The 71,133-nt window shown below is 42.8% G+C and overlaps 2 protein-coding genes and 1 long non-coding RNA gene across 10 annotated transcripts; 2 read left to right on the top strand and 1 right to left on the bottom strand.

Moving 5' to 3' along the window:
• Positions 1–18,277: 18,277 nt before the first annotated feature.
• On the top strand, positions 18,278–46,284 carry FOXJ2 (forkhead box J2). Of its 7 annotated transcripts, none has more exons than XM_085234323.1 (13): positions 18,279–18,508; positions 19,261–19,344; positions 19,574–19,686; positions 35,875–36,227; positions 36,735–36,809; positions 37,474–37,542; positions 37,862–38,002; positions 38,456–38,654; positions 40,514–40,834; positions 41,213–41,314; positions 41,788–41,988; positions 43,129–43,227; positions 43,792–46,284. In XM_085234323.1, exons 4-13 carry the CDS (start codon positions 35,895–35,897, stop codon positions 43,878–43,880), a joined length of 1,629 nt encoding a protein of 542 aa, XP_085090449.1. In that variant the 5' UTR covers positions 18,279–18,508; positions 19,261–19,344; positions 19,574–19,686; positions 35,875–35,894; the 3' UTR covers positions 43,881–46,284. The 7 variants fall into 7 exon arrangements, with proteins under 7 accessions (XP_019473290.1, XP_085090449.1, XP_010715613.1 ...); XM_010717311.4 differs by having other exon boundaries at positions 19,571–19,686; XM_085234329.1 differs by lacking the exon at positions 19,261–19,344.
• LOC146545424 (uncharacterized) lies at positions 45,625–55,448 on the bottom strand. The gene is made up of 2 exons (XR_014886028.1): positions 55,314–55,448; positions 45,625–51,025 (listed from the first exon to the last, which is right to left on the bottom strand). It is a non-coding gene; the product is annotated as an uncharacterized LOC146545424 (long non-coding RNA).
• A 152-nt stretch (positions 55,449–55,600) lies between these two features.
• Positions 55,601–63,293, top strand: NECAP1 (NECAP endocytosis associated 1). 2 transcript variants are annotated; one of them, XM_003202607.5, is made up of 8 exons: positions 55,601–55,836; positions 58,042–58,142; positions 58,294–58,398; positions 58,781–58,862; positions 59,558–59,666; positions 59,750–59,936; positions 60,968–61,061; positions 61,179–63,293. In XM_003202607.5, the coding sequence occupies exons 1-8, from the start codon at positions 55,739–55,741 to the stop codon at positions 61,225–61,227; spliced, it is 825 nt and encodes a 274-aa protein (XP_003202655.1). In that variant the 5' UTR covers positions 55,601–55,738; the 3' UTR covers positions 61,228–63,293. The 2 variants fall into 2 exon arrangements, with proteins under 2 accessions (XP_003202655.1, XP_085090684.1); XM_085234558.1 differs by lacking the exon at positions 58,294–58,398.
• The last annotated feature ends 7,840 nt before the right edge of the window (positions 63,294–71,133 follow it).

The following is a 71,133-nucleotide window of genomic DNA, read 5'->3' as shown; positions in this document are numbered from 1 at the left end:
ATGATGGAAATATGCAATTGGAACCACCAGCATCCCCTTCTCCCCTCATGATCACGCATTGCCCCACACCCTGTAACAGGTCACATCTTCAAGGGTGTGCAACAGTCTCTACCCAGCACTGCGTAGCTCCTGCAGTTGTCCCTTTGTGAATTACACATCTTCCTCAGATTTGCAGGTTTCCTTCCACATCATTTTTTCTTCATCCTCATTTTCCTTTCCAGCATCATTTTTGTTCAACAACTCCCTCCTCCTCTGTTTCCCTGGTTTAATGTATACTGAGATTAAGGTGTGATATTAGCTACACAGGATAACCCAATTGTTTTACCAGCCAAAAATGGGCACACTAGGCTAGTTTTAAATCATGTTAAGTGGATCAAGTTCAAATCTAAGAGACACTCTAGATTCTAATGTAGGCAAGAAAGTTTCTTTGCATTTCTCTTAGTTTTTATCAATTTCTGACTCATTTTTTCCAAGAGTCTCTCCTCAGTTTTGTCCTTGTCTTTGTCATTTGGAATCCATCTTTTTCTCCCCTTTCTGCCCCAAAGAGGCTCTTTTGCAAAACTTTTCCATCGCCCTAAAGAGCACACAAGTCCTATTTTTTTCCTCTTCAGAATCTGCTACCACAACATGATTTTTAGCCACTCTCGGGCAAATCACATGGCTTTTTTTATTTTGATATTTTCCTTTTGTATTTGTATTTAAGTTACTATTTGATCACTTCTCATTCCAAGTTTATCACTCCTTCCCAAAAGACTTAAAAAGAAAAAAGAAAAAAAAAAAAAGGAAAAAAAAAAGAATCAACAAAAGACTTGCTTTGCAACTTAGATATGGGATAAGGTGAGGCCAGGTTCTGGGAAGAGTGCTGCTAATCATGCAGGAAACAAAAGAGAGAGATTAGAAAATAATATTGGAGTTAAAACATGAAGGTAAAAGTTCACAGATAGGGTTGAGGCCTGATTCCACCTCCTCAGTGTCTTCAAGACAAGTGCAGGTGGCAGCATGAAGCAGCAGGCACTAAGCAGAGCAGCCCACTCCAGCACTCCACTCTACTGGCTGCCCATAGGGACCTGGTGGGGGCAAAGCAGGGGTTGCAGATCATGCTCATCCCACTCCCTCTGCACTGAGACGGCAAGTCTCCAATGGCCACTGAAGTTTTGCTGTCTACTGAAACACAGCATGCTCGCATAAGGCTAGGGATGGCTGAATTACAAGGGGAATTCTAACTCACATAGCCTTTTGGTTTGTGTTACTAGTCACATTTTGATGTCAACTCACCAAATCTACTAAACATGTAGCTCTTTTATGTCTTAAAATACATATTAATATAACACAACATGCTCATCTCCTTATGGCACTTTGCACTTTCCTGCAGTGGCCTGGATTTTCTCTTGTACTGATGTTTAAAAGGGGGAGAAGCTAAAACAAAAAGTGGAAGCCCTAAAGGACTATATCATTTACAGAACACTACATAGGCATATGTTCATAATGTGTTGTGACTAATGTTTAATAGTGTGAGTAGCATTATTTGTTTTGCTTCATCCCTTTGTGCTTAAAGAAGTACTGATGCACGATCTAGGTTTAACACACGTGAATTGCTGCTTGGCCTGCTCCCCTGCTGCGCATATCTCTGTGAAATTTCTTACAACTTTCTGTTGACGGTGCAATACAAAAGGCACTATTATATGGCTACAGCAAAGCTTCTGCTGCTTTTTTGTTTGTTTGTTTGTTTTCCCAGGGAATTTACAATGTATAACATAACTATATTGCAGATGTATCAGAGTTTCCTTCCTGTGATTTTGTGAGAATTAGAGCCAAGTGCCACTTTTCCTAGGGTTTATATGTCTAGATCTTTTTCTCAATTTCAAATTTAGTTTACCCTGAGTGTTTTTGACAGCTCTTCAGGCATAATCTCATTAAGCATTTCAGTCACGTGCATTCCTCAGACCTCCAGCCTGTGGCAGAAGCAGTCAGAACTGTCCCGCTGCATTTCCTTTGGAATCGAAGGCTCTCCTGCAGCCCTGGGAACTCCCAACCGCTGCCCTCCTCGAACAGCCTCAGCTCTGCCGCTGCCTGTTGAGAGTCCGACTGACTGCAGCCGCCTGCAGCACCAGCTGGAAGAAAAAGGCAGTCCCGCGTATGGAGAGTTCTGCCTCGGGACAAAGGTCTCCACAGCACGGGGACGGGGAAGGGAAGGATAGGAGAAAAGCCCGAGGAAGAGGAAGGGGCCTGAAAGCGCAGTGGGCGCGCTCCAAGCACACCACTTGCCTTTCTCAGCCTTCTCACGAACCGCCGCACCCTAGCATTCCCGGAAGCACTGTCAGGATTTGGGGCGGGTCGTCCTCGGCTCTGGATCAGCTTCAGCTGCTAGGTCGGGAGCCCCTCTTCCACGAGTTCACTTCTGTCAAACAGGAGAGGACCATTCTGGAGGAATTGGTTCCCAGAGGTTCTTATGCTGCTTGCACTCTCTGCTTCTGAACAGAGCCCCAGAACAGATTGTGAAAATGATGTACCCTGATAGTGATTTATGACATAAAAATCCAAGGACTTTTTACCTTGCGAAATCAGCAGCTCTTCTGCTCATCTCGGTGAGATTGCTAAGCAATGCCTTCAGACTGGGACAAGGAGTTTGCACTTCTGAGAGGAAATGACCTGCTGCTGGACAGAAAGGGCATGGCAGGCAGGACCACTGCTGCTCAGCACCAGAGGCTGCAGATGTCATGGATGGCTTGCCAGGGACAAGTGAATGGCATGGAAGGAAGAGCAAATGGGTTCCCATGGCAACAGTCATCTGAGGTTAAAATGCTGACTGAGGCTGCCTGAGAAGAGGAAATTTGATGAGAGGCTAAACCCCCAGCAGTGTTGGAGTGACTCAGCCCATTGGCTCTGAGCTCTGAGAAGCTCTGCGAAGGCCCTAGCTATACAGAATTACCCAAGGGCTCTCCCAAAGCCTGATAATCTGTCTGTCCTGAACGCCTGTCCTGAATCCACTCCAGCTATTTCTGTTTCTGGGTCACCAAGAGTACATCTGCATAGCCAGCAGAGGTTGAGTGCAGTGTGGGTGCTGTATTCACACTAGTCTTAACCACCAGCAAGGGCAGCACCACATAGGCTGCAGAGCACACTGTACTCCAAATTTTCAGAGAAGGTTCTGCTTAACAGTTACCACTTCTTCACTGTCCTCACTCACAAAAGCCAACTGAGAAAAAAGCTATGTCTACCATGCCTAGCAACAACAAAATAATGTTTCCTACCCCACTTTTTTTTTTTTTTTTTTTTTTTTTTTTTTTTTTTTTTTTTGTGTAGGAGTGCAGGCTTTGTAGTCCTGTATATCTATCCAGGAAAACAGTTGGATTTCAATGTGTCCCTGCAGAATCCTGCCATGTTAAAATAGATTTCTGTTGCCATCTGGTGGATAACTGAAGAGAACCTGGAAAACTAGAATAAATACCTAGATTCAATCCCTCCCCAGCCCTGCTATTCTTTGAGAGGGGCTTATTCACCTGTATTTATTCCACAGTCCCTAATTATTGCCATCATCACAATTTTGTCACAGCTGAGAGGAATATGTTAGTGTTGTTGGTGTGGAATACGTGTTGTTGTTGGTTGAACCTCAACAGGACTAAGTACAGAAGGATGATCACTTCCCTGCTCCTACTGGGAAAACACTATTTCTGATAGAAGCCAGGATGCTACTGGCCATCGTGGCCATCTGGGCACACTGCTATCCGAGTGTCAATCAATACCCCAGGTCTGTTTCCTCTACACAGTCTTCCAGCCACTCTGCCCCAAGCCTGTAGCATTGCCTGGGGCTGTTGTGGCCAAAGTGGACCTAGAACTTGGTCTTGTTGAACTTCATCCCACTGGCCTCAGCCCAGCAATCCAGTCTGTCTGGCAGACAGGCATTTTAATGGCATTTGACTGTAGTCTTCCTTCAGTATTTAGCTCCCAGCTACATTTAGCTCCTTGCTCAAGCCCTGCCACTGTGCTTCTCTTCCATGCCAGCCTTCCTCCAGCCTTGCTCCAGTCTAGACAGTTCTACCTGTTTCAACACCCAGCCTTAAAACCATCTTGCCTGAACTGTAACAAGCTGACTTATCACTCAGGCACAGGTGACCTAGTGCATCTCTCGTTCGAGTATTCCTGGCAGCAGGGATGACACATGACATCTTGTCACTCCTAATAATTCAGCTCAGGAAATCTCAGGAGAAGCAAGCCACATTCCAGCTCCATTTGGATGCTGGTGCTCCAGCATCAGTTTCTGCCCCATGTGAAATGGTTTGTGGAAATGCAGTGATCATCTCACAGCTGAACCCTTCCTTGCCACACAAATACAATCAAGACAACTTATTCAGAGAGGAACCTTATGAGATTCAACAAATGCAAGTGTAAAATCCTGAGCCCGGGAAAAAATAGCCACATGCATCACTAAAGATTATGGGTCGATCTGCTGGAAAGAAGTTCTGCAGAGAAGGGCATAGATGTCCTAATAAACAACAGGTTAGCCATGAGCCAGCAGGGTGACTTTGTGGCCAAGAAGCCCAGTTGTATCCTGGGATGCATTAAAATGAGCATGACCAGTAGGTCCAGGGAGGTGATCCTCCCCCTCTACTCGGCCCTGGTAAAACCACATCTGGAATACTGCACCCAGTTCTGGGCTCCCCAGTTCAAGAAGGCAGGGATCTCCTGGAAAGAGTTCAGCAGAGAGCGCTGCAAAGATGATAAATGGCCTTGAGCATCTCCCATATGAGGAAAGGCAGGGAGACCAGGGACTGTTTAGCCTGGACAAGACTGAGGGGAGATCTTATCCATGCTTATAAATATCTCATTTTCGAGAGTCAAGTGGATTGGGCCAGGCTATTTTCAATGGTGCCCAGTGACGGAATAATGGGTAATGGGCATTAACTGGAACACAGGAAGTTCCGTATGAACATGAGGAAGAACTTCTTGCCTTTGAGGGTTACAGAGCCCTGGAACAAGCTGCCAAGAGGTTGCAGATTTTCCTTCACAGGCAACATTCAAAACCCACATGGATGCTTTCTCAGCAGCCTATTCTAGGGAACCTGTGTTTCCAGTTGGTTTGAACTAAATAGTCTCCAGATGTCCCTCTAATGCCTCCAATTCTGTGATGCCCTTTTGGTACTATTCACCTATGTTATTTACTGGTTTTAACCCCTTTCCTGTTTGTGCTGCTGATGGTGTTATGAATGCACTCCTGAATAGTGTAAACAATCTCTCCACTGCAAGTGAGGCATTTAACAGTTCATGTATACCTCAAAGAACTGCAGTCAGGAGAAACAGCACTCACAGCAAAGGTAATAGGACTGTCTGGGGATGTTTGACCATACTACAACACTCAGTGGGGCCCCTGGAAGAAACCATGCAATGCAGCATTCCCATTTCCAGCACGGACCAATTTGAAAAGTCCTGGTGCAGTTGAAAACATCCTTCGCTTTAGGTAATTTATTTTTTATTCTCTACATCAGTACTGACCTCCACTGGGAAAACAGAAGGCTGAGAGTTTGTGGGGCTCAAAAGCAGCAGTCATTTTCTCATCCAGCTCTCTATAGCTGCATGTTCAAGCTTCATATTCAGTCCAGTACATGCACAATTATTATCTTAGACCAGGCATGTGCAACCCATAGACTGCAGGCTGCATGTGGCCCAGCACAGCTCGCAAAGCAGGCCATTCCCTGTTCCGCACCATCATGGCAGCAACTATGTCACACTGAGGAGCCTGGCCGAGCCCCAGGCATGCACCCAAACTGTCAGTGTGCTATTAACAGTGCCTGAGCTGAAACCAGGACACCAGGAAGGTGCAGTGCAGTGATAACTCAAGTTATGGCAAGCAATTAACTGCATTTTGATAGACTGACTAAACACAGATCCGTGAACAATAAAAAATATGCAGCCATGCTTTCTGTTCTGATAAAAGAATTTGAGAATAGGTTTCAGTATTGCCAAAATAATCAACTTTTATATGTATATATATATACACACACACTTGCAACTCTATTTTCGTTCAACTTAAATACATTTTTCAAATGGAATATATAGAGTTGCAATCAGATATTCAACTCAAAGATCTGAGCATGTCTCTTTACAATACTTTCATAAGAGAAAAATAACCCTGCTTCTCATTCATGCTTTACTCATGTCATTACTTTTGGCAGTATGCACATTTGTGATCAGTGGTATAGGGTCTAGTTGGAGGCCTGTAACTAGCAGGTCCAGTCTTTTTCAACATCTTCATCAATGATCTGAATGATGGGATAGAGTTCATCTTCAGCAAGTCTGCTGATGATATGAAGTTGGGAGGCATGGCTGAAATGCCAGATAGGCTGTACTGCCATTCAGAGGGACGTGGATAGACTGGAGGTTGGGTGGAAAAGAACTTTATTAGGTTCAACAAATGCAAGAATAGATTCCTGCACCTGGGAAAAATAACCACATGCATCAGTAAAGATTATAGACTAACTTGCTGGAGAGGAGCACTGCAAAGAAAGACTTAGTGGTCCTGGTGCACAACAGGTAGGCTATGAGCCAGCAGTGTGCCTTTGTGGCCAAGAAGCCCAGTTGTATCCTGGGATGTGTTAAAAATAACCTAGCCAGGAGGTCGAGGGAGGTGATCCTCCCCCTCTACTCTGCCTTGGTAAAACCACATCTGGAATACTGTGCTCAGTTCTGGGCACCCCAGTTGAAAAAAAAAACAAAAACAGGGATCTTCTAGAAAGAGTCCAGCAGAGGGCGCTACAAAGATGATAAATGGCCTAGAGCATCTCTCATATGAGGAAAGGTAGAGATACCCGAGTCTGTTCAGCCTAGAGACTAAGAGGGGATCTGATCAATATTTTTTTATAAATATATAAAGTGCAGGAGGTAATTGAATGAGGCCAGACTCTCTTCAGTGGTTTGCAGGAATAGGACAAGAAATGTGGCCAAGAACTTCAACATAGGAAGTTCCATGCAAATACGTGGAAGAACAGTGAGAGTGACAGAGTATTGGAATACCCAGTGAGGTTGTAGAGTCTCCTTTGAAAATGAAAAGACACATCTGATGCCTGCCTATGCAACCTACCATAGAGAACCCTCTTTAACAGGGGCATTGGACTTGGTGATCTCTATAGCTCCTTTCCAACTCCTGCAATTCTGTGATTATTAAAGATAAAGTACAGGAAGAGTAAAATTTCATCAAAAATCTTTTTTGATGAGCACCTTGAAAACTCACTGAGAATGACTCAGCCATCAAATCAGACTGATGCGTTAATTTCACAAAAACAAGGTCAATCATCCCACTAGTTGTATGTTTCTGTTGCTCATTTTTCAATGTTTTAATAAAAAAGTTTTGTCCCTTTCCTAAATGTCATTCAAGACTATTATTATGACTGATATTATATGTATATGGAGCACTTCTAAGGGTTTTAATCTTTTACTATTAACTCTGATGCCTGGTTTTCAGGATGCAACAGCATGAACTGCTCATTGGTCTGAGCTATTGCGATCAGCTTTATATCTTGTCTGCATTTTCATCCCATCTGCTTTTGAAGTGGTAGACAGATTGTTAATCAGACAGTGTACTTCAATCTCTCCGTAGTGCAAAGGCTCTCTGAAAAGGGACTTACAGTAGTTCTACATTCAGTGTTTCACAGCTGGTTCTGTCCACACTTACAGGTAAAGAGAGCTTTCATGGCTACCAGTCCCGTAATGTGAAAACATAACTTTCCTTCCTTGGCACCATGACCTAATGTAGAGACTTTAATACGCAAAACAGGATTTTCCTTTAAGCTACTAATTGATCTTTTAAGTTATTCAATGAAACTAACTGAAACTTAAGAACATAATTCTATCAATTCAAAACAGGAAGTAGCAATATCTCTCAACTATTTTGACTCCGTAGAGCTAACAAGCAAGAAAAACAGTAAAAATTAATTCAGTCAAGTTGAAAGACAGTCAGAACACACATAGGCAACTTAACTGCCGAGTAAGAAGGTTATCTTTTTATATACAACTTTTCAAAGGAGAATCACTGTAATTCTTGCTCATGCTAAAGCATTCTCACATACAAAAACGATTCAGAAGTAAGCATTCCCATAAATACAATGAGGCTATAGTAACATAACATATGTAACAGCAGCTCAGCAGGCTTTAGGGCCCAAGCGCCTCCTATTTATTATCAGTTTGTCTAACTATTGAAATGTTTCACTTGTGAGTACTTCATAATTCTTAATTAAGTAGCACTAAGTAAACCTTTGGATTCAAGAAATTATAATTATCATGGAAACATTTTCTTACGGAAAACCTCTTAGATTTTCACACTGAACGAAAAAGAGTATTAATTGAAAATGTATTTGAAACATATTCAGTTCATTCACTGATGTCCCTGTAATTTTGCTCTTCCTGAGAAAGTTCCTCCATCCCCAGCAGCCTGCTGTTCTTGTAGTCTTAAGAGCAACTAAGTTGCAGAGGAATCTGTATTTAAGTGTTACTTTTTTACAAGAAAGTACTTGCTGACTACAAGCTCTGACTTCACCCTCCAAGCTTTTCAGCTTGAGCTGAAGCTCCAGAACAAGATTCTTTAGTGTAATTTTCCCCCGCTAATCTGTCCAGAAGGCCCATTCAGAACACATTTAAGCCACAGAAAACCTGACAGAAGCCTATAGGGGAGACAAAGCATAGAATCATAGAATGAGTTGGGTTGGAGGGGACCTCAAGGACCATCAAGCTCCACCCCCCCACCACAGCCAGGGCCATCAACCTCCACATTTAATACTAGATCAGGCTGCCCAGGGCCCCATCCAACTTGGCCTTGAACACCTCCAGGGACAGAACATCCACAACCTCCCTGAGCAGCTGTTCCAGCGCCTCACCACTCTCACAAAATTTCCCCTCATATCCAACCTAAATCTTCCTTCCTTCAACTTAAAACCATTTCCCCTTGTCCTTCTGTTATCTACCCTTTCAAAGAGTTGGCTCCCCTCCTGTATATAGGCCCCCTTTAGGTACTGGAAGGCTGCAATGAGGTCACCTCATAGCCTTCTTTTCTCCAGGATGAACAAGTCCAGCGCCCTCAGCATGTCCCAGTTAAAACAATCTCCCCTGTCTGTGGGAGATCAGAATTCTGACTTCTCTTTGTTTTGTTTTCTGTCAGGTACCACATCCTGAATATGCAATTGTTTCCCATTATTTGCCACTTTGTATCTTGCTGGTATCTCCCACATACTGAATGAATGTCCTAAAGACCAAAGTTTATAACACATTTATTTTTATACCCATGAATATTTAACCATAAAGGGAGTCTCAACAATAACCAACTTAAAAAAAGCAACTATCTCCAAACACCCAAGTGTGGAAAATAACAGCATTTACCTAAGAGAGATATGCAACCACATCTTTATTTAAAAAAAGGCAGAAAAGAATATCCTGCCTATGATCCTTAGGAATGAGCCTTCTCTTGTTCTAGTACCTACCTTCAGCACTATACCTGTTTGAAAGATTGAGGAAAAAGCATGCAAGCCAGATCTAAACCTTTGCTATATAGATACAAGAAGAATGAAACATCCTCTAAAAGTAGAGAAATCTACTATAGAGTTCATGACAATACGAGACCAAGTACAGGACACTTAGTATCCTTGCAGAGAGAAAGGTCACAGTACAACCTTAGCTTAAAAAGCATAAAAGAACAAGAATGAAAAGAGATCTTACAAATGGACTAATTAGGGAGAAAGCTTCAGCTCGAATGTGTATCTTATCAGATGTCAAAGAATCAAGACCAAAACTGATAAGAAAACAGCTTTTGTTAGTTCAGTAGTGCACTGAACAACCTGCTTCAGTTGTAGCCTGAAATGACTGTTGTCATGATGTGTGATAGCACAGAGCCTTTACAGCTGGACTCAAAGAAAAGAAAGGGCAAACCATCAGAGAAATCAAGGCTGGGGCTTTCGTCCTTTTCAAAAGGACTTTCTGTACCAAAAGCACAGCCACTAGCTGAGACTTCTGACAGCTTCAGGGAAGGGTTCACATAGTTATAGATACCCTTTGAAAGCAACAGGCCCATGCTTTTGTGGGTGGCGAGAGACAGATGGGCTTCTCTCCACCTGGAAAGCTCAATTACCTTTTCCCAGTACTAAAACCGAACTTTAGAGTAAAACCAATTCCTTTTCTTAATATAAACCTGCTAGATTATACTGGCACACTATGTACATTAAAGTATATAAAGCAGGTCCCCATTCTGAGAGCCCAAGCGGAGCTTCCCTGTGAAAATATTACATTTCACTCACTAAACTAATTTATGTCTAAGCAAGTTAAGTTACATATAATGGCTTTAGTTCCACCCATATGGTGTCTATACAACCAAAATAGGAAGACAGATACCATTTTCCCTTGTGTCATCACGACTCCTGTGCTGCATACTATGCTTTAAAATAATTATAGAGCATGAGTTTGAGGGCCTGGCAACTCAGAAAGTGCTATTCCACTCCAGCACAGGCACTGCTACTACAAACATGGAGCTCCTCCTCTGCCATTTCGCCACCACTGTTTTCTACGAAGAGGAAGAGGAGGAGGAGAAGGGAGAGAAGGCGACTTTCTCCCGCACAGCCTCTACCCTGAGCGCACCCTCAGACGGCGCATGACTCCACCACAGCCCCGCTGTTGTTGGGCCCGACTACTACGGTACGATAGCAGGACCGCAGCTCCCAGCAGAGCTTTGCGCGCGGAGACAGCGCAGCACTCCACTACCTCCCCAGTCCACTCTCGACCGCCCGCTCAACTCCACCCGACGACAGACCTCCCCTTCCCTCCGCTCCGCCCCGCCCCGTCAGCCACAGTCCTTGCCGTGATATGCGCAGTGAGGCGGAGGGAGAGCGGCCACCCTCTCCACGCATGCACCAGTCATTTTCCGAAGGACGACCGAACCCGCCTCAGGTCGCAGAGCTAACCGGAAGCCATGAGCCCCAGACAGGAAGTGACCCCTCTGCGCAATAACAAGTAGCCCCGCTGCCGGTGGTGCACCGTCTGGGTCTCTCTTTGGACGGCAGCACAGGCCTTTCTGTGTCATCTGACTGATTAGCTGAAGGCGACCAATAAGACCTCCTTTGCCTTCCTGTCAGGCCTTCTCTCGGGCTATGACCAATTGACAAAGCAAATTTTTCGCCCCTTGATGGATGGATGCAGGGGCCAATCAGAGAGAGGGCTGCGGGCTAACTTTACCCCGCCTCCCTCCGGTGAGCTATGGAATGAAGGCGCTAGTGGGGGTGGGGGGTAAGGGCGTTGCGCCAGGTGCCCTCAGAAGCTGCCTGCCCTCCGCCGCTACGTTCCGGGCTCAGGGATCTCCCGCGGGCGGTGCATTCTCACCCGTGACTGTTGCCCATGGGATGCGACATGGGGCGGGGCCGCACGGCTGCGGTGCGGCGCGCGGTGGCGCCTCTCGCTCTTAAGGTGGCTCCGGTGTGCGGTATTCTCGCCATCCCTCCGCGGGAGGCGTCAGGAAAAGGTTGCCGATGGGCGGGAGTTCGCCATGGGTAAACGGGCATTCCGGGATGGTCATGGCTTCGTCCAGCCCAGGTCTAGAGCATTCTGATTGTAGAGCGCTGGGAACGAGGCCTCTGGTGTAGGGTGCAAAGTTACATAGCCTGTTGCACATGCTACCATGAAGAGAGAATAGATCTGCTTTGTGGGGAGTGATAACGGAGCTGGGTGCAGAAGGAGGTATCTCCTAGTTTTAACCACTAGCAGATAAGAGTGTGTTACACGAGGCTTCTTCCTGCTGAGGCATGGAGTTATTGCATGCAGCAAATGGCAGCTGGGGGCAAAGCAGTTGCATTTGAAAGATGAAGCGAGTAGATACATCCCAAGGTGCTTGTCCAACTTCACATGGCCTGATCTCCCAGCAAGTCCTGTTGGCATTGGTCAGAAATGCTGGGTTCAGAGCCATTTTAGTAATCAAGATCCCAAAGATGTATTTGAAGTGTTTGATTCTAAGCCACTGACTCTAGGCTCTTAATTATTAAAGACCTATCATTATGTATGGGTACATGTAAAGGTGTACATGTCATTTCTGCAAAATGCCATGAAAACGGTTCAGAGAAGATCGCACTAGCTATAAAAGTACATCTCTATTTCTATTTACGTACAAAAATATTAGATCTTTTATTAAGTAAGGTGTGGTTTTGGAAAAGGAAACAACTCTCAGGGGTGTTAGAATGCTATTATGCTAGATTGCATATTATGCATTTGTTAGATTGCTGAAGTGTGCGCTTATTACTGGTTGCAAATGGAAGGAATGGAAATTTAGCCAGGATGTGAAAGATAATTTCTTTCCAAGTATTGTAAGTTTCATTGTCCTAACTGTCAAAAACCAAAGCCACCTCCTGCACTTTCATAGATATCAGAAGTCCCAGCCATCCCTGATCCATCTGTCAAAATGTACAGCAATATCATAGAATCACAGAATGGCCTGGGTAGAAAAGGATCATAATGATCATCTAGTTTCCACCTCCCTGCCTCAGCCAAGGATGCCAACCAGTAGCCCAGGCTGCCCAGAGGCACATCCAGCCTGGCCTTGAATGTCTCCAGGGTCGGGGCATCCACAACCCCCTTGGGCAACCTGCTCCAGTGCGTCACCATCCTCTGTGTGAAAAACTTCCTCCTAATATCTAACTTAAACCTCCCCTATCTTAGTTTAAAACCATTCCCCTCTGTCCTATCACTATCCACCCTCAGATACAGTCTTTCTCTCTCCTGTTTATACCCCTCTTCAAATATTGGAAGATCACAATGAGATCTCCCTGGAGCCTTCTCTAAGCTAAACAAGACCAGTTCCCTCAACCTTTATTTACAGGAGAGGTGCTCCAGCCCTCTGATCATCTTAATGGCCCTCCTCTAGACCCATTCGAAGAGCTCTGCGTCTTTCTTGAACTGGGGGCCCCAGGCCTGGACACAGTACTCCAGATGGGGCCTCACAAGAACTGAGTAGAGGGGGACAATCATCTCCCTCTCCCTGCTGGCCACCCCTTTTTTAGTGCAGCCCAGAACACAGTTGGCCTTCCAGGCTGCAAGCACACACTGCTGGCTGATGTCCAGCTTCTTGTTTACCAGGACCCCTAAGTCCTTCTCCGCAGGGCTGCTCTCAAGGAGATCTTCCCCCAGTTTGTATAAAAACCTGGAACTGCCCTGTCTCAAGTGCAGCACCCTTCACTAGGCCTTGTTGAACCTCACTAGATTTTCATGGGCCCACTTCTCCAGCCTGTCCAGGTTCTTCTGGACAGCTTCCATTTCCTCCTGCATATTGACTGTACCGCTCAGCGTGGGACATCTGCAAACTTGCTGAGAGTTCACGTGATGCCATTGTCTGTGTCATTGATGAAGATGTTGAAGAGCACTGGTCCCAAGACTGACTGCTGAGGGACACCACTTGTGACTGACACAGAACCATTAATTAAGCCCTTTGGCTGCAGCTAGTCAGCCAGTTCTTAATCCACCAAACAGTCCATCCTTCAAATCCATACCTCACCAATTTAGAGAGAGAGATGTGGTGAGGGACCATGTCAGAGCATTTATGGAAGTCCACATAGATGACATTCATTACCCTTCCCCTGTCAACCAGTGCTGTCACTCCATCATAGAAGGCCACCAGATTGGTAAGGCAAGATTTGCCCTTGGTGAAGTCATGCTGGCTGTCTCGTATCACCTCTTTGTCTTGTATATGCCTGCCTTAACATAGTTTCTAGGAGGATCTGCTCCATGATCATCCCAGGTACAGAGGTGAGGCTCACTGTCCTATAGTTCTCTGGGTCTTCCTTTTTCCCTTTCTTAAAAATGGGAGTAATGGTTCCTTTTTTCCAGTCATGGGGGACTTCACTGGACAGCCATGATTTTCAAATTATGATGGAGAGCAACTCAATATATAGCAAACATTAACAATTCAGTCAGGTGACTTTTTTTTTTTTTTTTTAATCTGTCCTCCCATATTTTTAGCATGGAGAAGCTTTGGGATGGCTCTTTTGGCTTTCCAAATACTAAATATGATAATGGGGTCATGATCCATTAGTTTCTACCAAATCTTCAGGAAAGCCTTTGACACTGTCTCCTGCAGCATTCTCCTGGAGAAGCTGGCAGCCCATGGCTTGGACAGACAACACTCTTTGCTGGGTAAGGAACTGGCTGCAGGGCCGGACCCAGGGGGTGGTGATGAATGGAGTTAAATCCAGCTGGCAACTGGTGATGAGTGGTGTTCCCCAGCAGTCAGTACTGGGGGAGACAGCCTGTCCTGCTCAATATGTTTATTGATGATCCGGATGAAGGCTTTGAGTGCACACTCAGTAAGTCTGCAGATGACATCAGGAAGTGTTGATCTGCCTGAGTGTAGGAAGGCCTTACAGAAGGACCTGGACAGGCAACATCACTGGACTGAAGCCAATGGGATGAAGTTCAACAAGACCACGTGTCAGATCCTGCACTTTGGCCACAACAACCTTAGGCAACGCTGCAGGCTTGGGGCAGAGTGGCTGGAAGACTGTGTAGAAGTAGAACTGGGGCTGTTGGTCAATCCTCAGCTAAACATGAGTCAGCAGTGTGCCTAGGTAGCTAAGAAGGCCAGTGGCATCCTGGCTGACATTAGAAATAGTGTTGCCAGCAGGAGCAGGGAAGTGATCATCCCCCTGTGCTCAGCTCTGGTGAAGTTGCACCTCGAGTGCTGTGTTCAGTTTTGGACCCTTCACTACATCGTGGATGTTGGAACTAGATGAGCTTGGAGGTCTTTTCCTATCTTAGTGGTTTTATGATTCTATGTGTTTCTGCAATGCATAGCTGCCTCTCAAAGGCCTTTTTTGTATTTAATGTCATTTTTGTATTTATGTTCTTTCAAGTAATGGAGTAAGATCATTCTGTGCCTATAAAAAGCAGGGAACATTTTAGATGTGAATTCGGTGAAGAAGACAATAAAAACTTAAATGAAAAATAAATAGGAAACACAAATGGGATGCCTGGAGTGTATTGAGACCAGCTGCATTTTTCCAACGCCTCTGCAGTTGGCTATAGATGGAACAATATGCAGATACCTCTCATCAGTGCCTCCCAGCAAAATGGTGCTTCTGTCTCATCTTTTGAGTCATAAGGAATCTATGCACAATATGGACACAAATCCTAGCTAGAGAAGGACTGTAGGGCTTTGTATGGAAATAGCAGGGTGTAATGAATACCATCTAGCTCTAAGAGGTGTCCTAAGGAATGGATGCCCAACCTTTTGGCTTGTCTGGGCCACCCTGAGTGAAGAATTGTCTTGGACCGCATATATGTAGGTTGTTATCCTATTTATTGCCATGGAAACTGGATAAAGATAAAATGAGCACGGTAACTCTGCTTGATAGAGCAAATTCACAGCTACAAAACAATATTTTTCAACATACCACCATTAGCTATGCATTTGCACCAATGATGAACAAGAGCCTGGATACCATGCTTGTCAAAACTTGCACCAGTAGAGGTGACCCACCGTTGCCACTGCTGAAATGCGCCACCTACCGCCTTACTGTGCTCGCATCCACTGTTTGGTCTCCATTAACTTTCAGCATCGATGAATGTCAATGAGTGCTTTAAATTCTGCATAGAGGAATTCAGTGACACACTTTTGCTTCATATACACTTCAGTGTCAGATGCCATTCTGTCAGACTTCCCCTCTGCTGCCATCTGTTGCACGGCAACAAAATCTAATGGAATATTGTTGGGATGGTTCAGTTACCACTGCCATACTGCCAACATCTGCCTCTGACATCATGGGCCAACATAATAAAATAGGAGGCATTACTTATGGAGCAGCTCTCATAAAATATAAACTATAGTTAATATATATAAGTAGCAAAACACTTTAATGTTTAATATTTTTAAGATGATTTTTTAAAAAAGAAAGAATGCAACAAAAACATAAAGCTAGTGGGATATTTGACCTTGTTTTTTGTGAACCTAAGGCATCAGTCCGGTTCAATGGCAGTGGCTGCAATTCTTCATGAGGTCTCAAAGTGCTCATCAGAAAATTTTTACAAAGTTTTACTCTTCCTGTTCTTCATTCTTGACAGCAGTTGCTCACAAATGTGCATACTGCCAAAAGCGGTGACATGGATAAAGTATGACTGTGAAGCTCTTATAAGATTCTGGTAAAAAGACACAATCAGATTTCTGAGTTGAATATCTGATGGCAACTCTATACATTCCATTTGAAAAATGTATTTATGTTGAATGAAAGTAGTGTTGCAAGTATACAAAAAAAAACCCGATTTTTTTTTTTTTTCAATCTTGAAATCTATTTCCAAATTCCTGTATCAAAACAGAAAGCATGGCTGCATATTTTTCTCTGTTCACAGGTCTGTGTTTAGCCAGTGTATCAAAATGCAGAATATTATTTGCCATAATTTGAGATGGCACTGTACTATGCTCTCTTGGTGCCCTGGTTTCAGCTCAGACAGCATCAATACCACACTGATGATTGGTTTGTTGCTGAACAATAGGTGCATGCCTGGGGCGGGGTAGGGCTGCTGCCGTGATTGTGAGGAGCTGGGGGTGGCTCCAGGACGGGCTGTGCCTGGCTGCAGGTTGGACATGCCTGTCCTAAGGGCAGGCAGAAAGCAAAAGGTGTAGGAGCTCAGGTGCCAGAGCTGACGTGGGACTGGGGAAAACAAAACAAAACAAAACAAAATAAAACAAAACAAAAGAATGGGACAGGGCTCTGCTGTGGCCTGTGGAGGTGAGAGGGAAGACAAGGGTATTGGCCATGGTAATGAATGGGAAGACTATAAAGTGATCTGTAATGAGAGGGTAATATGGGTAAAGGGACAAGAAATCCTCCTTGATGGAGATAGATAATACCATTGGGAAATGAGCTACTGCCTGCTCATGCACTGCTGGCATAAAAGTAAAACAAAGAGAATGAGAGGTTGTGTGTTAATTCCCGTGAGTGTTAATTCATTCTGAAATAAAGGCATGGGAGTTTGGCATAGATTTTGGCCTGTTGATAGAATGCAAGGAGTTTCTAGCAGATACAAGAATAAACTAAGCCCTGCAAAAGCATTAAATCTCAAAACAGTCCCTCTATCATTGTAGACATCATTCTCATATTACATTCATGAAAGATAAAATTTACTCAGAAAATGCAGTTTTTCCCCTACTCTTGTTTAATGTCTCCATGCCTTATAGCAGTGTCAGTGTTCAGAAAAATGCAAGTAAAAAACTAGCTATGGAAAGAAGAGATTATAAAATACGGTGAATCTTACATGTACAGTAGGGAACCTGAGGCTGCTACATGTTTCTACATTTCAGATGTCTGTGTGGTAGTGGTCTACCTACATCACTGGCCTTAGATTAAGGGGGATCCCACACAATGGCTGTTCTTTCTCCCACATGCATTTTGAAATATTTGCTCTACTATATAATTTACTTCACTGGAAAGTCTCCTTTAATTTTCTAAAATAATGGATAGTTGTCTTAGTCTGTGTCTCCAAAATGAGCTTTGCAACGTACCAACACAAAACTCACAATTTTAGCCAGGTAGGTGAAAATGAGACAACATTGTATGTAATTCACAGGGTTTTATGTATGTTTTTAACATGTTGGAGGGGCAGCAACAAGAGTTTTAAAAGGGTTTTGGATGCCTCTTAAAATTCAAGGATATTAATGTGGTAGATTATTGATAAATACATAGTGTGAGGGAAGATTATTAAAAATGAAGAATGGAATTTTCAGGGGAGTAGGAGCAGACTTGGTGTCTGGGCGGGAGCATGACAGTTATTACATGACTGGGGGGTATAATGACATTTCTGCCAAAAAGATCATGGGGAGCAGCCCACCCAAGACAGCAGGTCATCTGCCAGAGGTGTGGGGGCTGTGAAGGCAAGTGACTGGAAGCAGCATCAGGTGGGTGGGATGAGTCCGTGTCCTAAAGCTGGAGCAGATGAATACTGTCTGGGTGAGTGACAGTTACGAAGGGGCCTCAACAGCTGTCCCAGTAGGCTGGGAGATGCAACAAGAAGCTTCCTGTCAGTCCCCTAAGGGCCAAGGATCAACGACCTGCAGGTAGCTCTGGGGCAAAGCAAGGCCCCGGGGTGGAACGGCAACGGTGGAGTAGGCCGAGGCTTGGGTTGCCAGCGGGGGTCTCCGTCCTCTGGACCACCAGGCTCCTCGAGATAAACTACGCACCCAGTTCGCTCCGGATACCGAGTGTGAGCTCGCACACAGCCCCAGCCCGGCGCCTCCTTAACCCGGGTAGGCGGGGGTGGCAGCGGCCGAGGGGAGCTCAGGGAGGCGGAGCGGAGGCCGGGGAGGAGTCGGGGCCTGCAGTGGAGCCGCAGCCCGGAGCAGCAGCTGCGGGAGCGCTGGGGCCTGGAGAGACTCAGCACCATTCGGCTGGGGCCCCCCAGAGCCCGGGGAGCCCTCTGGAGAAGAAGCTGAGGCGCAGCAGAAGGCGGCGGAGGCGACTTCTCTGTTTCGCGAGCTGCTGTGGCGTCCCGTGGTAGTCGGGCCCAGGCAAGAGGAGCTGGGGCCTGGGGGGAAGCCAGGGACGGCCTCCGGGCAGCCGGGGTGGGGGAACACCCCCGTAGCCTGCTGGGGTGGGGGAGACACTGCCTGCCTGCTCCATCCGCAGCCGGGAGGGAAGCACTTGGTTGGGCAGCCCTGCTCGCAGCCGGAGCACCCGGCGGGCCCTTGTCGAGGGCGGACCCGCCGGCCTCATCCACGTTAACTAGCTAAGGGGAACTCAGCACTGGCCCCCAACCCCGCTAACTAGCTGAGAGTGGGCAAAGGGCACAGCACCAAATCCTGATAGAGAAGAAAATCTACTCTTCCACGAGGTGGAAGAAAACCTCCTGGAGATCCTTTGATACCTATGTAAGTGAGAGGGATCCTCATTTCCCCAGTTTCTGAGGGTTGTGAGGATAACCCTGACTACCTACTCCCCTTGCTACGTAGCTGCTAGGTGAGGGAATTCTTTCCTCAAGCGAGGAGCCAGCCCTTAACAAACTCTTCCCTAGACCAGATGGTAAACAGGGAGCCTTGACAGAAGAAATCTCATATGCTCAAGAGAAGCAGTTTCCAAAATAGAAATAAGTAGGAGCTCCAGATAATTACCTAGTAATTTTAATTATTTACATCTGGTCAGTAGACAGCAGAGAAAGTAAAACAAGGGAGAGAAAGCACAGCCAGGTTAGGATACTTTTCTTCCCTTTTCCAGTTGCTGTCTGCCACTGTTTTTATACAGTTTTTACTGTTACTATCCACAGAACTGACAGTTCTTTCAGAGAAGGAGATCTGCCCACCCTTAAGGACAAGGTGTGTCTACAGGAAAAAAAAAGAGAGACTTCCAGGTATGGAGATTGTTTAAGATCAATATCCCCAACTTGGCAGTCAGTGAGGAAAAGACAAGGCTTTCTCCTAAGGGAGACAGTAGTTAGCTGCCAGAAGTGAGAGAGGATTTCCATCCAGGGATAAAAACAGCAGTTTCAGGGGAGTGAAGATTCCAAGCAGATTGTTTTAATACTCAAGATTCTGATTTCGTTCACAATCCCCTTGCTCTCAAAATATTTCTTGAAGAAGCTCTTGGAAGACTCTCTGAGGATGGCTCTCAGAGAAGAAGTGTGAAAAGCAGCACCCCCAGAAACCAGCACTGAAGATAATCTGCCTCCCTCCTGAAAAATCTTCCAGACAGAGTGAGTGACTGCACTGTATCTCCTCCTATTCCTATAGGTTCTTCTCTTTTGTCTGTTATCCTTATTTCCAACATCTCTTTTCTCACTGTATCTGCTTTTCTTTTAATCTTTTTTTTCTTTCTCTCCTTTTGTTTCTGAACCTCTCTCAAGCTTTTTTGTGTGCATCTTTCTCTCATTTGGCAATCTTTTACACCATATGGAATTGACCTGATTCTTTCATTGTTTAGTTTTCTTTGATACCTTAACTCTAATCAATTGTAAGAAAGCTTTGTCCTCTCCCTTATACTTTTTTGCAATGCTGTATTCATTCATCCTAAGCTTAGCCTTTAATCATCACTGGCATGGAATTATTTTCTGCCATTTAGGCATCTTTGAGAAGGATAATATTGTCCAAAAAAAAAAAAAAAAAGCATTCTGGAGACACAAATAGTGAGTTGAGTGAGTTGTAGTGCTAGTGTTCAAGGAGGCACCCATGGGGTTGGAGTGTCAGTTCTTCATTTGTGCACTACTGTGTGAATAACTGTGGGAATGAAGTGATTATGGGCTGCATACTGTACTGTGCTTGGAAGCTGAACATACAGATATCAGAGCTAGTGCTTTGGGATGCATGTCCTATTGTACCTAGAGATTGTAGGATGAATTCTAGTAGAGCACCCTTGAGAGTGCTGTTGTGTTTGGGGTACTGTACTGTTGTGTTAGGGATCTAGGAATAAAGGTAGTGGAACCTTTTCTGAAAGCAAAAATAAGCCATTCTGTAGTCTTCCTATGTGTTTTATGCTGTGTTCAGGAGCTTGGAATGTGAATGGTAATGCTGATGCTGTGATGAGCCAACCTAGTTGCTTTCTGTAGATGAGACATCCAGTCTCAAATGAGTATTCTGATACTAAAGTGATTTCCTAAGAAAAAAACAAGTTTAAAATAGAATTTATCTCAAATGAAATCATAGCAGATTCCTGTGGGAGAAGAATCAAGTCTAAGGGTATCTCACCTGAGATATTTATGTTTGTGTTCTGCAGTGAGGAAATCCAAGATCAAAGGGCACTTGACCAGGACAGGAACCTTTTCAGAATCTATTTGGGATCACCGTGGTTAACAGGGAGTCCATGAAGAAAGAACTTGGTGTAATTTATCAGTAAGATCAAACTGAAAATGCCTCCAGGTTCATCCAAAGTGATTCCCAATTTATGCTAAAAATTTTGACAGTTATCCTTAGCTTGAGAAGATGCCCCTTTCTAAAGGAAGACTGAATCAAGAAGCGTATGTATGTTTTGTGGATTTTGTTAGATGCTCTCCTACCTGTTGTCTTGTAGTTATGCAATCAACCTGTTTTGAGTACAGTGTTATCTAGTGCAAGGAAAGAGATAATTAAGGCATTTTGGCCTTTGTACGTTGGAGGGGGTAACAGACTTTTCATACTGTGGAGGTTAATTTACCTTGCTCTACACCCATGATCACAGTAATGACTTGACGTTTTTCAATTGCTTTTGGCTCTGATGGGTGCCAGAGCACTTTACAGAATGTATATATGCCAACCTTATGAAAATTTGCTCTCTCAGTGATTTATTTTTTTTCTTGTATATAAAATGCTTTTTTTTCCCCTCTTGATTATGATGTTAAAGATTTAAGATTTTTTACATTTTCTGTCAGAGCTTTAAGTATTCATGACAGACATCCAGGGTTGAAAGTCATGTGCATTAGTGTAATTGTTTGATATTTATTTATTAATTGCTGACAGGGCATTCAGTGCTGACTTAGATAGATAAACTTAAGACAATCTCCACTCTGAAAATTTCATAGTCTAAAACACAACTGTACTAAAGTCAAGATATACTGATACATTCAAAGAAGGGCATGATTTTTAGAGAGCATAGATTTTCAGTGACAATATTGGTACATGTATCAAATGTTTATCATTGCCTAAATGTAGCTTCTTCTAAGATGGAATACTGCAGCCTTTCTGCATCATTTATTTTTTTTACAAAAGTATATAAAAATGATGAATATTGTGTACTGAAGTAAAAGTGTAAAGTGCTGTACAGATGCATTTGATTGAAAGTGCTTTGTCTTTGAGAGTTTACATTAAGAATATTAAACTCAAACATCTAAAATTAGACTTCTAAAGCCAATGTTTAGATACCTAAGTTAATAGCAAATTCTCACGAGTAAGTGATTCAGCAGAAGCAATGAAGATATCAGTATTTAGGTACAGAGACTCATAGATGTGTGTATGGATTTGTACATATAAATTTGGTCATTCATGTTTCCAGAAGTTGACTTTATAGATGAAGCAGTATAGTTCTGCCCTGTGTGCGCTCTATCTATTTTTGAGAACTGACTGCATGTCAGGCCCTAAGGTAAAAATTAAATAAGAAAATCTGGAGATTATGGGGAAAGGATTACATTACTGAAGGATTAGAAACTTGTATTAATATTCAAATATGTATTTTGTAAGTTCCTTGGATTTTATCTTGAAATATATAGGCAAATGCATAGGGTCAGATGAGGAGTCAGAGAACTTCAAATGAAGCAGAATAAACAGCTCAAGGGGTTTTGATATTGCTTTCCCATCCAGTATGTGATTTTGACAAATGCAGTACATATATTTTTTTTTCCAATAAAAATAGAGCTGAATGCTGCTTGTGTCTCTGGAGAAGTTTTTTCTGAATCTAGAGGTACTGGTATCTTTGCATCCTCCCCTGAATGTCAGCTGACCTTTATGTAGTGGGAGATTCAGTCTGCGTCACAGTTGGATCTTTGGCCCTTCAAGTGTCAGAAGGGAAATATGATTAACTGCAACTGTGATATGGACAGTTGTCCCTCAATAGCAAGGCTGAGGTGATTAACTCATTTTACACATTTGTCAGACAGGAACTGCATCTCTGTCATTAGCAACCAAAAGATGAAATGCTTTTGGACTCATTTTTCCATTTGCTTTTCCCAGTCTCGGAAATGTAACCAATGATGTTCAGAATTCTGTGTTTTGTAGTACTCAATTTGCAGAAACCATTGCTGTATGATGCATCAGAATTGAAGCTTAAAAAAAAAAAGTGTTTCTAGCACTTCTAATCTGGAAGACAACTTTAAAAATGAGAGTAGTGTCCAGCTTAATGGACAGCCTAAAATGTCTGAACTCCAGCTGTGTTAACTCTGAAACCTAAAGAAAAGCACTTAAACCACTATGTTGCTGGCTTCTCTTGTTATTTCAGCAGCAATATCCAGTTGATGTGTCCTACAAGGATGATAAGTGCTTGGTAGTTGGAGTCAATATTGCAAATTCTGCTGTTGATATGTCCCCCTTCCTTCTAAAGGATATATGATGAACATAAAAATCTTTTGTGTGCTTCTTCTCTGTCCTTAGTTTTTCATATTTCAGCACAGCCTGTGTTATTGAGAGAAGGCAAAGAATGCTGCCATGTGTCTTCACAGTTAATGAATTGGAAAATGTTCAGTTTACATTTGAAAAGAAACATGGAACATTGAAACATTCTTAGTATTCCTGAAGACCTTGCAACAGACTTCAGGACCCATTTACTGTGGTGGCCTGTAGTGTTTTACCAAGATTTGTTTTATCCTTCTGTCTTTGACCTGTCTTGTCCCCTACCCCATCCCAAAATGAATGCTAGAGTTAGTATCTTAAAGTTAGAAGGTGTATGGATTCTGCAAGCTGCTGACCATTGTGAGCCCTTTCCCAAATCCTATCGCTGGCTTCTTTTCATCATACCATAGTCAGATTCTTCTTCACCTTTAAGGTTCATCCTTCCTACTTCTTTAATCTCATTTCCTCCTACACCCTACTTTTCCTCCCAGTTCTCTCTGTACTGCTCTTTGCATCTTATTTTCCTTACTGTCCCTTTGTCATTCCCTCCTGTGGTTCCGTAAACCTAAAATGCAATTACCTCTTTATAAAGCAAGCATTTCTAAAATGCTTTATTGTCAGCAGTTCTTTCTTTACCTATTTCATAGGCCTTATTTCCACACCTGCATTTTGACCTGGTTGGCTTTCATTAGATAAAATACTTGTGGACACAAAACACTGTGGGTGGTTGGTTGGTTTTTGTTTATTTATTTGTTTGTCATCAGTTAAGTCAAGAAGCCTGCTTTTATACAAATATAAAAGGAGTTTTCTTCTTCTGAAGATATACAGGACATCTATGCAGAAGAATGACTCTTTGTAAACAGACTTCTTCATTCTTCCACTTTACCTTCTCCACTCCGCTTCCTCAAGAATAACTAGATTTTAGCTGATTAGAATGGAAAAACCCTTGCATTTACAATCTCTGGTTGCTCATAGCATATCAGGATCTTGATTTTGAACTAAGGTATAATGGAAACTGAGTAATGAAGGAGAGATGAGGAGTGAGAGCTTTTATACCTGGAGGAAGAAGTATTTGCTTTTTTTTTTTTTTTTAATATTACCAATTCATTATTTTTTATGCTCCTTACTGTGTAAAGGCTGTGAGTGATAATAGTGGAAATATGTAATAACTGTTTAAAGTTCAGATTTGAACAACTGGGAAAGATTCTGAACTTTTTGTGGTGACAAAGGAGTGAAGTTTCAGAATTCTCATTCCCTCTTCCTAGTAGGGAAAAAAACAACCCTTCTCTCTATCAGTAACTTGCAGAGAAAATGAACAAGACTGTTAAAAGCAATTTCAGAACTACTTATTTTATCTTCACTTGAAAATGGGACAGATTTGAATGTAGAGAACTGGTCTGGAAGACCTGCATTCTTTGCATGGTTCTGCTGCTCCTGGGCTGACCTTGGGCTGTGCTCTTCTCCTTGCAAGACTTATTTATATAAGAATTGGGTATTGATCCTTTTTAAGGGTTCCGAAGTATTAGAAACACTTCATAAATCTGGGTGTTATTATCAGTGGTGTTCTTTCTTAATTACAGTGTGAAATCGAACTCAAAGATTCTGTATGCTGCTTCTCTTGGCATTAAGCAGTGAAAGCATGATGCCTCAACTCATTTTTGTTTCATGGACGGACCCAAAACGCCAAAACTAAAGGGTTGACAAATCCTGTATGTAGCCCAGATCTGTTTTTAAAGTTGACTTCAGTATAGGTATCCTGACTCTCTTAAAGTGTCTCCTAAGATCTCTAATTACCTTTTCTTGGCCAGGTCTCAGGGTCTCTATTTCGTCTTCATCCTTCTTGGCTTCCCTGCTGTTTTTGACACTTGATCATGCCCAGTCTTGAAATCTTGTCCTCCCTTGACTTTTGTGTCTGTATTCTACTAGTTTCCCTGTAACTATTCTAGTCATTCATTCAGTTATTTCTGCGCTAGGCCATTTACCTTACTCCATTTTTTTTCCTGTAATTTAGACATAGAAACCTACCTCTGGTATGCTCTCCTTGCTTTTCTTCCTGCCAGTGATATTAAATTATATATCTCAGTATACCACCTTAATGTTGGTGTTATTAAGCTGCAGGGCTAACAGTCATTCTTTATTGATGTGCTTTTTTTAAATGGGAATATGAACAAAGTTTTCATTTATAAATGCATGTTGCATTCATCTGAGCTGGGTTTTTGTGGCTGAAGGTTTACTGCTGCATGTGATTCTTATAGGCAGCTAAAATTGAAGTCCTTGCGTTCAAACAAGGTGCTTCCATGAGGCTGGGGGAAATACCTTCTCTTAAGTATTGTTTATCTACAATTTACTTCTGTTTTTCCAAGGGGAAATTACATTCTAGGTATGTGCTCTTAAATTTGAGTTATTCCAGAAACAATAACCAATACCTTCCTCAGTGTAGGGCTATTTGTTCTATCAATATTCTTAAATGCCAAATATTTATCTTGCCTATCTAAAATATTGTATAGTGGTTCTGAAGATGGAGGGATTCAGTAGAGATTCTGCTGTGGTGATGTATTTTCTTTATGCTTCAATGTACTTGGTTTGATTTTTGCTTCAAATGTGTTATTTTGGGGATGTTATAATGGGATATTGGGTTTAAAATTAGAATTTGTGGTGGTCTTATTATAAATAATGTAGCTTTCGGCTCAGAAGTGTTTCAGACATGCCAGCATTCTTAGTATCATCTGCTGTTTCTTTTGACAGGCATTACATATCCCCTACTCTCACTTGCACAGCAGCATAAATAAGGACTCTAATCTTAACTTTGAACTCATTTTCACATTGAGGTTTCTCTGAATTTCTACTGAATGTTTATATAACAAATGACAAAAATCTTTTTATTAGTTCATCTTAGTGCCCTGGGAGATTTTAATTCTAGCTATACTTGATCCTAGCCTTGCATGCATGTAAAGACTGTCTTCCTTGACATTAGAATACTTTGAATGTTGGCCATAATGCCATCTATTAATAAGTTTAAACATGTAGATCGACTTTTGTAAACCAGATTTATGCAGAACTAGTACACAGAGCTTTTGGAATTGGATCTTGATGCACTTCTGGCATGGGAGTTTTGGAGACTTTATAGTCCCCGCAAATCTTGCTTCAATTCCACCAAGACTACATAAACAGTCAGAGCTCTTCACTCACTAAATTCAAAATTCAAAATTATTTCTTACTCATGCACCTTTCATAAGGTGAAGGGAAATGTGCTGTTATGATATTTATGTCATTAGAATCTGTTACGTAAATAAACTTGTTTTTATTTTTCTTCTCTCCTCCTGAACTTAGCATGAACCTCATTTTGTTGAGATTTGTTTGTTAAAGGAAAACCATATCTGTAAAACAATATGATTATAACAGAACAATTAGTTCAATGATATGTAATAAGCAATAAAGGAACAGAAAAATTTTGTCTCTCTTTAACTCTGAGATTTTAGTACCATCTTAGTGTAATATTATATTTTTTAGCAAATTTCCTGCTCAGAATACCGTTACTCTATTATGTTCTTCTACGTGAAATAGCATTAAATATTCAAAGCATTTGATCTTGCACGCTAAATATTTTTGCGTAAGAGTGTAGAGTCAGATGACTAAAATTATGACAATGGTATGCTCTGCTGTGTATTTAGATGACATCTTCCTTTGGTTGAAGTATTTAAGTATATTTTTTTCATTTGATTCATGACCACTGTGAACTGTGTATGCTGTATTAGCATCTCTCCAATCCATTAATTTATTGAGAATAAATTATTAGTATATTAGTTTAACTCTTCTGTTAGTGTGGGGTTTTGTTTGTTTGTTTGTTCCTGCTAGTTGTTCTGCTTCCAAAGAGGGGAAACGTAGTTTTAGGGTATGATGTTACCTCTTTGCCCTAGGATACACTTTTCCTCCTTTCATATGACACTGCAGACAGAAATGTACTTTGAAACTGCAATATTTCTCCTTTTTTGTGTGTGTGCATGCTCATACAACAAGCCCTATTAGTCCTTTCATGTTAAGTAGCCTCTCTCTCCCTTTTTGGATTTGATTCTAGAAACATTCCTGAAAACTTTTCACAAAATAGCAATAGCAATTTCAGACTATACAGATAATCAGATAAGCTTTATCTTTTTGTTTCACGTAAGGGGAAAACAATCCCTTAGTGAAGAGGCTTACTTAGAAAAGGTGGGATTTTTTAGTGTTTTGTTCCTGCCTGCTTAGTCTATATCTCCTTATTTTTGAGGAGAAGCTCGTCTTGAGATAGAAGGTTTTTCTTCATGCAGGAATTTGCAGCATTGGTGGTTCTTGCCTTTTTGTGTTAGAGTACAGGTTTCTTGCATTTGTAATTTGCATGAGTACTTCAAAATTATCTTTTCCCATCAAAGTAGAAAAACTGTCTATTTTCCCATGCATTTTTGTGTGTTGTGTGTTTTCTTAATTTCTGAGGCAGTTTACTTTAATGGACATCCTTCTCACTGTTCTGTTTCATAAAAGTTGAACTCAGCTGCTTCTTTTTTGCCTGTTTGTTTATTTGTTCAGTACACCAGAAGCTCTCATTATATTATCTCTGATTATACTAGAGGGATATTTTCATTTAGATCACTGGATCTGTCCTTTAGACACCTAAATAGAAGAGACCTTATTTTTACAGGTGTTCTGCAGCAATATGTCTCACTACTTAGTAGTCTGTTCTGCTATCTTCATTCTCAAGATTTACGTTCAGAAATTTAAGTCGTCTTTGAATGTTTTGACAGTAGTGTTTCATTGGGTTAGAATAGCAGGAAGAAGAAAAAAAACATCGAAAATAAATATAGGGAAATAAATTTACAAGTCTGCTATAGAAAGTGAATGTTCTGTAGCTTGTGTACAATGCAGTTTCACTTGTTTTACTCTCCTACTTCAGTTGTAATTGATTCTGAATGGACAGCCTTTAAGTCCTGTCTTAGTGAATATTTTTGGTTGTAAATGTTTATGGACTGCATTTAGTATGAACCTTAGAGTGCTGTTCCTTGCTTTCTTAGATCTTTTTCAGTCCTGATATATAAGTAATGGTAATACTGGCTAAGAGCTGACTGTTCAAGCACTCATGAAACAGCAAAGTAGACAAAGTACAGATTTTTTTTCAGTCCAGCAGCAGGTGTAGCACAATATGATAGACAAAAAGGTGGCTTACATTCTCAGTGGGAGGTTTAATTTAGTGCTAGCAAATATTCAAAATAAGGCAGTAGTAAAGTATTACTAATCCCAAGGAAATTAGTAGTTATGAACAGGTAGTCAGTGCTAGGATTTTCTTTAATATACTTTTGTTATAAATCAGACAGATTCTTGTGTATTTAACTGTAGATTTGAATTTGGTACTTGGATGACATTTTTGCATCTCTGATCTGTCTTAAATTGGGACTGTACTGGAATCAGTACTTGAGAAATGAAGACTCTGTAGTCAATTCCCAGCTGTTGATGATGGTTATAACTGCCAACCTTATTGAAGATTTTTAAAATCAGCCAATGCATAAACAGATACCATTTACTTCTATACATGTAAAGTGGGAGATGATGAATTCTGGTCTTTAACTTCCTTTTTACTTGAAGTTAATTCTGGCTTGCTAATTGGATAGGTTTGCTTGTTTGTTTAAACACCCTTGGTTCCAGTTCAGTGTGTTTGTTGTTAGTCATAAGTTTGTTTTCTTTAAGTACCATCATAAAAAAAAAAAAAAAAGAGAGAGTTTGAAAGAAGAATTGCTATGCAATAAATTGTGAATTTGGTGGAATCATCAGATGCTGTAGTTTGGCTGCGACATTGTTATATTGATCCATTAAGTATTGTCCAGCTGGTATACTGCCTGGTTAGGTGAATGAGATACGTTGCAGAAATTATAGTAGGTATTACTGTAAGTGTTCTTTTAAAAAATTGTGTGGCAAATTACACCAAATTATTTTTGTAATTATTATGTTCTGGAATTGCCTTCCATGAAGATTTGGCTTTTGAATATTACATGTCCTGTACTCTAGGGACATATATTTATTAATCCAGTAACACAATCAAGTTTAAACTTGGAAAAACAGTCTTACTCTAGTTTGAAAATTTTCATGGATTGCTGTTGGATCCAAGTCTTTGCTTTCTGTTCTGAAAAACTGTCTAGCACAGACATGTCCAAACTGTGGCCCGTGTGTTGCATGCAGCCTGGCACAGCTTGCAGTGCAGCCTGCTCTGTGGTATCATGGCTGCTGCTCTGTCCTGCTGAGTGGCCCTGCTCATCTCTGGGCATGCACCTATTGCTCAGCAACAGCCAATCTGTCAGTGTGCTATTGATGCTGTCGAGCTGAAACCAGGGCACCAAGAGAGCATAGTACAGTGCCATCTCAAATTATGGCAAATGATATTCTGCATTTTGATACATTGGCTAAACACAGACCTGTGAACAGAGAAAAATATGTAGCCATGCCTTCTGTTTTGATACAGGAATTTGGAAATAGATTTCAAGATTGCAAAAAAAAAAAAAAAAAAGGGTTTTTTTTTGTATACTTGCAACACTACTTTCATTCAACATAAATACATTTTTCAAATGGAATGTATAGAGTTGCCATCAGATATTCAACTCAGAAATCTGATTGTGTCTTTTTACCAGAATCTTATAAGAGCTTCACAGTCATACTTTATCCATGTCATCGCATTTGGCAGTATGCACATTTGTGAGCAACTGCTGTCAAGGATGAAGCATAAGAAAAGTAAAACTTGGTTTAAAAAATCTCTAATGAGCACTTTGAGAACTCACAGAGTTCCAAAGACCACTGCCATAAAACGGGGCTGATGCTTTGGTTTCACAAAAACAAGGTCAAATATCCCACTAGCTTTGTTTTTGTTCCTTTTTTTTTATTTTTTACCATTTTAATAAAAATATTAAACGTTGAAATGTTTTGTTGCATATAACATTAACTATAGTATACATCTTATTATATATTTTATGAGAACTGCTCCAAAAGTGATGCCTTCTGTTTTCTTATGTACGTCTATGATGTCAGAAGAACTTTTAAATTGTTATTTAAGCTTTGAAGATTTTATTTTCTTGTCAAAGACTTTTATAAACCAGGGAATTAAAAAATTCAGATTCTTAGTATGGATATAATAGGACCCAGTTTTTAACCTGACTGCCTCCTTGACAGAGGTGTTCTACACTAATACAGAAATGCATGTATATTTGTCAGTTAATGTGCTGCCTATCAACCATAAGTTTTACTGCATATCCAGTCATTCCAAATGTTCTACTGACTTAGTCTGGGCAAATCTGAAGCTTTATGGAAACTCATTGTTTCATTTGTTTCTTAAAATTCTGTTGTTTTTTTAAATTCTCTTCTTTCAAATTAGTATTTCAGTCTGTTGAAGACTTTTATAACTTCATCTTTTTAATATCTGTGCTTGTCTTAAAAGTAACATAAATGTTGGGGAGGTTGACCATTAAACTTGTGCTAGTAATACAAATCAGTAGTAAAATGGCTTCAACTGGTGTTTCATAATAGTTCAATATGCATGTGATAAGATGATTTGTTCTGTAATTCCCCTGTGGAAATTTAATTTTATGAGGCATGCTTAAAAATTTAGCATTCGGCTGATATTAGTTTATTTTAATTTTCTTCAGAGTTCATCAGAATAATACTTCTTGGTGAAGACTGTACAAGTAAAATTATCATGCAAGTTTAGCTGTGTTTCAGTTAGATTTATAGATCAGTGATATTTTTCCGTGGCCCCAGAATCTGTATAAAAATATATTGTTGCTTTACCCTTGTATAGTTTGGGAAGGAGTAATTACACTGCATTTATTTATTTATTAATATTTGAGAGTAGCATTTTTTGGTTGAGGTGATCTTTATTCAGGAGAGATTCAGATTGGATATTAAGAAAAGGCTCCTCACCGAGAGGAGTCAGACACTGGAACAGGCTCCCCAGCAAAGTGATCACAGCACTGAGTCTGTCAGAGTCTGTCAGAGACACAGAATACAGAATGTCTTTTGTTGGAAGGGACCTGAAGGACGAACCAATTCTACCACCGGCTCTCCATTGTCACCGTCAGGATTGTCATCCACTGGATCAGGCTGTCCAGGGCTCCATCCAACCTGACCTTGAATGTGTCCAGGAACAAGAGTATCTACTTCTCTGAGCTGTCTGTTCCAGAGCCTTACTACCCTCTGAGTAAATACTTTTTCCTAACATCTAACCTAAAACTTTCCTCTTTTAGTTTAAAGCCATTCCTATTTGTCCTCTCACTAGCAAACCATATGAAAAATAGGTCTTCCTTCTGCTTATCAGCCCCTTTAAGTACTGGAAGGCCATAGTAAGGTCTATGTGGAGCTTTCTCCAAGCTAAGCTAGCCGAACTCTAACGTTTTTTCATGGGAGAGGTACTTCAGCCCTGTCCTATTTATCGTCCTCTTCTGGGCCTCCTCCACAGCTCCCCACCTTTCTTGTGCTGACGGCCCCAGGCCTTAAGAGGGCAGATTAGAGGGAAACAATCTCCTTTGCCCTGATGGCTACCCTACTTTTGGTGCAACCCAGATAGATACAGTTGGCCTTCCAAGCTGCAAGTGCATGCTGCTGGTTCATGTACAGCTTTTTGCCCACCAAGACCCTCAAGTCCTTTTCCACAGGGCTGCTTTCAGTGAGTTCTCCAGGTCTGTGTACATATTTGTGATTGTTGTGACCAAAGTGTAACACTTTGCACTTGCCCTTGGTGAGCTTCATTTGATTCTTATATGTTCCCTTTTAAGTCTGTTCAGGTCCTTCTGAATAGCATCCTTTCCTTCTGTTGGATCAACTGTACCATTATTATCATCAGCAAATTTATAGAGGGTACACTCAATCTCACTGTCCAGGTGATTGATAAAGATGTTGAAGAGCACTGGTCCTAAGACTTAGTCCTGGGGGACACCACTTGTGACCAGCTTCCATGTGGACATAGATCTGTTGACTGCAGCACTCTGGCTGTGACATTCCAACCAGTTCTTTATCCACTTAATAGTCCTGCCATTAAATGCATCTCTCTCCAATTAAGAGATAAAGATGTGGTGTGGGACCATGTCAGAGGCCTTGTGCAGGTCCTGATAGACAACATAAGTTGCCCTTCCTTTGTGCACTGGAGCTGTCACTCCACCATAGAAGACCACCAGACTAATCAGACTCAATCTACCTTTTGTGAAGCTGTGCAGTCCATCTTGGATCATCCCTCATCTCATATGTGCTTTAGTATAGCTCATTAGATCTGCTCACTGATCTTCCCAGGCACATAACAGAAATCCTTTTGCAGGCCTGATTTTCTAGTTAGGTACAGAGTTAGTAGTCATTGCTATCGACTGTGGTACTGTGGCAGATGAGTATATAGATACAGTAGTAGCAGTTGGGTTTTTCCTTTCCTTCACAGAAAGAAAAAATTTTTCCACCCGTTAAGGATACTGTAGTGTTGCAGTTTAACTTTTCAGTCCCTGCATGCACTGGAGTGTGAATTATAACATTAGCTGTGCAATTAGGATTTGTTTTCTGAGCCCAGTGCAGTGGTACAACTGCTCTTGGTGGCTGAGGGATGGATTTTGTTGATGTCATGTGATGGATTTTTAATCTCCGAAAAGTGTGATGAGCACATGCATGAAAATGAAAAGTTTAGTGCCCATGAATTTGTTGGAGTAAAATAATCCTGATCACCAGGATATGTTGGAAGCACCCATCTGGAAAGTAGTTCTGCAGAAAACAACCTGGGAATCCTGATGGATGCCAAGTTGCCCTGCCTGCTGAGAAAGCTAAAGGTATTCTTGGCTGTATTAGGCAAAGTATTGCCAGCAGGTCGTGAGAGGTGAACCTTCCTTGATTTGGGACTAGAGGTGTTCCCCAAGGGTCAGTGCTGGGTCGTCTTGTTCAATATCTTCATCGATGACTTGATGACGGGATGGTGTACTTGCCGAGGTGGACACTAATTAAACAAAGCTGGGAGGAGTGGCTCAGATGCCTGAAGGTTGTGCTGCCATTCAGCAAGACCTGGACAGACTGGAAAGTTGGGCAGCAAGAAACAAGATGAGGTTTAACAAAAGCAAGTGTAGAGTCCTACACCTAGGAAGAAATAATCGTGGGTATCAGTACAGGTTGTGGCACAATCTGCTGGAGAGGAGCTCTGTGGGGAAGGACCTGGGGGATCCTGGTGGATGACAGGCTGGCGATGAGCCAGCAGTATGCCCTGATGGTCAAGAAAGCCAATGGGATCTTGGCATGCATTAAAAGGAGTGTAGTCAGCAGGTCAAGGGAGGTGATCCTCCTCCTCTACTCTGCCCTGGTCAGGCCTCACTTGGATTATTGTGTCCAGTTCTGGGCTCCCCTATAGAAAAAAGACAGGGATCTCCTGGAGAGAGTCCAGGAGAAGGCCACAAAGATGATTACAGACCCTCCCCTGGCATCTCCCCTATGAGGAAAGGCTGAGCGAACTGGGGAGATGGCTGTAAACTGGAGCATAGGAAGTTCCGCACCAGTATGCAAAAGAACTTCTTCACAGTGAGAGTGACAGAACACTGGAACAGGCTGCCCAGGGAGGTTGTGGATTCCCCTCCTCTGGGGAAATTCAAGACCTGCCTGGATGCCTACCTGTGCAGCCTGCTGTAGGGGGCCTGCTTTGGCAGTGGTGGACTCAATGTTCTCTACAGGTCCCTTCCAGCCCCTGCAATTCTGTGATTCTGTGATTCCTTTCTTCTCAGCACTTGCGAGGCTGCACCCAGTGCTGATCCAGTTCTGCGATCCCCAGTATAAGAGGGACATGGGCATAGTGGAGAGAGTCTAAAAAAGAGGCACCCAAGATTACAAAGGGTGCCTCTTTTATGACGAGAGGCTGAGAGAGCTGGGACTGTTCAGCCTGGAGAAGAGAAGATTTGGGGAGGGTCTCTAAATGCCTGAAAGGAGAGTTCAAAGACGATAGAGCCAGGCTCTTGTCAGTGGATACTAGTGCCAGAACAAGAGGCAGTGGACACAAACTGGAGTACCTCTGAACATCAGGAAGCAATTCTGTGCTGTGTGGATAATGGAGCATTGGCACAGGTTGCCTGGAGAGGATGAGAGGTCTCCTTCTTGGAGATCTTCAGAAGCTTTCTGGGCATGATTTTGGGCACCCTGCAGTAGTTTTGGAGCAGATGGACTCAGAGCCCTGCTAACCTCAGCCATTCTATAATTCTATATGATGCATATGGTTGTATGGGAAGAATGAGGAGCTCCTGTGTCAAAATGCTGGGTCCATCCACACTGTGTTATTGACACATATCTATTTTTAGAAATAATGTCTATTTGTTACTTGCACAGATGAGTGTCTCCCTGTCTCATCTGATTTGCTCAGATGAGTGATGGGCTTGGGTGGGAGGTGTTGTGTAAAAAATCTTTCAGAAGTGGAATATGTTGATGTTAGTCTTTTCTCTCCTAGATGTATGTGTGTGGGTAATTTGTTACATGATGATGTACATAAGTGTATGCATGTGTTTAAGAATTTAACTTTTGTATGTACTAGCATGCAATGGTATAGTATAGTCTAATTTTTAAAATGATTAATTTCCAAAGTGGCAGATGTAAAACTTGCAGCCTTTTAAGACTTTGTTCTTCTATGTATGAAAAAACTAAGTGCAGAACAGTGCAGTTTTTGGCTGTGGAAACTAGCTCGGTCCAAACTTAAAGAAATAGCTCCTCGCATAATGATGCAGCCAATTGCAAATAAGAATAATGATATTTATGATACTGTGACTACTACAAAAGACAGCATACAAGCTTGTGTACTGAGTGTGCAAATGTACACATGTTTGTACTATTAAATATTTTCTCTTATAATTAAATAGAATATCCTGGGTACAAGTGCTAGTCATGTTGGACAGATGTATCTTACTTTATGAGGGAAATATGTAATATTTATGAGAGGAAAGATCATGAGACTATTTCTGTCCTGTGTGTGAGCTTGATAAGATTGTTTTTCTTGTTTCTCAGATTTGGTGAAAACAGTTTCTTGTTATATTGTGAATTAAGCAAGACTTAATAATAATGATATGTATGTTTAGGTCGAATTGGTTATAGTAGGCAAAAGTTTAATTATTACAAGCTTAATATGGTCTGCATCTACCTCAACATGGTAGTTGTAATTAGCTGTATATAGTATTATGCGTAATCTTGGTGTTTTAAATGATATACATAATCCTGGCTCTAATGAATAGTATTAATTATAATGTCGCCTGATGCAAAAAAAAAAAAAAAAAAAAAAAAAAAAAAAGCAAACAAATATAACAGTTTTGGCCTTAGAGAGAAATTAATTTCTCCCAAGTTAAGATGGTCACAGTCCTGGGTTCTCCAGAAGACCTTAATTAGATCATTAGATCCATTGTTGTTTGGATATGGTGTGAAGGAATATTCCCTTTTAGCTATGAATTCCTCTTATCTGATGCAAAAAAAACTGCTGGATTATAATGCAATCTTGCTGAAGGTCTCAAGGTTATATTGCTTAGACAGTAAAGGAGGGAATGCGATACAGCCGCGGAAGATAGTTTACTTCCTTTAAATAAATCTTGGTTGTTCACCTGAGAACAGTTGAGGTGCTCTGGATAAGACTGTACAAGCAGTTATCATCAGCACTTTCCTAGCTATTATCAGCAAGTGTAGCCCTCCAGAGGATGCGGAGGTAGGTCTTTGATGATTATATTTGGCTGTTAATAGGGTATATCAAGTAGGATGATCTTCACTCAGGTGTTTTTTAATAGGAGAGGAAGTAGAAGAGGAATGCAAATGTATATTTCTGTTCTTATGGTTTATCTTGGTTGTATCTCTGGAGATCCATTTCTCCTTCTGTCTCCTCACAGATATAGCTGCTTCCAGTATCATGGCCTCTGACTTGGAAAGCAGCCTCACTTCCATAGATTGGCTCCCACAGCTTACTTTAAGAGCTACTATTGAAAAATTAGGAGGCTCGTCACAAGCAGGACCTCCAGGGGCTGCCCGAAAGTGTCCTCCAGGCTCACCGACAGATCCCAATGCTACTCTTAGTAAGGATGAGGCTGCAGTGCATCAAGATGGCAAGCCACGTTACAGCTATGCCACTCTAATCACATATGCAATCAACTCATCCCCTGCCAAGAAGATGACACTTAGTGAGATTTACCGTTGGATCTGTGACAACTTTCCCTACTACAAAAATGCTGGTATTGGTTGGAAGGTAAGGACTTCAATAGCTAAAGTGCTCTTTCTGTCTAATAAGTTGACTTTATTTTCTTATTTTTGTGCCAAATATGCTCACTGAGCAAAATAAAAAGAAACACATGTGAAAATAAGATGTCCAGAGAAGAAATGAACTGAGATGGAAGTCCCATTTTCTTTGAGATTTTTGTTGTATGTAAGAGGAAGCCCTGTAAGTAAGACCCTGGGGAAAAAAAAACAGCAAGACAAAAATCATCACCCACAAAACCCACCTCACTATCAACCTCTGCATGACACTGGTAGTATTTTTGTAGTACCTTTCTATATATGTAGATGGTTTGGCTGCTGTTACTCAGCCTGATAAATTCCTCTGATTTCCTCAGCTTCTGTTCTGCCCTACTGTGAGTATATATAGTGCCTTTGAGTATGCACTACCCTTCTGTTTTCTTTACCCATTCCTGAACGTACATAGAAAGCTGTACATTTTTGTTATAGCACTTACCTTTATCTCTCAATCTCTCTTCAGAACTCAATTCGTCATAACCTCTCTCTGAATAAGTGCTTTCGGAAAGTGCCTCGACCAAGGGATGATCCGGGGAAGGTAAGAAATCTAGGTGCTTCTGGCCAAACCATTTAAAACTGCGTGAAATGAGCAAGAATTGCCCTTTCTAACTGATTGTAGGAATTTGAAACCTGAAGTGTAGGCAGAAAGGGAAGCAGTAGTAAACACAGTGAAGATTCCTTTAGCTCTCCCTTCTCTGACTGAAACAAATCTCTCTGTGTGAAATGTGTTTACATCGTGTGTACATCATGTGATGTCTCCTATCATGGTGGACCTCCTTTGGTTCCATTCTTATATGTTAATGTCTTTCTTCCACAAGAAAGACCCAAGTGGGCACAGTACTCAAAGTGGAGTCTCACAAGTATGCAAAAGGGGGTCCTTGTAGTTCTTTTTGCCCAGTCTGAATACTGGGTTGGTCCAATAAAAATTACATACTGTGAGGAGACAATGAAGGGGAATTTACAGGCCCCAAAGTGTTGATCCACCTTGGATCAAGTCATCTTTTGCTCTTGGAGTGATGGAAATGGATAGCATCATAGTTCAATACAACACAATGCAATCTCTTCCAATTCTTGGTTATCTGATATTCAGTGTGGTTCTGTTATTTAGTTGGTGCTGCTCAGTAAATCAGTAACCCGCTGCTGTAGAAAGCTCTCTGATTTAATAATACAGTCGTTCATTCACCAGTGGGTCTTTTTTCCAGGGCTCTTACTGGACAATAGATACGTGTCCAGATATATCTCGCAAGAGGCGGCATCCTCCTGATGATGACGTGAGTGTTACTGTTTCCTGACAGCATGGAGCAGTAGTGCGAGTTCCATTCTTGTTCAAAGGAGTTCTTCCAGCACTCCTGGGGCAGCAGCATATATAGATGAGGAGGATTAATGTGTATGTTGTGCTTATTGGCCATTGTTACTGCTGTTCATTAGCAAAATTAATTAAAATTCATTGTCTTGTCTCTTCAGTGACTAAGGCCTAGTCCTCCTGTTTTCTAAGCCATGAACTACAGTAGGGGAACTGACTTCTCATCTGCAGTTTCACTTCTCCATCTGTTATTTCATTTGGGCTCTTACTCTCTTCCCCATCCACAGATACCACAAGACTCCCCAGAGCAAGAGGCAAGTAAGAGCCCCCGAGGGGCTGTTCCAGTCAGCACAGAAGCCTCTTTGCCACCTGAGGCTACCCCTCAGCTGTCACTCCAGAGCACTGCCCCCATTGCCAACTACAGTCAGGTGAGCAGTGGAGAACAGAAGCCTTAAGAAGTGTGAAAGAAGGAGAAGGAAAGAGCGAGGGGTGCTTGAATGGAAAAGTGGAGTGGTGAGAAAAGAGGGAATAGTGAAAAATGGTGAGGCAGAGGAGAAAAAATTAAAAAGGGAAGAAGTTAAAATTGATCAGACAGAAGATAGTGGAGGAAGTGATATTTAAGAAAGGGCTGGATGGGGATAAGGGTAAAAACATAATGGTATCAGAGAGCTGAAGAATATGCTGAAACCAATATGCTGCAGGGTGAGGGTGATGGTTCAAGGGAAATAGCTTTTGTGGAAGGCCTGCTTACTGCAAGATGAGCTAAGTGATATGAGATAGCAGTATATGTTCTACCTGTATGTAGTTTCTGGGCCCTGTCAGAAGTTTAAAAATCTAGTATAAAATAAAGGCCTAATTTCTATCATCTGTGGTCCCTTTAGCAGTCTGCAGGGCCTGTGGATGTTGCCTCTACTGTAGCAGGAGGACAGGGCCGTGAAGGGGCCGATGTACCCCCCCCACTGTACAGTGCCAACCACGACTTCAAGTTCTCCTACTCTGAGATCAACTTTCAGGATCTTAGCTGGTCCTTCCGAAATCTCTACAAATCCATGCTGGAGAAATCATCTTCCTCTCAGCACGGTGAGTAACCATAAGGACCATGTGAAATGGGCAGATATCTGTTTACACAGTCGTGTCCACTCATCTATCCTTAGTGTGTCTCAGATCTTTCTTCTTTTAGGAGCAAAGCTTCTTTAGTGTGCTGTAATTGGTTCTGCCAGAGGCAAATAAGAAATCTGTATGTCCTTTCTTTATTGCGCCTCACTAATTCGCTCAGAATGAAAAGAATAATGATTTAAAAATACTGTATCCTAATACAAAAGCAAATATTTAAATGGTGGAAGCATAGAAAAATGAAGACCTTGAAGAATAGCTTGTCTGAAAAGTATTGACAATCTGTCAGGCTAGAAACTGTAAGAGGAGGAGGATTTTTTCATGTAGGCAGTGGAATTTCCCCAAAAGGAAAATGAGAAGTCATCATTGCGAAGATCCCTTAAAAGCAGAATTGTACAAAGTGTTGGAGAATTGAACTTTGAGGGGGAGAGGAAGCCTATAACTTCATTCATAGCTGACATTTCTGTTACTTAGGAAGCAGCTACCAGGAGGCATAACTGCTGTAGGGATGAGATCTGTGTTTCCACAGAAAGGACTTCTGGAGAGTTTCCAATTTTTGTCTTCATCTTTAAATATTCTCCTAAATACTAGTCTGGTGTAGAAAGGAATATGTGATTAGATGAGACTTTTACCTATGCTCTCAGCCAGCGTATAATGCAGGCAGAGTTTGTTACTCTAGAAGGAGCCTCCTGATTTTGTAACTTCAGTGAAATTATAACAAGCTTTCATCAAGTGGCGCTTGATATTAGTAGTAGGAATCTGTTGTGTGAGGTGCTGTAGAATAAGAAGGCTACACAAATGCAGAGAAGAACCTTGACTCACTCTGTGCCTCTGTCTCTAAAAATTAAGCAACGATCTGCTTTTCTACAGCTTTAAGAACATCTAGGAAAACTTGCAATTTTTGATGAAATTGTGTTGGTAACTTTGAGTCTGGATATTGGCCTTTTGGAGTCAGAATAATATTGACCCTTTTGCTCCATTGCAGTTAGTAGGTCTAAGGGTTGATTTTGGCTCTAGTGAAAAACTCAGGCTTGCTTTTACAGAAGGTCAGCTGATGATGGTTAGCTGAGGTTACTAGCAAGTAATGCCTTTCACTGCAATTTTTCTTAGAATTTCCATAACATAAGGAGAAAATAAACCAGGGAAGCAGATGTAAGAGGTATGCAGAGCTCCTGATATGGGGAAGAATGGAGAACATATGATGTTCTTGCATTTGGGGAATACCTGTAATGGAAGAGAATAGAAATAATAACACCTAAAAAGTCAGGAAGAATTAAAGTAGTAAAGGAGCCCTGATATGTGTGCTATGCTCTGTGTATAGAAGCAGTAGGAAGCATGGCCACTAATGATCTGTGTGAGAAAAATTGTGAAGGTTTCAGATGAAACTGCTTGTAAGATAGACTATGAAGGGAGCTTTTGGAAACAACAAATCAGATTTATCAACCTCCATATTCTAAATGTTTTGTTGCTTAAGTCTGCTTACTAGTCATTTCTAGGGAAACAACATGTGCATGAAATTTCCAGAAATCATGCATTACTTGCTAGATATAGATGAAGTCCATGGAGGCATAGAAGTATTTAAACATTTAACACTAAGGAGTTAAATTCTGCTGGGACTTTGTAGAACCTTTTGTTGTTGATAGAACCTGGAACACATTAAGAGCTTAACTGTGCAGGAGCTAATTATTGGCAGCCTCTAGAGGGCACTTCAGAAGCTTCTTAAATAACACTGCTCATCCTCAGCGTGACATTAGAGATGGTTAATTTAAGTAGAGGTCTGATCCAGGCAGCTCTTAAAGTTTCCTCCTCTCTCTTTCGTCCCACAGGTTTCTCTTCTCTCCTTGGTGACATGCAGCCCTCCAACCACAACTACTACATGTACCAGCAGCAACAGCAGGGCCCCTCAGCAGTGGGTGCTGCTCCACCACTCCACACTCCAACTCCAGAGGGTTGCCCATCCCAAGGGGGAAAGCAGCAGGGTGGTGAAAGTTATGGCCCTCCACCAGTGATGTCCATGCACCCTCCCCAAATGCAGCATGGAGGCTACCACCAGCATCAGCATCACCCACACTCCCACCCACAGCAGCAGCCACATCAGCACCAGCAGCAGCAGCAGTCACAGGCTTCAGTCAACAATGCTGGCTTTGGTGAGTCAGGGCTGATGAACAGCTGGGAGAAATGGAGCAGTGGGGATCCTCAGACAGAAATTCCACAAGTGAGATTCCCTTAAGAATTGCCTACATATTGAGCAGAAAAGGATGATAGCCAGTTATGATTGAAATCTGAGAAGGAAGTTGCCTTCTTATTAGGGATATGGTCATACTAAGTTTGAGATTCTGTTTAGAGATGCAGGATAAGTTCAGGAGCCAAATGAAAAGGGAGGCACTACCCTTGATATTCCAAGGGCAAAAAGATTTTTATCTACTACAGAATTAATATCTTTGAAATGGCCAGTTATATTGTATTAAGGGATGGAGGAAAAGGGTGTTCTGTATTGGAATAACATTTCTTCCATTTCATTACAGCATTTCCCCCTGATTGGTGCTCCAGCATTGATTCCCTGAAGGAGAGCTTCAAGATGGTAAACCGGCTGAACTGGTCTAGCATTGAGCACTCCCAATTCTCAGGTTAGTATTGGCCTAGGGCTGAGGTCTAGTGACTCAGTGACTAGGGACTGTAGTATCTAGGATTTGGGAGTGCAGCTCTTGGGGTTTTTTGTTTTTTGTTTTTTTTTTTTTTCCAACTAAACTTTGGCAAGTCTCATTTTCTCATTGACTCAGCTGTTCCTTGCAACCTAGTTCATGGATCCTGTTAAAGACCGTAAAGCACTTGAACACTGTAGGGATTCAGGGCAAGAGGAATTAATTTATAAAAGTATGTCAGAAGGTGAATGAGGATTTTTCCCTTCTGCTTCTCCTTTTTTTTACCCAAGTCAGTTAGTATCTTAAAAAAGAAGCTCTCCATTATTTCAGTGACTGATCATAAATAATGAAGTTGAGTTTGCGGGGAGAAAGTGAGACTTAGGAGCAGAAGACAAAAAATTTAACAGGAGTGACTGCAGTTTAGTTGCTGCCTTTGACACTGTCCTTATCCTTTGCAGAGTTGATGGAGAGTCTGCGCCAGGCCGAGCGGAAGAACTGGACACTGGATCAACACCATATTGCCAATCTCTGTGACTCTCTTAATCACTTCCTTACCCAGACTGGTCAGCTCCCTCATCTGGTTGGCCCTCAGCAGCCCCCTCGAATCTCTGATTCTTGTGCTCTGAACAGTGGCAAACAGGAGCAATCCATGAATCAAGGTAATTTGCAGGGAAACTAAAATGCCACGTTAATGAAGGACCAATTCTCTACATACCCTAAACTTCTTGCTACCTTGTAGTTAGTGTAGCACCAAGCAGCTCTATCAGAAGCTGTTTATCCAAGCTGTATTCAGTTCCTTGGTTTGTTCAGCCTAGAGAAGAGGAGGCTGAGGCGAGATGTCATCATGGCCATGCTTCCTCATAAGAGGGAGTGGAGGGGCTGGTGCTGATCTCTTCTCTCTGTTGACCAGCGATAGGACATAAGGAATCAGCCTGAAGCCGTGACAGGGCAGAGTCAGTTTTGTTGTCAAGAAAAAGCTCTTCACTGAAAAGGTGATCAGGCACTGGAACAGGATCTCCAGGGAAGTGGTCATGGCACTGAGTTTGCTGGAGTTTAAGGAGACAATGCTTCCAGTCATATGGTCTGATTTTTAGGTGGTTCTGTGTGGAGCCAGGAGTTACTCTCAGTTATCCTTGTGGGTCCCTTCCAACTCAGGATATTCAATGATTCTATGAAATCAGTCTCCCCTATCTGTAAAAAATTATTAGGATGTTCTGTGTCTGTGGCCTACATGTGCCATTATGTGATGCATATTACCAAAAAGCATCTTCTCCAGAAAGAATTGCATTTAAATGGTTAACCTGTAAAAGGAAAAGGGAAGAAATGGGTTTTGGTACAAAATTAACAGTAAAGAATGGCAAGGTAGAAAGCTTGCTGTTCTAGGTGGCAGTAGCTGTAAAGGAGAAAGCTTTTGTGCCTATATTGGAGAAAGACATACTAGACAAGGAATAGAAGAACATGCTCCAAGGAGAGTGCAGCGATGACCTTGGTGCAACTGTGATGGTGCGTGTCATCTAGTATTTTTACTAAATGACTTTATTGTAAACAGTGAGAAATAAATAGTGAACCATTTTCTGGCATTTCTAGATGAAAAGTTTATTTTAAAATAATAAGTGAAACTCCTGCAGGTGCCAAGAACAAGAACCTTGACCAAGCTATAGCTTTTGGTTAGGACCAAACAACTGAATATCTCAGTATTCTGTGTGTTTGAGTGAGTTGCTCTGTGGCTGAGATGCATTCCAATCCGGGCTAGGTCAGCTGACCAGACCATTAACAATTAGTTTCATTTCATTTCACAGTGAACTCCTATGGTCAGCCCCAGCCTCCCCATCTCTTCTCCGGTCCATCTCCGATGTATCAGATTTCTACCCAGGACTCTCCAGGATATAATCGCCCAGGTAAGAAGTGATAGTAAGGCATATTATATCTCTGAACATTTAAGAACTGGTTCTCAAGCCCTCTCCATTTCTTCCAAAACACTCACTAATCCAATGAAGCGTTCAGGGTAGAGAAAGTGCTTGGACTGCCAAGGACTCTTCATTAGGGCTGTGGCATACCTCTAATAGATTTTAGAATTTCAGTGACCTGATTTCTTTCACTTCACATAAATGGCTTTCTAGCCCACCATCGTGGTTGGACAAAGGCAAAATTACATTAGAAGCTTCTGTTGCTAAAGTTCCTTTGTATTTTACCAGCAATCAGCTGTGAGAAAAGTTAAGGAAGCTGAGGCTTTAACCTCAGTAGAAGCTGCTCTGGAGAATTTCATAGCACACTACCAACAGACAGGGAGAAATTCATGCCAGTACTGTTATTGCGTATACTGTTGAAACAGAGGAGTCCACAGTGCCCTTAATGCTTTCTTTTGACCAAATGCCCACTGTGAAAAAGTATGACATTTTTTCTTCTAACTGTTCTTTTTCTTTTTTTTTTTTTTTTTTTTTTTTAACTGTTTTTTTACTCAGCTCATCATCTGGTCCCTCGGCCTTCAGGGCCTCCTCCAGGCACCAATGAGGAAATCCCTGACGATTTCGACTGGGACTTGATCACCTAGCGAGTTACAGACTTAAGAGCCCGTCCTTTGTGAAGGACGTGGGATGGGAGGGAGACATGGGGTGAATAGTGCCACACCACTGTCTCCAGCCTTCCTATCTTGCCTGTATATAGATATATATTCTCTATCTCCGCCAGAGAAGCCACCGCAAGATGCTGCCGAAGATAATCTTTCATTGCGTCCTGTTTTATCTTTTTTCTTCTTTTGTTTATTATTATTGTTGTTGTTGTTATTATTATTATTATCAATAATTGAGCACAGCCCTTCCCCTCCTCTGGTGGCCTCGGATGCATCAGATCAAACCTTGTTGTGTGGTGTCCTGTATAGGGCAGAAAGATAGGTCCTTGCTGCCACAAAAAGACCTCAGAAGGCTGAATCCTTGTGTGCATCTTTCTCTGCCTCTGTCATTTTGCATTTAGCAATCTCTTTTTCCCTTCAAAGCGGACAGTAAATCTGTTGTATTGGATACTGAGTGAGAGTCTAGTAGACCCTGGGAGTCTGTAGTTATGTTATTTCTTAAATGTTGTAAAGGTCAGGAGGCTAAAGGGACACTGTGGAGGGGTGATTTCAGCTCAGTTTCACACCAGCAGGAAAAGTAGGAAAAGAAATAGAGACCCCAAGTGCAAATAGGATAATCTCTTAGGTTGGGAGATAAGCTGAACTGGGGAGGGAAAACCTGAGTTTGGAGAAAGGGGGATGTAGAAAAATGATGTTTCAGCAGAGATACTGGTTTCAGAATGCAGTGCCTCTTGGTGAGGATGAAGAGTGATTTTGAGAGGATCCTGACTGCTCTGCCTTCTGCAGTCTCCAAGGAAGTGAAGCCTACATACTCATCAGGTAAAAAAAAGTAGTTGAGGGTGTTGTGATCCGGCAAATTCTGTTTCCCAGAGCTTTTAATTTCACCCCTGCCCCTTCAAGCCTTTCTTCAAAGTATGCAGTGAGGCTCTTACTTGCATATGCAAACTTAAAAGTTTTCTTACACCGTCAGTATTTGCTCAATTGTTACATAGCCCTCTGACCCTTGTACCTTTTTGGAGACTGTCTTTGTCTGTGGCAATGGGAGCCTTGCTGCATTGGTGTAAATTCTCAGTCAGTGGTCCCCACTTTGTGATTGGGTTAATGGTGGAAAGAGGAAGCTACTGCTCAGAATGGAGGTGAATCAGGAGACTTCTGGTCAAGGAGCTCAGACCCTCTGGTTGAGTAAGTGAGAGCCTCTTAGAAGTGATTTTTGTAAGAGATGCATTAGAAGAGAGGATGAAGTAGAGCTGAACAGCCAAAGAGTATTGTATAGAAGGAGGGGGACGGGTAGGTCAGACTCCTTCAGTTCAGCTGAGGAAGATGATGGAATAGAATGTAAATCCCAGTTTATGGTTTCTGTCAGCAAATTAGGAAAGCAAAACAGATGCAGGAGTTAGTATTGAAATTCCTCCTCCTCTAAGCTCTGTCCTGAGTTACCTTTTTTTTTTCCTGATATGGTTGTTCTGTCAAACCTCTTGTTTCACTTTAGTATTTTGTAAAGCCTACTCCAGCCCTTATTCCCTGTTTATCAGTGAAAGGAACAAGACAGAAATAAAATGTCATGGTGGCTTTGATGTACCTGGGGAAGAGGAGGTAAAAATGTCTGCTCTGACTGAAGGAAAATGGGGAACTAAAATTGCTTTTTAAATTTGCTGTAGGGATAAATCAATTGGGTCTTTGTCAGGGAAGTGGACAGTCTCATTGTATTGGGGGGGGCGGTGGGATGTTCTTTTTTTTTGTTCTTTTTTTTTTTTTAATGTGTGTATTAAGGGGGAGTTCATCAGTGAGCATCTCCAAGAGAAATGAGGAGTCCCATAGCCAACTTCAGCATGGAATTAGCTGTTATCTATGCTGCTTCAGGATGGTAATGATACAACTTGGAAGCGTGTCTGATTGGGTTCTGTGAAATGTGGCACCAGATACAGCCTATGATTGGTGCCAGTTAGTGCTTTGCAGAGCATATCGCAGAGCCAGCCCTGTGGAAATCTGAAATCACTGAAAGAAAAGAAAGATAGCTCCTTCAGCATATGAAAGTCCCCACAATTTGCATATTTATCTCATCTGAATATTGATTTGCTCCTTGTTTGCATATGTAAATACACGCCGGTCAGTGTGCAAATTAGCCTCGTTCCTCTGCCTCTGAAATACATGTGCATTGTCAATGCGTGGGAAGGCATCGGGTTGGCTATGTGGAGCTCCACACTGGTACTAGCTGCAGGGAGTGAAGGGATGCAAACGTGCCATGGAAGTTCTTGCAGGCCCTTCCACAGTGGCATTGCCCACAGTGCTTTGTGTCAAGGGTCAAGGAGAGAGGGGCGTGGTCTCACAAGTTTATTTTTGTGCATGCTTTCTTAATAAAAAGAAAAAGTGAATGTTTATGGTTTAACTCCTTTGGTGCCAGTATTGCATTTCTTTTGACTGCGTCTAACGGGTGGGCTTAATTCCTACATTCCAGTTATCTTGAAAACAAAATTTGGGTGTGGACATTATGAATTAACAGCCTCCACCTATGTGTACATCGCAAATGAGACTTTTTAGGTTGTCAGCAGAGATTCAGAAGTTCTTATGGCTGTGTTTTCTCAACACTGAAATCAGTGCATTTTGGCCAGAAAGGCTGTGAAGACTACGCCAAAACTTAGTAGCTGTTTTTCATAACATTTATTGACCTTGCTCTTTAAAACACTTTGTTAGAGTACTTAATAAACATACTTCTGTTTTTTAGGAGTAGAGAATATTCAACCTTTGGAAACATCCCTAATAAGTCTTACTGGAAGAATTTTTTTTTCTGCTATAAAGCACATCTTTCTTCTGGAGATCAGGAAATGACTGAGCTGGAATAGACCAGTTGTCCGCCTGCCATGGGGTCATACTACAGATTATCACTTCTCAGTTCCAAGTCTTTACAAACTGGATAATCGTCCAGCAACCATCCAATTTTGTTCCATCAGTGATGGCAACTGCTCAAATTCTGGTATCAGAAATAGTGCTGCGAGCAGAAGCACGGAAGTGATCATCCCCCCTGTACTCTGCTTTGGTGAAGCTGCACCTCAGGTACTGTGTTCAGTTTTGGGTCTGTCACTACAAGAAAGACATCATGGCCCTGAAGTGTGTCCAGAGAAGGCAACAAAGCTGGCACAGGGTCTGGAGCACAGGTCTTATGAGGAGTGGCTGAGAGAACTAGGATTGTTTAGTCTGGAGAAGGCTCAGAGAGACCTTTCTGCTCTCCACAGCCACCTGAAAGGAGGTTGCGGTGAGGTGGGTGACAGCCTCTTCTCCATCATAACTAGTGATAGGACTAGAGAAAACAGCCTCAGGTTGCATCATGGGAGGTTCAGGTTAGAGATTAGGAAAAATTTATTTTCCAAAACAGTGGTCAGGCAGCCTGTCCAGGGATGTGGTGGACTCAACATCCCTGGAGGTGTTCAAGAAATGTTTAGAAGTTGTACTAGATAAGTGGACGGTTGGATTGGATGATCTTAGAGTCTTTTCCAACCCTGGCAATTCTATGATTCTATGATAAGTTTCATCACAAAGAGAATGCAACAGGCACTGTAATTATCATTTTTTGGTAACAATTGCTCACAAGCTTTTTAGGCAAGTGTGACCTGCAAGGAAAGCTATGAAATGAGTCACTGAAAAGCAGCTAGGGCCTTCAAATTCTAATATGTTTGTTCGATTTATTGTGATTTTACATGCAGAAGCAACTTTTTAAGGAGCAGTTGGAAAAAAGTCCTGCAAGAGCTGAAGCTTATTGTCTCCCCATATAGCTACTGAAGATGGTATGAGACTAGAGAATCAGGGAATGCTGTGAACATATTAATACAGATTTTACTGCAAAGCAAAAAGAAGAATGAATAAATAAGAAAATACTGTCCACACTATGTTTTCAAGAGCGTTAAAAGGGCTGCTGTGTAGTTACACAGATGAAAGAAGAACTTGAAGGAGTACCAGGGTTTTCAGGAGTGAACAATAAGAAACTGCAAGAAACTGAAGAGGAAAGCAGCATTCAGTTTATTATACCTACCCCAGTGAAGCAGTTATTTCAGTGTGTTAGGGAGCAAGAATCATCATTCCTGTCTCCAGAGTGACTGAAAAAAATAAACTCATAACATTTTAGGAACTGATTGGTTCCTCCCTCCCCCCAGTGTGCGTGTATGTGCAAAATAACCTTCCCACCATGAAGGATAGGCTTATAAAAACTCATTTTTGAAGCTTTAGAGGCAACTGGCTGGTAAAATAAGAAAACAAGAAAATCAGAATAAACTGATAACAAAACACTGTCCTGAGCCAAAGAATATCAGGAAGGTAAGGAATGATAAGCATAGATACATACTTTACTGTGAAGTTTCCTTAAGAAAAAACAAGATCACAATGCCAAATCAGATATCTTGCCTATTGGCATAACACTGAATTTAGTTCATAAATACATATTCTTACATTATACCGTTAGGTGTCAGTGTGCAATCTTTTTGTTTTGTAGCTCCTTCATCTGTTATAAGATCAGCACATTCATCTAGCCAATCCAATTTCTTACCATTCTGGCTATTTATCACTCCACATCAGCTGCTTTTCCAGCTGGAGAAAATTTAGTTCATGAAATACACGATAATACTCTGTGGAAAATCTGTTTCAATGTTCAACCACCCTCAGAATAAAAAAGTGTTTTCTTGTGTCTTTTGGACAGAATTTCCCATGCTTCAGTCTGCCCCAACTGCCTGTCACTATACACCACTGAACCTGATTCCATCTCCTTTACACACACCAATCATACTGTCATAGCCCTTTTCTGCATGAAAGGTATTCCAGTCACATAATCATCTAAGTGGTTCTTCACAAGCCTCACTCTGCTATGTCCCATATCCCTGTAGTACTGAAGAGCTCAGAACAGCATCCAGCACTTTAGATAGGGCTTCACCAATAGCGAGGAAGGGGAGGAACCTTTCCCCACACCAGCTGGCAGCACTTCTAATGTAGCTTTGAGTGCTGTTAGCCTTAATTACTATGATGGGGTAGTACTGGCTCACGTTCACCAGGACCGCAAGATCATCATTCTCCCCAAAGCTGCTTACCAGTCAGTTGGCTCTAGGAATGTATAAACATATGGGGTTATTCCTTCTCAGATGCAGGACTTTGTGCTTCCCCACCTTGAACTTCATTATGTCTGACCAATCAGCCTGTTGATGTTTCTCTGAGTTCCATAAAAACCATCTGGTATGTCAGCCAGTTTTGTATCATCTGCAAACTTGTTAAGGGTGCACTTTGCTTCATCATCCAGGTTCTTAAAAAGTTAAACAGTACCAGAAAGTGGTAGTATTCAGTAGTATTCTACTGCTGAATACTACTACTGACTTGCACCTAATTGGATTTAGCTCTTCTGATAACCACTCTCTGAGTCCAGTACTTCAATCCACCTCACTGCCCATTTATTTAGCCCATTTTCTGTCAATGTGTCTATGATTGTGTTGAAATTAACATTGATGGTAAACCTCAACTGGTCATAATCAATTGACTAAAACCTTACCGCAAGTTACAATTGACATTATTTATTTCAGATTTGTCATTATGAAACTGCAGCAGTCTACTGGTTACAAGTTACACCCATATAGTATCACAGAATCATAGAAGGGTTTGAATTGGAAAAGATCTTATATGCTGCCTTTAAGCAGCTCTGCTCTGTTCTTCTCTAAGGTTTGCCTCTCATTAACCTCTTTGACTTAAATCTAGCAATCAGGCAAGCAATATAAAACTGGCATTCTGTACGCAGGGAGGCAGAGCTTTACTTTACATTGTGGCATACATCTGCATTAAGAATCGGCTCCAAATATTCCTGCTCATTCTTGTGCGAGCTGCACAAAAGTGTTCAACACTCTCTTCCTAGGCAGGTATCTGTCTGCCCCAATGCACGGCCCATTAGGGTGGACTTTCTTCATCCATACAGCAGGGTATGGACCTCTGCTTCTTGGGCATCAAGATCCAATATAAAGTAATATGTGTCAGCCCCTCTTCAGAGAGGCAGAACTAGCTAGCAGAGATGAAAACAGAATTTTCACGTTTGCATACTTCCACTGTCAGTTTGGGTACTTAGCTCACACCAGTCATGCATTGTCATTGCTTCTATTATGTATTTACTCATATAGCTGACCACATTTTTTATTTTTAAAATGGCAAGTTACTTTTAGATCTGCCAATTAAACTAGAAGTTTGCTGTTTTGTTCTTAGTAATGTCTCAAGGAAATGTTGCATATACATAGATGGCTCCAAAAGTAATGCCTCCTACTTATTTCTGTGGAAACCACAACAGATAAAATGAGCATAGTAACTCTGCTTGATAGAGAAAATTCTCAGCTACGAGACAGTATTTGTCAACATTCTAACCACCATTAGCTATGCATTTTCATCAGCAATGAACAAGAGCCAAAATGCCATGCTCTCCAAAACCTGCACCAGAGGAGGTGACCCACTGTCACTGAAACACAGCATCTATCACCTTACTGTGCTCACATTCACTGTTAGTTTCCATAAACGTTCATCAAGCATTGATGAATGTCAATGGATGCCTTTTTTTCCACGTGAAGGAATTCAATGACACACTTTTGCTTCATATGTACTTGTATGTCGGATGCTATTTTGTTAGATTGCACCACTACTGCCATCTGTCACACGGCAACAAAATGTAACAGAATATTAGCATGAAGGTTCAACCTCTACTGCTGTAACACCAACATCCAGTTCTGACATCATGGGCCAATATAGTAAAACAGGAAGAATAACTTTCAGAGCTGCCCCTGTAAAATGTATAATATAGTTGTAGAGGAAATGCTAAGGCACAGCTTGAACAAGTAATTAAGCACCTGGTGGGAAGGCAGGGCCAACCCAGGGGAGCTCAGGTGTATTGCACCTGAGTGACCATAACTGGTGGAGCCGGGAGGGGGAGGTGGAGGGAAGTATCTCTGGTTATTCCTGCATATGTGAGGTTTTCTGAAGGTATATAGTTCCTTTTCCTTTATTTCTGTGTTCATTGTTGTGTATGAGTGTATCTTTACTCACTGTAGCCTGGGATCTTGCTGTTCTGCTGTCATTTCTGTGTTTTCCATTGTTTATACTCTTCTGAAGTTTGGAACTGTATCCTTTGAAGGAGAAAAGGACTTAGGTTAACAGGATCCTTGAATTCTGGTTGGATCTAAAAATAATAGGAAAGTCAAGAAAACTGAAGTCCAACTTAGATGATCTGGGAACCTCAGATCCTCAAGAAATAAGACCAATAACTACTCAAATTAAGAAAGCCTGAGATAAACTGATGAGGTTGCCACCACAGGAGTGGCCCCCCTGCCCACACTCTCACTATGTGTGGTAGTGTGTCTGTACATGGCTGTAGAACTCATGGATTTATTACAATGATTTAAACAGAATGCAAAGGGACTGTAGTGGTTTGGCTCCTAAGACTGTAGGACATGGGAGCTGAAAGTGTGGTTCAGTGATTTCTGGACATGCATCCATCACCACATGTTCAGCCAAATTTTACTAAGATTACACATGACTATAATGCATAATGATGAGAATCATTCTCTAATTCAATGGATAGTGGCTACATGTCGAATCACGTGGCCTAAATAAAGCAATGTCCCACTAAATACTGGTCCATGGGCTTTGATGGAGGAACTTCAAAATCATATTAGAGGACTTGGAATGAAGAAGGTGATTTATGATGCCACTTTTGAGAGACTGGACCTGGCTAAGTTTTCAGCAGGAATGAAAGACCTCATCCTAGAACAGGCACCTCCTCACCAGTATGGCCTACTGGTGCCTGTATTTAAGCCCTTTCGTGACCTCAGAGGCCATTATCCAGCGAACATTCCAGTTGGTGGCTGATCTAGAGGAAATGGAGCACGTATAGATCAGGCACAGTGTCTGGACAATGGGAGGGCAGAGGTCCTCCCTGTAACTAAAACTAGGAGACCTGCCCTGCAGACATTTTGATAGGGGCCCATACAGGTATCCTAGAAACAGATGTGCAATATTTAATCCAGGCTGGTATTCAACTTTCAAAAACTGATTTCCAGTCAATCATGCCCTCCTCTGGCTATGGAATCAGCTGGAGGAAAATCAAAAATTTCAAAACACCCCCTAAAAAGCAGGGGTAAGAATAATTGAATGAGTACCAATGAGAATATGGAAAAGAAGAAGAGGCCTTCAAGCAAGCAAAACTAGCTTTTAAATAGGCCCTGGCACTGGGTATATTCTGTCGTACCCTTCGAGTCAAACTAGATCTCCATGTGACTCAGAATAGGTTCAGCTGAAGCCTATGGCAGTTCCAGAATTCCATTTGAACCCCAGTTGGATTCTGGTTTCAGGACTGGCATGGAGAAATGAGGTAAAGTATGATTGAAAAACTGGCCACCTACTCTGCATTACAGGCAGTACAGCCAGTAACCCAAACAGCTGAAGTTATAGTTAAGATGACCTTACCAACTCAGGGTTGAGTGACAGATCTGACCCACCTTCCTAAGACAGGAGTGGCCCAAGCACAGACAGTGGCACAATGGGTTGTCTATCTCAGCTGGAGGAGAAGTCTGTCTTCATCACTGTTGAAAGAAGAGCTGCAGAAGATACTAGGCCTGCTGATGTACCACAGTGATGAACCAGAAGAGACAGTGGTTGCTCCACCAGCGAAGTGTCTCCTTCAAGAAGGGAAATATCCCACTCCTGAAGATGTCTGGTATACAGATGGGTTTAGAAAGGATAATCCAAGCAAGTACAGAGCAGTAGCATACCATCCCTCCAAACAATCTGATTTGAACTGGGAAATAATCAGAATAGCCAATGGACAGAACTGTGAGGTGTGTGGACAGTTATAACCAAGGAACCTGGTGATGGTGTCCTGAATATCTGCACAGATAGTTGGGTAGTGTACTGGGGACTCACTCTTTGGATTGCACAGTGGGCCACCATGAATGGATTATTCATACCTGACAGATATGGGGTAGAGATATGTGGTTAGACATATGGACCATACATGTCTACCACGTTTCTGGTCACCAACCTTCATGGTTACAAGGAAACAATGAAGCTGACATATAGGCTTGAGTCTGATGGACTGAAAATTCACCCTCTGAGAACATCGCCTGCTGGTTACAACAAAAGATGCAGCATGCAGGACAAAGGACAATGTGGGCAGCTGCTAAAGCAAGGGGGCTGCCCATACAACTCTCTAATGTTGTCCAGTTATGCTGAGACTACAGTGCTTGCTCTAGGGTGAGACAGATTGTTGCCCAAAACAACAGCCCATCTTGCTAGAGGACACAGTCCTCTCTAATGGTGGCAGGTCGATTACACTGGGCCCCTTCCTTGGTCTGAGAGGGTGAGATATGCCCCAATCTGCACTGACACAGCAAGCAGGCTAATGCAGGCCTATTCAGTGCCACGAGCAAACCAGGCATATACCATCAGGGCTCTCACCAAGTTTATGGCTGCCTAGGGGACACCTCAAGTCATCGAAAGTGACCAAGGGACTCATTTAACTGGTGCAATGGTACTATGCTGGGCAGAAGAAAAAAACATCGACTGGAGATTCCACCTGCCATATAATCCAACAGGGGCAGGCCTTATTGAATGCTATAACAGCAGTCTTAAGGCTGCCTTGAAGACAGACTCTCAGTCCCTGCAGAAGTGGACAAAGAGGCTCTATGAAACTCTGCGGGACATGAATGAAATGCCTAAAGATGGCAGACACAGTGCCTGGAAGATACTGCAGATGACACGAGGCCTCCCTGCTTAGGATTCAAATTATGGGCACCAATAACCAGGTAAGACCCCAAATTGGCGATGAAAATAATCTTCTCCCTGCCTCTGAAAACTTAGAACCAGGTACCCATGGAACAGAATGGCCTTGAAAGTGCAAGAATGACCAAAGTGGTGTGGCCTATTTGCTACCTTAAGGGAGACTGGTGGTGGTTGAGGGATTTCTAATCCCCCCAGCAATGTGTACATGGCTTGCAGACACTGGGTCAACATTCTGGTTTTCATCACTATGGGGACCTTAATCATGTCCCTCTGACAAATCAGGATTCCCCCTTTGGTATCTATTATAGCTATGCAGTCTTAGATATTGGGACAAAGGGGATTGTACGTATGGGCAGGACATTCCCCAGCACAAGCCTAAGTGTTGACCTTGGACAGGAACATGGCCTCTATCTTGCTGTGATGGGCAGTTGTACAAGCATTGCTTTGTACTGGATTACCATAAAGGAAAGGATTTACCTTTAATCTGATCAATTATTGGTTCATGATATGGAGGGGTGGAGTGTAAAGGAAATACTAAGTGACAGCTTGAACCAGTGATTGAGCACCTGGTAAGAAAGCAGGGCCAACCCAGGGAGCTCAGGTGCAGGCAATGTACCTTCTTGACCAAAAGGGATGGAGCCAGGATCCACCTCCTACTCAGAACTCATTAAAGGGTTGGCAGTGGAGGTATCTTATCTGGAGATCCCTCTATACTTGAGGCTTTCTGGAGGTAAGCAGCTTTTTTCTCTGTGCATACTGCTATTGTGTTTGAGCAAATCCTTGCTTGCTGTGGTGTGTAGGATCTTGCTGCTCTGCTGTGTTTTGGAAATTATCTGGAAAGCATTGTTGTGCTTTCCGTCATGTTACAATAGTTAACGTATGTAAGTAACAAAACATTTTAATGTTTAATATTTTTATTAAGATGGTTAGAAAAAAGAGAGGAACAAAACCATAGAACTAGCAGGACCTTAGACCTTGTTTTTGTGAAACTAAAGCATCAATTTGGTTTGATGGCAGTGGCTGTAATTCTCAGTGCTCAGAGTATTTTTTACGAAGTTTTTCTCATTTTGTTCTTAATCCTTGACAGTAGGATATATGTCTACAGAAGTGTGTACTCCTGAAAGTGATGGCATGAATAAGGCATGACTGTGAAGCAAAGGATATTTTTCTTATAACAGTCTGAAGAGCAATAATCAGAGTTAAATATCTGATTGCAACTCTATACATTCAATTTGAAAAATGTGTTTATGTCAAATGGAGTTGCAAATATACCAAAGAAATATATATATTTTTTGTAATCTTGAAACCTATTCTCACATTCCTTTTATCAAAACAAAGCATGGCTGCATATTTTCTTGCTGTTCATGGGGCTCTGTTTAGTTAATGTATCAAAATGCAGAAAGCTATTTATCATAGCTTGAGTTGGCTCTGCACTGCATCCTTCTGGTGTCCTGGTTTCAGCTTAAACAGTGTTAACAGTAGGCTGATGGTTTAGTTTTTCCTGAGTGATGGGTGTAGGTCTGGGGCTTTCCCAGGCACACCGTGCAGGAAGCCCGTCCACTCCTCCTGACAACCTGGCAACCTCTGCTCCCGGAGCCAACAGATATGGCCCTGCAGCAGCCCACGAGTCCTTACCAGCACCCAGCGCCGCTCTTCCGAATCCCGACTACTTTCTGCGCCAGTCCGGAACCTGAGCTAACCGGAAGAAACTTGAATTCCGTAGAGCGCCCGCAAGACTTCATCAGCCCGCACCAAACATGGCCACGTCAAGCTCTGCGAGGGGGGGGGGGGGTAGGGGGAGTGACGGCATTGCCAAGACCCAAGATGGCGCCGGCTCCTATTGTATTGTCAGAACCGATTCCAAGATGGCCACCCCCTGCGGAGCGTTTTGCTGCCAGGATCCAAGATGCCTTCCCCCACGCCTTCGGCGTGGCCTGATTCCATTAAGGCCTCACCAGCGCCCTCCAGACGGTGTCTGACCTCATCAAAGATGGCTGTTGGAAGTTCCCCGTTTTATTAGGCTCTTATCCCTCACTGGAGTGCTGGGGTCCGCCTCTGAGATGGCGGCGGCTGAGCTGGAGTACGAGTCTGTCCTTTGCGTGAAGCCTGATGTCAGTGTGTACCGCATCCCGCCACGAACCTCGAACCGCGGATACAGGTCAGAGGGCGCCGGCGACCGGGGCCGAGCTGCGCCTAGCGGGCCAACGCTAGGCACGGGGCTGTGCGCGGCTCCAAGAGTCGCCCCGTGACTGATCTGGCCCAGTCCTTATTGCCCGCTCGCTGGGCTGGCGAGAGAACGAGAGGAGGCATTTTTGCCCAGGGCCAGTGATCGCATCAAGGTGGCGGCGTCTAGGCTGCAGGGTGCAGCTACAGGCAATGCCGCGGCCGGTGTGGGAGCAAGGTGGGTGGTCGGGACGGAGCCGGTGCTTAGTGCCCCACTGGAAGCAGGGTGCAGCAGCTGTCGTTACTGTTCGCCTACTAACCGAGATCGTATTGCAGCATCAGGCCTATCGGATTTCATAATCGCTTAGACGGGGCAGAGAAGAGGGGGAAGCAATAAGCAGATCTGCGGAGTAAAAAGCCATTTTTATGCATGTGCTTGTGGTCATACAATAACTGCTGTCCTGGTAATAGATGTGCATCCTTCCCCACCCCCCTCCTCTTGTTGTCTCTGCAAAGCTGGCACAGCTAATGCAGCATGTGGCTCTAGTGTTCACATAACTGATCAGCTGGCATGATCCCTTCTGTGTGAATAAGCAGGGACTTGGGAAGCAGGTTTCCATAGGCACTAGTGCCTGCTGAGCTGCTCTCTTGTTGCAAGCAGATCAGAAGTACTTTCTGCGGCCATAACACTTCTAGTTCTGCTGACTTCAGCTACAGATGACATACTAAATACTTCTGATAGATTTTTAATCACCTCGTGTGCTGCCTGTGCCTTAGCCCAGGATCAATCCCTTCATTCAGGATCCTTGCAATGAAAAGGGACATGCACAGCTAAATCAGGTTGCCCAGGGCCTGATCCAGCCTTGTCTTGAGAGTCTTCGGGAGCAGGGCATCTACCAAGTCTCTAGATAGCATAGTTCCAGGGCCTCACCAATCTCATTGTGAGAGACTTTTTCCTTATATTCAGCCTAAATCTATCCTCTTTGAGCTTGAAGCCACTTCCCCTTGTTCTGTCACCACAGACTCTGCTAAAGAGTCTGTCCCCTTCTTTTCTGTAGCTCTCCTTTAGATATTGAAAGGCTGCTATCAGGTCACCTCTGAGTCTTGTCCAGACTGAAGAGCCCCAGCTCTCTCAGCTTGTCCTCATAGGAGAGGTGTTCCATCCTTTGGATCACTTTTGTGGCCCTCTTCTGGACAGACTCCAGCAGGTCTGTCTCTCTTGTACTAAGGACTCCACATCTGGATGCGGTACTCCAGGTGAGGCTTCCCAAGTGCAGAGTAGAGGGGACAGGATCACCTTCTTTGACCTGCTGGCCATGCTTCTTTTGATGAAGCCCAGGGTACAGCTGGCTTTCTGAGCTGCAAGGGCACATTGCTGGCTAATGTCCAGCTTGCCATTCACCAGTACTCCCAGGTAATTTTGGCAGTGCTGTGCTCAATCCTTTTATCCCCAATTTGTATTGGTAGTGAGAGTTGCCTCACCTCAGGTGCAGGGTCTTGCACTTAGCTTCATTGAACCTCATGAGGTTCTCCTGGGTCCACTGCTCTATCTAGGTCCTTCTTGATGGGATAATCAAATGTTGAACTTTACCTGTTGGCTCTGGCAGTATCAGGGAGGAAGTCAGAAGTTCATGGTTCTTGAAACATGTTCGTTTGTAAACTCCTGTAGGTTGGCCTCTTTTTGTGTGTTTTATTGTTTTCTTCCTTTTTCACAGCAGTCTATTTGATGGGCTGATCAAGATGGTTGCATGTATGATATTTGCCTGATACATGTAACCTAGAAGCCTCTAGATTCAGAGATACTTGATACTATTTTACAACGATGGGGTAAAATAGTGGATTGGCTTTTCTTTATGCTAGCTCTTCCTAGAAAATACTCATAAATTGTTTCTTAGTCCTTTTTGGATTTACTGTTCCAAGTGAGTTTTTGGGCTTCGGTCTTCCCTCTTCTGTAAGCTTATAAAGGTAGAGGCGAGCTGATGTTCCTTAGTTGTTGTCTATTTTCCTTTATGTGGAGGAAGGACAGACCAATCTGAGTGATATTTGTAGATTGGCAGCAGTAGAGGAGAGCTGAGATCTGGTGTGGTGTTTGAAGAGAGAAGACAGCCTTGTGTTGAAGGTTTGGGAACAGAGACTTTAGCTGAGCTGGTTGGCCTGAAGGGTTGAGATATAGTCAATGAACAGCTGCTTTTCTTTTCAGAGCATCTGACTGGAAACTGGACCATCCGGACTGGACAGGGAGACTTCGTGTCACTTCCAAAGGCAAAACTGCATATGTGAAACTAGAGGATAAGGTCTCAGGTAAGGGGAGTAAGGTGGCTTGCTGAAATTGTAACTGTGGTTGCTAATTATCAGCCTGTGCTCCTAAGCCTGCTCATAGCTGTGTGTGACAGTCCTGGACATGCTTTAGAAAAACGGTTGCTTTCCTCAGTACTTAATTCTTTATTTGTAGGGGAGCTTTTTGCCCAGGCTCCCATAGACCAATATCCTGGCATCGCTGTGGAGACTGTGACGGATTCCAGCCGTTATTTTGTGATTCGGATTCAGGATGGGACTGGTGAGTTGAGTTGTGTATGCCAAGTGCCAGGGTGGAGGACACTCAACCCGATGAAGCTGTGTATATGTGTGGTGGATTGAGATAGTGATGGGAATACTGAAGAGGCTGGGTAGGATGTCTGGAAGGGTGGGAAGGAAAGGTTGCTGAGAGGGGTTCTCTGTGTTGCACAGAGTCCAGGGGCTGGGGACGAACATTCGGCTTCTGAGAGTATCACATGGCATGAAGAGAGTATCCTGTAAGCTAGGAACAGTGAAATTCTGTGAGATGCTGATTTCAGTGGTAGATCAATTGGAAGGAGGTAGCACAGAATGGTTTTTTGGAGTGAATGAACACAGGCCCATTCACAAGGCACCTCCAATGATTCCTTCTGTCTCCTTGATAGGACGAAGTGCTTTTATAGGCATTGGTTTCACAGATCGTGGCGATGCCTTTGACTTCAATGTGTCTTTGCAGGATCACTTCAAGTGAGTTGTGCTTTTCTGAAATGCTGTTTTTCCTCTGGCCCCTGGAATGTATTGGGTGGTGGTGCTCATTCACATAGCAGAGGTTTCCTTGGGAAGGTCATGAAGCCCTGCTCTGGCACGATTAGGAATGCTTGAATGTATTGCCAACTGTCATGTAAGCTGGGAGTCCTTCAGGGTCCAATCTGTAAGCCATACATTTAGCTTGTAAAGGACTTTTATGGTCATCTAGCTCCAACCCTCCTGCTGTAGGGGGGGGCACTTCCCACTAGACCAGGTTGCTTAAAGCCCCATCCAACCTGGCCTTGAATGCCTCCAGGGAGGGAGCACCACAACCTCTCTGGGCAGCCTGTTGCAGTGTCTCACTATATCCACAGTAAGAAATTTCTTCCTAACATCTAATCTGAATCTACCCTTTTCTTCATCCTGTTGCTACATGCCCTTCTTTCCTACGTGTCCTCCTCAGCTTTCCTGCTGGCCCCTGAGTCTTATTCTTAAATCCTATGACACTACAGATAGTCTCTTGGGTTTGTGGTGTTTTGAGCTTTTTGTTGTACTACACTGGGAGTAGTGAGGTAGTTGGTTTGAAAAGGCAAGATAGTTATTTGTCAGGTTGTGGAAAAGAATCATGCTGTTGTGGGTTTTTTTTTTTTTTAAACTCTGCTCCTATTTGCCACAGTCTCCTATTGTCTTTTTAGGTGGGTGAAGCAGGAAACTGAGATCTCCAAGGAGACCCTGGAAGCTGACACACGTCCTAAATTGGATTTAGGGTTCAAGGAAGGGCAGACCATCAAACTAAACATTGGGGTAAGGAGCTCAGTTGACCCTGTCTCTTTTTCTGGATATTCCAGTGGATAATCTTTCTCACTTGTCCTTTCATTTTTATATAGAACATGACAACAAAGAAAGGAGGAGCAGCCAAGCCTCGTGTGTCTGGATCAGGGGGCCTAAGTCTGCTGCCACCCCCGCCAGGAGGCAAAATTGCAGTCCCTTCAATTCCTCCTGCTTCTTCCACGACTATTGCCAACCATATCTCACCACCACCCATGCTGAAATCCAGTAACATGAGCAGTGCAGGTAAATGTTAGCATAGAGCAAACAATCTACCAAACATTAGCAGGTACATAGAGAAGATAGAGGGAAGTGGCATTCAAGTTCATTGTAACATCAACAGAGCAGTTTAAAAAGAACTGTGAAACATGATGTACCTTGAAGTCTTTTCTGTCTTTGACCTGAGGATCTCTGTGTTTGTTTAATAATGCTCATCCTTTGAATAACACTGTAGCTGTTCTCCTTGCAAAAGGAGAAAACAAATGATGTGGCCAAAATGACCTGGGCAGATAGGTATGGAATTTAATTACTTGGATTCTTCTGAACTTATATGTGCTTTAGAGACACTGGCAGAGCTGTGCAGATTGTTCAGAAAAGGACTGCTCAGTTGCTTGCTTTCCGTAGGGACATACATATAGCCCACAGTTGTTGAAAGGTGTAGGTAAAGCACTTCTTGAGAGGCTTTAAATAGGAAAGAAGCTAGCTTTTAGTATGAAGACCAGAAGGTGCAAAATGTAGTGAGATTGGGCTGTAACAAAGAGGTTGCTGAGTCTTCTGGATGCTGAATTAAATGCATGAACACAGGATGAATGCTAATGATATTGCACTGTTTCTGAATTCACAGACATAAAGACCTGAGTGAGAAGAAGCCACAAGCTTCTGAATAGGGCTAGGCTGCAGCGTGTGATTTATACTGATAGCAGCTGTCATGGTTGCTGTGCTTGTGCTGAAACCTTAGGTTTCCTTGGAGGGGACAATATGTTGTAAAGCTGCCAGCTGATGTGCTTGATAGACCTAATGGTTCTTGAAGATAAAATAACCCTATAGCAGGAACTGGAGCCTCAGTGCATGTTTGACAAAAAGGGCTGTTGTTAAAACAGACTAGGCCCTTAGAAGTTGTCACTTTCTTCTTCTGAAGAGTTGGAGTCCATTCAAAGATTCTGTGCCACTGCATCCAGTAGTTTGTATAACGTGACAGTTTAAATGCCTGTATGTTATTTTTGGTTTTTTCTACTACCTTGACAGATTTCAGATTTTTTCCTCCTCTTCTGTCATAGATATTCTGTTAGACTTAGATGCTCCTGCATGTGCATCCAAGACACCAACATCAACTACCACAGATATCTGGGGTGACTTCAACACTGCATCCAGGTAAACTGATAAAGGGGACTGCACACAGGAAGGGTGATATTCTAATATGTGCTGAAGGAGCAGTGAGTTAAAAGGCTTTGTTGGGGTACACCTTTGACTGTCCTTTCTTTCTTTCAGTGGTGTTCCTAATCAGGCTCCTCAGCAGTCCAACTGGGTCCAGTTCTGAATGGTTAAAGCAGTGGAATGGAATAAAAGTGATGACCAAGAGTCTAGAGGCACAAATAGAGTCACAGAGGGCACAAACCTCTCCAATCTGCAATCAAAAACAAGTCAGGACAATTACTTTTTTTTTTTTAAGCCAGATCTTTACTTCAGTCAAAACTAAATATTTTTGATTCCCACAGTGAAACCCACTGAACCTGAAGAGAATATCCTGACTCCTCACAAGGTGAGCAAAGGGAAGAGAGCCTCATCTCTTCTACTCACTTGGCTGTTGCATGGTACATCCTAGCTCTTCTCTATTTTTCCACATAAGAAAAGCAAGAATCCTGAGGAAAGTGCATACAGGAAGAATGTGGGTAGATGTGTGAGTTCTTCCTCCTTTAAATTTTTTGGTTGCAGACTGCTTTCTACATCCACTTTCAATAGCAACTTGAGTTGCTGTGGCTTGGCCTTCAGAGCTGAAAGCTGCAATTTTGAATGGACGCTGTAAGCTATCATGTTTCTCCTGAGTCTTAACACAAAATGCCATTTGATTAATCCTGTCTGTGGTGAGGAGTGAATCTTGCTGTGCATGCAGTGCACTTCCTTTCTTTGGTGCATTTCTTGATAGTACTGGATGTTCCTGTGCTCCTATGGGAGTAATTGTGCAAGCCCTTGAGTAGACTTGCTGCCCCTATGATTTAGCTGCAGCTGGAAACCCCATCATGAGGCTCCTTGCTTAGCTTGCAGATTCTCTGGAGGAATTTCTCACTTTCTCTTCTTCCTTTTCCCCTCTTCCTTCAGGAAAGAAGAAAAACTCATTGTAAGTGAGCTGCTTAAATGGAAACAGCTTTGGGGGGAAAAAAAGCCTGGTTTTGTAATTAGGTAGTTACTTGCACTAGATGTCAACTTAGTTATCCCACTGCTTAGCATTTTCCTGTGACACTCTGCTGAGCCCTTACCTTTATTATGAGCATTACTTATTACAGTGAGAAGTTAACAACAGGTATTGCCTATTCAGGCCACAGTAAGGACCATGGTGGGATAGGAGGTTAACTTCTGGTGAAGGGACAGTCACACATGCTTTCAGCTCGTATCATTTGGGCAAGAAATGTATGGTAGGCCTGATCTTGATCTGTGACAGCCAAGTTATTCCATCTGGGTTCCTTGGTGATTTTCTTCAAAGAAAAGTTTCTGATGGCCCTTTGTACACTACTTCACCTTCAGCAGCTATGGATGTGATCTGGGGTGTAAGTCTGCTGATAAACTTAGGAAAGCCTGCTGGCAGGCTGAAAATCTCCCAAGCTCCCCCATGCTGTTGAGCCAAAACACTAGCCAGGATGATGGTCACAATGACTAGAACACTAGCACTTTAGCACTTCACTAGAAGGCTTCTTCCTATTTTCAGCAACAAACCAGCTCAACGTCAACACTTTAGTAACTGGGATATGCAACTAAATAGTGCCCTTTGGAATTAAGATTGCCTGGTGAGGATGTTAAAATAGAGAGTAGTTAGTTGTATGTACCTTGCATTTGCAAAGCTCTGAGGTCTGTTTTATCCTTTTACTACATTGAGGGCATTTTGGGGGCTACGTTTCACTGAGACCATCACTTGGAAGTAAAACTATTTTTGAAAATAGCTCTGCACTTCTTGTGGTAGTGGGGACAAGACTGCTCTTATATGTATTTTAAGCATTCATTCAGTCCTGATGACCTGACTCTCTTGGTGTCCCCCTGTTTCTCCCTTCCTTCCCCCCCCAAGTCATTTCTGAAGTCTTAAGCTCCTTGCCTGCTCAGAATCTGTGGGTGGCTATAATATGTTAGCTAAGCCATGGACTTCATTGGTTGGCTTCCCCCTCCATAGCATTGGCAGGTCCTGTCATTTCAACTACATATAAGTTCTCCAAACCAAGGACATTCACAGCACCAGTTAAAACTAATTAGGAGCCTCTTCCATGTTGTCTTAGTATTCTGGAGATAATATATGATGTATTTGAAAAAATAAAAAGGCAAAAATTAAAGATATGTATATTAAGCATAAAATGTATTGGTGAAATCATAATTAAACAAGTAACCTTGGGGAAAAGAGTATCATGAGTCTAAGTTGTCAGATTGTTGTTTTGGAAGCACTGCAGAGTGAAGATTTTTGTCTCTAACAAGATCCCACTAGTCTACTTGTTCTTCTGCAAACACATTACTACCTACAAAATGGGCAAGAGCACTCTAGAAATAAATCAAGTTCAGCCTCTGGGCAAAGAAGTATGAGCGTGGAAGAAGGATGTAACCATGACCTATGGCTGTTTGAAGTGGTGATGGGGAGGGGGGAAAGCAATGTGGAAAACGGACTTGACTAAAGGGATATTTGTTTCTTGATAAGAAAGTGGATAAAACTAGCAAATGAGAGAACTTCTAATTGTCTTGCCAACTAATATTTCAGGCATTAGAAGTTTTACATCCTGCAGGTGTTTGTCAGAATTAATTTCTGTGGTGGTTGTGAATGGGAAGCAGTCTTTGCTGACTGCAGAGATGAGCTGAGTGGGCCTTTTGTCAGGAGAAGGCAAAGATAGTGCTCTAAAAGGAAAGCAAACTGGGAACTTTGTCAGCACTGTAGGCAGGGGCAGTGGCTTCTCCAAAAAAGGAAAGTCCTGTGGAACCTAAATGGTAAGGTAGAACAGGTCAGGATGAGGATTCAGATCAATAAGGTACATTGCCAGGTGTAGTTGTGGCTGTATTATAGGTCAGATAGGGATCAAGGGTGAGAGCTTTAGCTTAGATATAGCTTGTGGGCGAAGGAGGAGTAGGGTGTTTGTATGGTAACTGTTGAGTCATGGCCTGAACCACTGATTGAGCACCTGGGGAAAGGACCCAGTCAGCTGTGGGAGCACAGGTGAAAACAGTTCACCTGTGTAATTGGAAGGGATGGAACCTGACTCCACCTGTCTTAGACTTCATTTAAGGGCTGACTGCCATTGTGGAAGGATCTCTGGTTGGAGATCCCTCCCTTGTGGAGACTTTCCCTCTGAGTGTAGATCTCCAGAGACAGGTGAGCACCTCTTCTTTCTCTTTATAATACCATCCCTGTTCATGTGGCCATAGCTGATATTGCCTCCTTAATGGACATGTTGAGTGGGGAGATAAATCTAGGAGACAGTGGTAGGTTTTTGATAAATGCGTTTTTCAGTATTCTAGTTGCTGAAGAATTGCAAGGCCAGTTTGCATTTATGTGGGGAGGCAGGCAGTGGATCTTCCAGGTCCTGCCACAGGGGTATGTGCATTCACCAATGTATTGCCATAACCTAGTGGCATATGAATCACAGAATTGTAGGGGTTGGAAGGGACCTCCAGAGATCATCGAGACCAACCCCCCTGCCAAAGCAGGTTCCCTACACCAGATCGCACAGGTAGGCGTCCAGGTGAGACTTGAATATCTCCAGAGAAGGAGACTCCACAACCTCCCTGGGCAGCCTGTTCCAGTGCTCCGTCACCCTCACCGTGAAGAAGTTCTTACGCACATTCGTGTGAAACTTCCTGTGCTGCAGCTTATGTCCGTTTCCCCTCGTCCTGTCTCTATGTACCACTGAAAAGAGACTGGCCTGGCAAGTTAGGAAAAACCTAATAATGTTAACTTGTGTCATTATATTGGTGATCTGTTGACATTTGACTCACTGGAGGCAGTAGGACTTGTGGTAGATTCGTTGGCTACCTATCTACAAGAAAGAAGGCGGGCTACGAATCCTCAGAAGGTGCAAGGTCTGAGCCTAGGGATAGTTTGGTCAGGAAAGACCAAAGTACTACCTAGTGCTGTAATAAATAAGGTTGAAGCATTCCTAGTCTCTGCAAAACCAAAGCAGATGCAGGAGTGCTGAAGTATATTGCGATATTGGTGTTTGTTTATACCATACTTAGTGTAGCTGCTGAGACTATTATACAAACTCATTTAAAAAAAAAAAAAAAAAGGGGCAACTGTGAGACTAGGGGAGAACAGAACATAAGGCTTTCTAACAGGCAAAACTGGCTGTTAAACAAGTCTAGGCATTGGGTGTATTTAACTCTACCCTCCCAGCTGAACTGAATGTTCATGTCACCCAGGAGGGGTTTGGCAGGGGCCTATGGCAATGCCAGGGTTCTGTTTGCGCCCCCAATGGATTCTGGTTCAGGTCTGGCATGGAGCAGAAGAAAGATACATTATGATTGAAAAACAGTTACTGGCTGCTTACTCTGCATTATAGGTGGTAGAGCCAATAACCCAAACAGCTGAGATCATAGTAAAGACCACCCTGCCAATTCAAGGGTGGGAGAAAGATCTGACCCACCTTCCTAAGAGAAGAGTGGCCCAAGCACAGTAATGGCATGAGGGATAGCCAGAGTCTGTCTTCATCAGTGAAAGAAGAGTTTCAAAAGATCTTAGGCCCAGTGATGTATTGCAGTGATTTGCCAAAAGAGACATTGGTTGCTCCACCAGAGAAGAGTTTCAAGAGGGGAAATATCCCATTCTTGAAGATGCCTGGTACACGGATTGGTCCAGCAAGAGCAATCTGAGTAGATGAAGAGCAGTAGCATACCATCCATCAACTGAAACAATCTGCTTCGAAGAGAGATGGTCAGAGTAGCCAATGGGCGGAACTGTGAGGTGTGTGGATGGTCATAACCGAAGAACCTGGTGATGGTATCCTGAACATCTGCACAGATATAACTGTTGAGTCATGGCCTGAACCACTGATTGAGCACCTGGGAAAAGGGCCCAGTCAGCCCTGAGAGCACAGGTGAAGGCAATTCACCTGTGTAATTGGAAGGGGTGGAGCCTGGTTCCACCTCTTAGACCTTATTTAAGGTCTGCCACTGTGGAAGAATCCCTGGGGATCCCTCCCTTGTGGAGTTTTTCCTCTGACTAGATCTTCAGAGATGGGTGAGCACCTTTTCTTTCCCTTTGTAATACCATCCCATCTGTGTTAGTCCCTTTGCTGTTATACTCCTCTGTATCGCCCTTCCACTGTGTTAATCTTTTTGATTGTAACACGTGTTGCTGAGCTGTCTCCAAGCTGGACATGTGTGTTCTTTGTGCTGGACTTCAGTCCAGGCTGCTAGTTTCCCAGAAGACATAATAAGTGCATGGTGCTGCATCTTTGCTGGGGCAATCTCAGACATGGGCATAGATAGGGAGAACTCATTTAGAGCAGCTATGTGAAAAAAGACATGGGGCTTCTGGTGGATTAAAAACGTTAATGCAAGTCAGCAGAGTGTGCTTGCAAACTGGAAGGCTAACCATAGCTAACCATAGGCTGGGCTAGATCAAAAGAGTGACCAGCAGGGAGAGGTGGGGGGTGATTGTTTCCCTCTGTCCTCATCAAGCACTATTTAGAGTACTGCATCCAAATTTGGGGCCCCCAGTGCAAGAAAGATGGAATTTGTTGAAGTGTGTTCAGAAGAGGGCCATGAAGATGATCAGAGAGCTAAAGCCAGCTATACTATGAAGACAGGCTAAGGGAGCTGGGCCTCTGTCTCAATCCAATTTATGGGAGGTAGAGGAGGTTCTTTGATATGTGTATGCCTGATGTGAGATTAAGAAACGATTCAAATGTTGGTCTGACCAGTTTATTACAAATCCTCAAGTCGTTCAGGGAGATGGAAAAGGGAAGAACAACGATTAAAAATATAAGAAATAGAAGCAAGGAGTCTTTGTAGGAAACAAGAGGGAGATTGGACCACCATGGGTCCAATGTGGTTCATAGTTCAGTTGTTGACCTTCAGCAGTGGTGGGTTGTCAGGCATTGTTTTGTTGATGATGACAGTGACCATGGCAATAACTTCCAATGGCAGTACAAACTTATTTATAAGACCAGAATGGTTGAGTCAGCTCTTTTTGGAGTAACAACTTCTGGCTTTTGAATCTCACAGGAACTCCTTTAGTTCCCATCTCCCTGGCCTTGCCAGTGGATAAGAGGGAGTATGGAGGCATCAACTTGAATCTTGCCTTCACAGGATACAATGGTATCATCTCCCAATCTCCCATAGCAAGCTGGTCGCATGCCAGATCTTCCGACAGTAAATAGTCCTGAGCACTCCCTTCTAAAGGCAAACAGTTCCAAAGACATGCTTTCAAATGTAAAATTGTCCACATGGTAATGTTGATTGCCACACCCACCTCTCACCTTCTAGATAAGTCAGTCTTATCACAAGAAATATCTCAGGAAGCAAGCTTTGAACCAAAAAACAAAGAAGGGTTCTCACAGCCTCTTCAGCCTGGAGTAGAGAGAAGGCTCTAGGAAAGCCCTACTGTAGCCTTTCTGTGTTTAAAGGGAGCCTATAAACAAGATGGAGACTGGCATTTTACACAGGTAGTGATAGGATAAGGGGAAGCAATTTTAAATCTCCCCTCTTCTAGTTTAGGTTAGATGTTAGGAAGAAGTTCTTTACTAAAAGGGTGGTAAGGCACTGAAACAGATTGCCTAGAGAAGTTGTGGCTGCCCCATTCCTGAAAGTTTTCAAGGCCAGATTGGATGGGGCTCTGGCCAGCCTGATCTAGGGGGTAGCAACTCTACCTGTGGCAGGGTGGTTGTAATTGGATGGTCGTTAAGGTCCCTTCAAACTCTATGCATTTATGAGTTTAGGAATGTATGCTTGGGGCCATGACATTTTTGTAGTTGTAGCCTGGTCAAGACTACTTGCAGCTATCTCTTTTTGCACAGCTGCATTTGCTCAGTGTTTGCCAGACAACAAAATTCTAGTAGTTCTGAAAGTATCACAGAAATGTGGTCTGGGTAAAGGTGAGAAGTCTTACCTTAATCTGAGTGTTTGATTCCCACTAATGCCCTAGAAAAATATTCTTACTTTCTTTAGATCTAGAAGCGAAGTTGTTGTTATTTTTTGATGAATATGGTGAATTTACTGGGTAGGTTCCTGGCAGGCAGAAAATGAAGGGTCATGTCTTGTCTTGTGGTAAAGCTTGAATAACTTTCTAGTAGTTACTTTAAGCAAAAAGAGTTGACCAGTTTCTTTGGATTAAGAAAAGTTTCAGGTGAGGTTTATTTATGGGAGGTGCTGGGTTATATTATTCCTTGTGCAGCACAGGTAACTGGAAAACAGTTCATGAGGAAGAGACCTTTGGCCTCTCTGGAGCTCTTCACATCCTCATGTCCTTCTTCGCAGTGGGGCCTACTAGTGGTAGTGTGTTGCATTGTAGCATAGCTCTATGTTCAACATAAATCCTCCCTTCCCTTCTGAATTCACTAGGAACAGAACAGTCTTCCACTTCCCCTGGGTCTACAGGACAGAAAAGTTATCTGTGACAGTCTAGAGAAAAGAATGCTGGGGGAATGCCTTACAGCTTAACATCATAGAATCACCAAGGTTGGAAAAGACCTCAAGATATCCAGTCCAACCATCCACGTACCACCAGTATTTTCCTGCTAAACCGTATCCCTTAGTATAACATTTAAATGTTATACTACATTAATTATACTACACTTCCCTGTTATACTAAACTAACAGGGAAGATATTTTTCTTGATATCCACCCTGAACCTCCCATGGTCCAACTTGAAACCCTTCTCTCTATTTCTACTGCTAGTTGTACTGGAGAAGAGGCTGATCCCCACCCTGCCCCAACCTCATTTCAGGTAGCTGTAGAGAGCTATAAGGTCTCCCTGAGCCTCCTCCAGACTAGACAATCCCAGTTCCCTCAGCCATTCCTCATAAGACTTGTGCCCCAGACCCTGTGCCAGCTTTGTTGCCCTTCTCTGGGCGTACTCCAGGGCCTTCGCTGGTGGGGTGGATGTGGGGGAGAACAGTGGATGTAGTCTACTTTGATTTTTAGCAAGGTATTTGATACTGTTTCCCACAACATCCTTATAGCACAGCTGAGGAGGTGCGCGATAGATGAGTGGATAGTAAGCAGAGTTCAGAGGGTTGTGAGTGGCAGTGCAGAGTCCAGTTAGAGGCCTGTATTCTAGCAGCAGAAGCCTTCTGGAGCCTTCTCTTTTCCGAGTTAAACAAGCTCAGTTCTATCAACCTTTCTTCATAGGAGAGGTGCTCCAGCCCTCTGATCCTCTTAGTGGTCCTCCTTTGGACCTGCTCCAAGAGCTCCACATCCTTCTTGTACTGGGGGCCTCAGGGTTGGACACAGTACTCCAGATGGGGCCTCACAAGAGCTGAGTAGAGGAGGACAGTCTCCTCCCTTTCCCTGCTGGCCACCTCTTTTTTAAGGCAGCCCAGAACATAGTTGGCCTTCTAGGCTCATGTCTAGCTTCTCATCCACCAATTCTGCGTTCTGTGATTTAAAGACCCCACTCACAGCTGCTCAGTAACTATTCCTACTACAGCTACACTATATATATTGCAAGCATGGACTTCAAGCTATAATAGAATTTTCTTGCTGTGTATAGACTCCAGAAGAAACGGAGATGAAGACACGTGCATTAGAAGACATGAAACAAAAGCAAACAGAACACACAGACATATATACAAAATAAAAATAAGTATGAGCTTTATTGATGGAGGAACAGAATCTGAACCTGAAGTGATCCATCCTCTTAAAACAGCATAAAACTGCTGAGCTCTGGAAGGGTGCTAACATGTTTTAATGAATGATAGAATCACCAGAGTTGGAAAAGACCTCTGAGATCATCCAGTCTAATCATCCACCTACCACCCATATTTTCCCACTAAACTATGTTCCTTAGTACCACATCTAAATATTTCTTGAACACCTTCAGAGACGGTGTCTCTAGGCCTATGAAATATATTGGGTACTGTCTTGCTCTGATTTATAGGAGGGAGATGAGGTTCTTTTAATATTATATACCTGGCATGAGATTAAGAAACAATGGTTCAGATGTTGGTCTGACCAGTTTATTACAAATCTTAATTAGGAAGATGGGGAAAGGGAGGACGGACACTATTATGAATTAGGGTAATGGGGAAGGGAAGAGGGACGATAGAAAAGAAGAAGCAAGGAGTCTCTATAGGAAGCAAGAGGGAGATAGTCACCACCCTGGATCCAGCGTGGTTCATAGTTCAGTCACTGATCTTCAGCACTGGTGGGTTGTCGGGCATTGTTGTTCTGTTGATGACGACGATGGCAACGACGGCGACGATGATGGCCCCTTTTCAATGCTTTCAAAGTGGTCGAGTCAGCTCTCCTTGGAGTGGCAGCTTCTGGCTCTGGGATCTCAGCAGAAACTCCTTTGTTCCCACCTTCCGGGCCTTGCCAGCAGATAAGAGGGAGCAGGGATGCCAATCTGCATCCTGTTTTTCACAGGACACGATGGTATCATTCCCCAATTTTCCCATACTAAGCTGGAGCTATTTAATCACAGGCCAGATCTTCCACCAGTAAACACTCCTGAGCACTCTCTTCCGGAGGCAAGCAGCTTTCAAATGTTCCCAAAGTGATATCGATTGTCACACAGTAGCACCCCTTATTTGGCTCCTCAACAAATCAATCAGAGTCTTATCACAAGAAATACCCCAGGAAGCAAGCTTTGAGCCAAAAAACAAAGAAGGATTCTCACAGGTACTTGTTACGTTATCTGAACACTAGATTCTCAGTCTAGAGACAGTTTTAGATCACTTCCAATGTGTGCACCAATAGAAGGAGATGATAGACCCTTCTACTAGGATAAGGAGCACACTTGTATACATTAAGATTTAGTTTAGAAAGTGATACAGAAAGAAGTGGCTCACCCTTTCCAAAGGCTCATGGAGTCTTGAGGAGGACACAGTTTCCAAATAGACATGCCATTCCCTAGCTGCTAAGTCTTACATGAAAGTGAGGAGGTGTGGACCAGGTCACTCAGGTGCACTGCTTGCTCCCTTGGTTAGCCACACCCTCTCACCTGGTGCTCAATCATTGGTTCAGACTGTGAACTAGCAAATCCAATACACAAGGTAATAGTTATGTTCATGCTAATAGTCGAGAAAATCACATTGTAGGA

The sequence above is a fragment of the Meleagris gallopavo genome, chromosome 1 (genome assembly GCF_905368555.1).
Source record: "Meleagris gallopavo chromosome 1, MGAL_WU_HG_1.1, whole genome shotgun sequence".
Classification (NCBI taxonomy): Eukaryota; Metazoa; Chordata; class Aves; order Galliformes; family Phasianidae; genus Meleagris; species Meleagris gallopavo.
Note: the sequence above shows the minus strand (reverse complement) of the source record. Positions and strands in the feature narration are given on the sequence as shown.

Coding starts and splice junctions, on each gene's coding strand:
- FOXJ2 (XM_085234329.1), top strand. CDS start 35,895: ATGGCCTCTGACTTGGAAAGCAGCCTCACTTCCATAGATTGGCTCCCA. Junction 36,228..36,734: donor ATGCTGGTATTGGTTGGAAG/GTAAGGACTTCA, acceptor ATCTCTCTTCAG/AACTCAATTCGTCATAACCT. Junction 38,655..40,513: donor ATCATCTTCCTCTCAGCACG/GTGAGTAACCAT, acceptor TTCGTCCCACAG/GTTTCTCTTCTCTCCTTGGT.
- NECAP1 (XM_003202607.5), top strand. CDS start 55,739: ATGGCGGCGGCTGAGCTGGAGTACGAGTCTGTCCTTTGCGTGAAGCCT. Junction 55,837..58,041: donor ACCTCGAACCGCGGATACAG/GTCAGAGGGCGC, acceptor TTTTCTTTTCAG/AGCATCTGACTGGAAACTGG. Junction 61,062..61,178: donor GACTTCAACACTGCATCCAG/GTAAACTGATAA, acceptor TCTTTCTTTCAG/TGGTGTTCCTAATCAGGCTC.